The 69,403-nt window shown below is 59.4% G+C and overlaps 1 protein-coding gene across 1 annotated transcript; it reads right to left on the reverse strand.

The window, feature by feature from the left end:
* Positions 1 to 21,141: 21,141 nt before the first annotated feature.
* Positions 21,142 to 55,533, reverse strand: EPHA2 (EPH receptor A2). Its single transcript, XM_039509321.1, has 17 exons — positions 55,333 to 55,533; positions 46,321 to 46,388; positions 43,878 to 44,538; positions 35,755 to 35,910; positions 34,606 to 34,938; positions 34,063 to 34,187; positions 33,529 to 33,688; positions 32,982 to 33,081; positions 32,301 to 32,356; positions 31,555 to 31,680; positions 31,157 to 31,339; positions 30,538 to 30,599; positions 29,375 to 29,584; positions 28,176 to 28,325; positions 27,016 to 27,209; positions 25,544 to 25,699; positions 21,142 to 22,900 (listed from the first exon to the last, which is right to left on the reverse strand). Exons 1-17 carry the CDS (start codon positions 55,415 to 55,417, stop codon positions 22,795 to 22,797), a joined length of 2,931 nt encoding a protein of 976 aa, XP_039365255.1. The 5' UTR covers positions 55,418 to 55,533; the 3' UTR covers positions 21,142 to 22,794.
* Positions 55,534 to 69,403: the final 13,870 nt, after the last annotated feature.

Raw genomic sequence — 69,403 nt, forward strand, 5'->3', positions numbered from 1 at the left:
GGTCAGTTCCTCTCATCCCCCCAACCCTGTCCCACAATGCACTGGTGGCGTTATGAAATTTCCCAGGGTGCTGCTTTGGGGAGCTGCGAGTGACAGCAGCTGGGGGTGGCCCCCCAGCGGGCATCGCACGCACACGGCAGCACGAGTGCCGCGCTGGAGCCAAGCTGCCGGGCCTGTCACGGCGGCTGGACGCGGCTCGGGGGGGCTGCTCCAAGCAGCTCAGTGCTCTAGCGCAGACGGGAGCGGGCACTGGCTCCGCCCGAGGTGCCCACCGGAGGAACCCTTGCCGCTGGAGTGGCGGGGTGGGTGAGAGACAGGGCGTTCGCTCCTTGCCCTGCTGCCCGGCGTGCCACAGGGAATGTCCTGTCTTTGCAGCGCCCCCTGCTGGCGGGGCAGCAAGGAGACACCTCTTGCCACCTGATGGGCTGGGGGAGGGAGGTGCCGCTGCCTGGCTGTACCCCTCCACCCCCACTCCTTCGCGTCTCCGTCCCTGAACGCTGCCTCCCTCTGTGGAATCCCAGCAAGAAGAGCCGCCCCCACCTTCCCGGCCTGTGGCCCTTGTAAATCTCTGCCCATAAACGGCATTGCGCCAGGCGCATTCCTGAGGGCGAGGGAGCGAACGCTGCAGGGGAGGCCCCTGCCAGGCCGAGGGCACGGGGAGGGTGGGGAGCAGCAGAGCGGGAGGAGAAGCAGGAGGTTTTGTGTTTCTCCAGCTCTCTGCGCCACAGACAGCAAGTCAGGCCCTGCTGGTGGGGGAGTCCCGGCTGCATCTGGAGGGCGTTGGGGCAGCAGCTTGGCCACTGTGCAGGCAAGACACCAACCAGCCTCCCCCCCACGTCCCAGAGCCCCCACTCCACTCTGCATTGAGGCTACGGCATTTCTACAGGGGGTGTGTTCGCCTCGGGCAGAGAGCATTGCACGGGGGCGGGGGGGGGGAGGCTCGTGGGAAGAAAAGCTGGGGGAGTCCTGTGCCCATTGGCATGATGGCTCTGGATGGTCTCAACAACTGAACAGATCTTTCCCAGCCTCTAATTTAGATGTCCCACGGCGCTGGCCCTAAGAACGCCAGGATACTTGCGTACGTAGGTTTGTGTTCTGGGGCTCTGGCCCAGTCCCTGATGTTCTCCCCAGTCTGCTGTGCAGCGCACTGTGCGCTGGCAGGTCACTGCGCTCCACCCCAGAGCTGGCTGCATTAGGCTCTCTAGAAATGCCACCTTTGCTGAAAACCTGTGCTACCCCTGCCCATGCCGCCCCCTCCTGCCGGGCTCCAGGGCTGCCCGTCCGGCTCCAGAATGAAATTCGCTAACAAAGAATTGCACCATCTTGGCACCAAGCTCCTGGGAGCCCGGCTCGTGGGGACGACGCAGTGGGCATGGAGCAGTGCCAAGCGGGGCTCATGGGTGACCAAAAGGAAGTCACGCTGCAGCTGGCAGAGGGGTGGTTCACACAGCCCCCCCCCCCCCTTTCTAGACGCAAAGGGAATTGGGCCAGCAGCTCCCATCTCTTGGTAGGCCAGGCTGTAGTTCAGTCCGTTCCTAGCATCTCAGGGCAGCAAGTTCCTCTAGTCACTGAACGGGTGGTCGGTTTTTTTCCAGTGGGCAGCGGCCCGAGCCAGACAACCCCCTGCCGGAGTGAGCACGGCCCATATCACCTGCCCCCCTGCGGGACGGCTGAGCCGCTGCCTCTGGAAAGGAACCTGCTGGACTCGCCAAGGCACTGCTAGGGCGAGCACTAGATGTGGGGGAGGGGAGCACTTTGGTTTCGGGGCGGATCCAGAGACCTCACGTGGGTGCCGTCTGGACCGGGGGCACAGTGAGATCCGCGCTGAGCTCGGACACCTCAGGTTCCCCCCACGTCTCGTAAGCGGGAGCAGATATGCTGAGCATGGTGCACCCACCTCCCTGCAGCTGGGCTTGCGCCCTGGTCTAGGGCCGCTCCCAGGTCATCCTGGAAACTGTTGTTTCTTTTTGTTATTCTTCATTAGTATTTAGTAGGCCCATTGCTGTGCACAGAAGCCCCAGTCACAGCCTTGAAAGGGCTTTAGGGGGCATGACCCACCAGCTGAGAAACACCTGGCGAGTCCATTTCCCTCCCCTAAGCAGAAGAGGACGGCTCTCCGGCATCCCCGCCGGCCTATCTCAGCACCGCCAGGGTGGAGCAGGGTATGGACGGGGCTTTGTCCAGTGCAGTTTTCAAAGTGGCCCAAGCAATGTGGCTTCCACCCCTGCCCAGAGCGAGAGCAGAGCTAGCGACGCGACCGGACGACGTCGGCACAAGAACTGGCCAGGAGTAAATCTCGGCAGGACGTTAGCAGGAGGAGTGACGCTCCAGCTGAACTCGGGAGAAGGGCGCTGCTAGGTTTCCGGCTGGAAAGGGGGGGATGGCCTGCACGAGCAGGCACTGGTCACTGGGGAGGGCCCTGTCAGGCCTAAGCTCCTTGGGAGATTCGCCCGCAGCCTAGCAGCCCTCGCCTCATCTCCCGCTGCCCCCGTCACTCATCCTGACCCCCCAGAACCAGGCGAAATGGCCCCTCGCTGGGACGCCGATCCCTTTCCTCCCTTGTCGCTCACCCTTGCTCCGATCCTGCAACCACGCCCCGGGGGGATCCAGTCCTGGGCAGACTGGGCTCGGGGGCTGGGCACTGCTGTGGGTGTGCCCTGTGCATGGCATTGTGACACCACAGCTGGGGTCCGAGTACCTGGGTTGACTGACTAGCTGCAACACACCGGGCTTGGGACGTGCACAGGCTGCTGCTCAGGAGGGCCTGGGGGCTCTGCAATGGAAGAGAGAGGCTTCCTAGGGGACACACCCCAGTTCTGATACACTACAGACCACCTGGCTTCATTCACGCCTGACCTGAGGCTGCTTCGGTCCCGGGTCTCCAGAGGTGCAAGGCTGGGGCATTCCCTGGTCACAACAGCTTCCCTTGTGAATTAAGGGCAGTTGGGCCACTTTCCTCCCTGGGGTAACTCCGCTGGAGCCAGGGAGGAATTTGGCCCTGTTGTCGCAGCCCGGGAGGAGCGTCTCGGCGTGTGAGTAGTTCAGGGAATTTGTAGTGAGCAACACGTGGGCTTTTGCCACTGGGTCAATGTCAGCCCAGCCTTGTAGCGAGCTGGGGCGTCTCTGCCGTCAGACGTCCCCCGTGTGAAACGAGCGGGCGAGCTCAGCCCAGTTGCCAGCACCAAACCAGCTGGGCAGCTAACGCCAGTGGACTCCTTGCCGGCACGGAGCGGGACGGGGCTACGGAGCCCGAGTGCGCCTCTGATCTAGAGGCAGGGCCGAGGCAGGTTGGTAGAGGGCAGAACGTGGGGGAAGCTATGCTGAGCCTGTCCTACGCAGGTCATTGGTGTGTCTGTGGTTGCTGAGCCAGCACTAAATTGAGGCGAGAAGACGGGCACGTGCTGAATCTCTGCCTCGTCACGGAGCCAGGGAGGAAGGCCTGCCTTGTGGCTAGAGCACAGACCTGCAGTCAGTTCCCGACTCTGCCACAACTTCATCGCATCACCCTGGGCAAGTCACTTAATCTCTCTGGACTTGGCTGACAATGGGATAACACTGACCTGCCATACCAAAGTCCATAAAGACGGATAGTGCTAAGGACGCGCGGTCTCAGCCCAGCAGGTTTTTTAATTGGGTAGTTGCTCGAGTCCCTGTTAAATTGCCACTCTGGTCCTATTCACGCCAAGCTCCCGCGAGCACTCAAAATATTGTTGCAACTAATGTTCCAATGTGGAGCCGTTGCTGCATGTGGAGAGAGCTGGGTGTGCAGAGCGGCTGCTTTCGAAAATGGTTCCATCTCCGATGCTCCTTGGAAACCTTTTCCCGGCCGCAGAGAACCCAGCGTTTTGTTACGGAAATCCAAGGGTGTGCCTCGTAGCTCGGCCCTGCTTTCCCCGCACCTCCTCTCTCCCCGGAACTGCTCAGGGACTGCGTTGTACACAAACTCTTTCCCTCCTAACCAAATGCCTCCCTCAGCCACTCAGTGCTTCCTAAATCTAGCGTTTATGACATCATTGTCATAATTAATTATGGGTAATAATAATAATAAATTGTGCTTATGCAATGGCCTTCAAGCCAGAGCTCACAGCACTTTGCAGATGATTACTTAAAGTGCCCAACACCCTGGGAGAGTGTTATAATTAGGCCCATTTTAACCATGACTAAACTTACCAGAGTCCCAGGGAGGTGAATACGTGATGTGCCCAAGGTCACACGGTGAGTCAGCAGCAGAGCTGCGAATGGAAACCAGAAGTCCTGGCTCCTTGATCCCCTCCAAGGCAGGACTATCCTATCTGCTAATGGCCTCGCCCCAGCAAGCATGATGTCTTACCCTGGCTACGAGCCCCTGGCACAACGGAGCCGGCCCGTCTGTGTGCGGGAGACAAAGCTTTCTCCATACCCGTTCTTCCAACCGGCAGCTCCATCCCAGGAGAACCAGGAACCATGGCATCCTCAGAGCACAATGGAAGGCCCTCTCCACCAGCCAGCCGCCCAGGACAACACTCAGTCCAGTCCCTGCTGACTGACGGGGGAGAGCGACCGCTGACTGGGATTTCAGAGAGTGCGAAGGGACCTAAACACCCATCTGCCCGAGTCACATTTAACAACCTGGCCTAAAGCGTTCTGTGCACTTGATAATCCCACAAGGGGATCAGACACTGCGGTGAAGCCTGCTTCATAAGAACTTCGATTAGCAGAGTGCCCAGGGAAAGGAGGAACTGAATATACAGCACAAGAGCTGGTGGGAAAACGGATCTTCCGTCCCGCAAAATAGTCGAGATTTCAGGAATATCGTCCTGACCTGAAGCAAAAATCCAAAATTGAGCCATTTTTTGCTAAATAAAATTCTGAAAAAAAAAAAGATTCACTTGGGGTCAATTGAAACGTTTCCTTTTGATTTTGGCCAGTTGAACTATCTGGCTATAGAATACAATCAGCGTCGCAACAAAAAGCTGTTTTGAAATGAAAAATCCAAAATGAACAAACCCGGGAGATTTCGACCCTGGGAAAACAGGCATTTCCCATTTTTTACCTTGAAATTTCAGCAAAAGCAACACAATTATGTGAAAAAAGTTGGCTTAAGCAACATGGCATTTTCCAGTGGGAAAGTGTTTTGACAAATTAATGTTTAATTGGCCGTGTTAACTAGTACCAATCCCGGCGTGTACCGCACCATAGGCCATGTGAGTGCAATGATCCAGGACAGGGGTTCTCAACCTTTTTCCTTCTGACCCCCCCCCCCCACACGCTATAAAACTCCACAGCCCCCCTGTGCCCCAACAACTGGTTTTCTGCATATAAAAGCCAGAGCAGCATTAGGGGGTAGCGAGCAGGACAATTGCCTGAGCTCCACGCTACAGAGGGCCCTGAGACGCTACGTTGCTCAGGCTTCAGCTTCTGCCCCAGGCGGTGGTGCTTCGGCTTTCTGCGTTCCAAACCCCAGCCCTGGACACCACCCCCTAGCCCGGGCTGTGCGGCTGCAGGCGCCGACCCTGGGCTCCAGTGGGTGCTGGTCCCAGATGCCAATCCCAGGCAGCTGCTGCCAACCCCTGGCACTGGCCCCCACTGTGGTGCACTGGCCTGGCCACTGACCCTCGAGCTGCTGACCCATAGCTTGGAACCTGCTGCCAGGGATCTGCACCAGGGGCCAGTGCTCGCTGGAGCCCAGGGTTGGCGCCCACTGCTACTCGGCTGGAGCTAGGGGTCGGCAGCCAGGGACAGCACCTGGGGTCAGCAATGATGTGGATGTCTATACGCGCATATTTATTTATTTTTCCTAAAGTTAATAAAATACTTTAGGAAAAAGTGTTAGAAGCTGCCACCAGCAAGAGTTGGTGGCCGCACTCTGGGGCCACCAAAACATTTGTTGTGAGAAGTCCTGGCCCGGCTGATCCTTCATCCAGTCGCCTGTCCTGCCAACGGGTAATCAGCCGGCTCAGCCTGATTCCTCCCCCAACCCATCTCCCCGCCTGCGATGTGATTTATTAGAGCCTTAAACGACAGCCATTTCCTGAGCTCTTTAAACTCCCTCATCCCTTTATCCTGCCAGAAATCAGAGATGAAAACACTTAACACTTCTCTTGGGACGGTTTATTTCAGGATGTGGCGCTAGGCCCAGCAGAGCGTCAGGTGTAGCCGCCATTCCCATGCCGCTTGGGCCCAGCTGCTCTGCCTCCAAGGGGAGCTGCTGACCCTCAGCCCCGCTGAGCATCCGGCCACACAGCCAGGTGGCTGAACAGGGACCTGGCACGCAGGCTGGGTGACGCGGCGCCGATTGCCTGGCACAGGGGATGCTGCTGGGTTTGATGCTCAATGAGGCCTGGCGCCACGGCAAGTGTGATAGACTTGTACCCAGCCCAGATCAGGCCCTGAGCAGCGGGCTAGCCACGCGCTCCCTCCCATTTGCCGCAGTGATGATGACTTCACGTCTCAGCAGGGTTCAGGGCCTTTCCACCCCGGGGCGGGTCAGCGCCATGGCCAGTGTAAATGGAGAGGTCAGAGCCTTCACGTTTCCCATCTCAAGCGACAGCCAGAACAGTGAAATCCCCCCACGGCAGAGGCTCGGCACCAGGCCTAGCCCCGTGGAAGTCCTGCGTTAGCCATGTTGTGGACACCCACCCATGGTGCGTGGTATTTTGGCGGCCATCGTGTCCGATATAGCAGGGATTGAACTGGGGACCTCCCAGGGGTTGGCACCACCATGTTGCATGACGGACACTTGACAAAACGACTGTAGTTTGTGACGGACATTGCGGGGGTGGTGGGGGTGGCAAGTCATTCAGTCATTGCATTTTTTGAAAAATTACCACCGACCTCAACATTTTTACCATGGACACGTGTGTCCGTGTACGGACACGTTGCTGAGGCCTGGGTCCTCCACAGCTAAAACTGCGACAGCTGGAGCTAGACAGTCAACCCTCTGTAAGTGGGGCTATCACAGCCTCCGATCCACAGCAGGGCTCCCCTAATGCCCACTCCCCGGGGCTGGCTGGAACCTGGAATGTCCCTTCCACGGGAAATGCCAACCATCTGCCCTTCGGTTTTGTTCTGAATCGGAACAAGCCCTCCCCCGCCGCCCATCCCCAATGCAAAATTTCCAGCAAAGCAACAGTTTTGAATAAATTTCAGTCCGAGTCAAGCGAAATGTGCTGCTTGGATCAAATCGAGCTGTATCATTCTGATTTCAGCCTTTTACATGTATAGTCTATATAAATTATAACAGAATATTGTGGTGGGATGAAGTTCTTATAGAACTAGGAGTGAGGGAAAGAGAGCTGATTAGCTGGATGAGCTGTCAATCACCCAGAGAGACGGGGTGGGACTTCCCTTCCCCACAAAGGGTTCTGGGTAAGGAAGCCAGCTATAAAACTCCCTGGCTCCCAGCTGGGCGTCACAGTTCCAGGAGGAAGGGTTACTTGGAGGATCCTGGGTTGGCTGGATTTCTGGCCTGGCAGATGCTCCTTGTTTGTTGTTTTTTTCTCTCGCTTTCTGAATTAAAATAAATCGTGGTACACCTCTACCCCGATATAACGCGGGTTCGCATACAACGCATCAGCTCCCAGCCCCAGGGTGTCCACTTCCGCTGCCGGTGAGCGCGGGAAGGCTGGGGAAAGGACGCCCCCCCGTACTCACCTGCGGCGGGAAGCGGAGCGCCGTGGATGGGAGCTGGTGGAGTGGAGCTGGCTGGGGCCAGGCTGCTCTACTTCCCGCTGCCGATGAGTGTGGGACCTTTCCCCAACCCCCAGTGACACGGCTGGGGCCAGGGCAAGGAAAGCGGAGCCAGCTGGGGCCGCGTCGCTCCACTTCCCACCCCCGGTGAGTGCAGGGGGCGTCATTTCCCCAATCTCCCCGCACTCACCGGCAGCGGGAAGTGGAGCAATGTGGCTGGGAGCTGGCGGAGTGGAGCGGCCTGGTGAGTGCCTGTGTGGCGGTGTGGGGGTGTGGATAGGGGTTGGGTCAGGGGACAAGGAGCGGGGGGTGCAAAGGACGTTTGATATAACGCAGTCTCACCTATAGCGCGGTGAGATTGTTGGGCTCCAGAGGACCGCGTTATATCGGGGTAGAGGTGTACTGTTTAAAAACTCCTTTGAACTGGGTCTTGCTGGTGCACTTTGCCGCAAATACAATGTACTTTGCAAAATGAAAAGTGATTGTGAAATGAAAAATGGACACGTTCCCGTCCGGTACGGAACGTTCTGACCCAACCCCAATGCTTTTCCCCTTCATTTTTCCCCCTAAACAAAATGTTGTTGAAATTGGTGCTTTCCAGGGCCACCCCGGCGTGGGGGGGGGGGGGCAGCAAGTGGGGCAATTTGCCTCAGGCCCCACGGGGGCCCAGCGAGCCCTGGCCTGGCGGCGGTCCGGGTCTTCAACGCAATTTCGGCGGCAGGGGCCCTTCAGTGCTGCCGAAGACGCTGAGTGACTGAAGGGCTCCCCCGCCACCGAAGACCCGGACCACCGCCGGGTGAGTACAAGCACCGCAGCCCCCCCGCTTTGCCCAGGCCCCCTGAATCCTCTGGGCGGCCCTGGTGTGTTCCTGTGGAAACGGTAAAACATTCCATTGGAAACTTTTCGACCAGCCCTAGTTACAGCCACATAATAATGTGTGCCAGGCCTCTGAAGAGGGGGAATTTCACCGACCTGAAATTCACAGACCTGTTAGGAGACTGTCTGCCACGGTCTGTCTCTTGAGGCCATGGCAAAAGAAAATGAAGCACAGACGGTTAACTTTGGGGTCCTGGACGTATTCCTTTGCAACACGACCCGCCCTCCCACCTCCAGAAATCAAAAGAAGCCCATTGTTGCTGGATCACTGCTCAGCAATGCTCTGTAGCGGGAGTGCGGTGGTCATGGACTGCGCTTCTTAGGGTCACAAGTACAGTGCCCTGGCCATTAACATCTCCCTCCTTGGCCCAGGCTGGATGCTATTGCTCAATGCCTGCGTTCCCTTTGGGACCTGCTGGGAACACAGATCTCTCAAAGATCTAAAATAGCCACAGACAGGAATAAACAACCGACAAGGGGATGAACGCAAGGGTCAGCCTGTAGCTTGAAAGCAGAGTCCCAGCAGCAGAAAACATCTGTCACCGATATTGTACTAACCACAGACCCAACCACCACAGTGGATGAGAATTAGACCAAAGGGAATGGGAACCAGAGGCAGGAGACAGTTTGTAAGGATCACATAATCTCAGGGGGCTGTTTGTTTTTGGTAGTAAATATTTTTATTGAGGGAAGTGAGGGTTGCACTGATCACAGCAGCGTATAGAGTAACAGAGACAAAAGCAGGTAATTAATGACAAATCAAAGGGAGGAATTGTTGGCTTGTGTTTCGAGCATGGGCCAGGGAGAGGTGTCCGCTAACCCTGGTTCTGACTTGCTGTGCAGCCTTGAGCATGTCTGTGTGCCTCAGTTTCCCCACCGGTAATACAGGGATAAGCGATAGAACTGGGTGAACAGTGTTACAAGAAGTTAAGTGGCCATTGATCACCTGCCTTTCCCCTTTCCCTGCATATTCTAGCACAGGGGTGCGCAAACTTTTCCAGGTGCAACCCCCCCTTTCCATTCACGGGATTTGGTTCCCCTCCCCCTACTTCTGCGCTGCTGCTGGCAGCGGCGCTGCCTTCAGACTGGGCGGCTGGAGAGCAGCAGCTGCTGGCCAGGATGTTCATGTTGTTTGTGGGGCGGGAATACAGGTACTATGGTTTTTAATCCCCCCCACACACACCCGCCCCACAATACCCACTCTGGTTTTATCCCTCTGCCACTATTATGTTTCCAGTTTCTCCAGTTTGCGCACCACTGCTCTAGTAAAGGCATTTACTGCTGCTGGGCGTGTTTGCAGGATACAAGAAGCAATGGCTGGAAGCCGGAGGCAGAAACGTAGAAATACGAAGTCAGGCTCGCACGGTGAACAGGGAAGGTAGCTGCAACACCCAAGGCAGCGATGGATTCACTGTCTCTTGATGCAGCCAGTCTGGATCTGCTGGAGGGGACGCTTTAGCCATTTAACCCATTTATTGGGCTCAATACAGGGGTGAAATGTGAAATACAGGCGGTCAGACGAGATGGGCTGCTTGTCCCTTCCGGCCTTAAACTCAATGACGCTATGAAAAGTATAGTCTATGGGAACACCAGGTTAGACTGGGGGCTCTTTGGCGCAAGGACTGTCCCCCGTGCTCTGTTTGTGCAGCACATGGACACAACAGGGCCCCAGTCTTGCCTGGCACCTCCAGGCGCTGTGGGAATACAAATAACAATTGCAGCGACTTGAGCGTTCCTAGTGGTGAGCGTAGGCACAGAAATCGGGCTGGTCCCTGCACTGCCGTCACTGGGGTTACATGACCCCAGTGTCAACGCGGGGTGAGCAAGAGGAGAATCAACCCCGAAGAGAGGCACTCGTCCAATCAGAGGACACCACCACACCATGTGAGCTCGGCGTCCAATCAAAACAGCTTGTGTTTCCAACTAGGGTGACCAGATGGCCCAATTTTATAGGGCCAGTCCTGATATTTAGGGCTTTGTCCTGTCGAGGCGCCTATTACCCTCCACCTCCTGTCCTGATCTTTCACACTTGCTACCTGCTCACCCTATTTCCAACACCAAGCAGTCCCCATCTGTGTCACGAGCCAGCCGTCACGTGGCAAATGATGCCCGTACCCCACACGATAAGGATTTCCGTCGGCCAAAGGCCAGAGGTGAAATCGACCAGATCGCAGAGTCGCCTGCCCACCCTTAGCAATACAGGCCACTTCACCGTGCAGCCGCTGAGGCTAAATCGAGGAGGTGAAGCGCTTTGAGATCATGGCACGGGAGCTGTTCTAGCCGTGCAACTCACCATGATGCTATGAAGGCCGAGCAGCGGCAATTTCAGGAGCTCTTAGAGACTAGTTCTAGCCCATGAAGTAACATGTTGGTCTCTGTTTCTCAAGCCAAAATCCTAAAAACAAGCCACTGTCCCAACATGCAAGCTCAGCACATGGGCCGGGCCACCCGCTAACTGCTGTTTTCTTTGCTCTGGCCGGCTGGCTGGCCACGGCCGGTGGAAGATGAAGTGGCTGGAGGGTTAGGCTGCAATTGTGGCTAGGTCCCAGTGGAATGCGCCTGGGCATAGCTGCGGTTGTGATGAAATGCGGGCAGGGAACGGGAGGCTCTTTAAAATACCAGCTCCACCTGGGTCGCCAGTGGGCTCAAGGGAGGGCGGTTGGGTGGCCTGAAATAAACATCCCTGGAGCCTGCGACATGGCTGGCTGGAGTCTGCGACTTCGGTGGGCGTTGTGCACTGGAGGCGTGCAGGAGTGGGGCCTCTCCGGGGCTGTTTGTTGGTGACCCGGGCACTTTGGGGGAGGCCATGGGAGGAGTCGGGGAGGCCCCAGGCCCCGTGTCCCGGGCTGTGCCCTACGCGGTACTGTCTGCAGCATTAACTATAGTTAACCCATATCAGCCACAGCGCTCGAAGGAAGGTCAGTACTACCATCATCCCTGCGTTACAACTGGGGAAACCGAGGCACAGAAAGGGACTTGCCGAAGATCAGCAAGTCAGTGGCAAAGCTGGGAATCAAATCCCTGGCTCCTGCGTCCCAGGCCAGTGCCCTATCCTTTAGGGGCCAAACCCATCCCTGGGGTAAGCCTGCTGAACCCAGTGGAGGCCTAGTGCCTCGATGTCGGCCATTCCCTCCCCGCTGCCCCATTCACCATCACCCCACAGCCCCAGGGAATTACTCCTAGGAGCAGGCAGTCGGGGGCGGGGGTTACCCTCCCCCCATCCCACCTGTTCTCTGGCTCACCCCACTGGAGAGTCGTTCCCCTGCCCTGTATTTTCCCTCCCCTGCTGTCCATGGCTTCGAGGCCCTGGTGAGCCCCCCCCCACCACCGGGGGCCCCCCCGGCTTGTCACAGCTCAGCCCCTGCTGTCCAACACAGTATCCATCACAGCTGGGCCAGGCCTGTTAGTTCACCCAACGCACCCCCCTGCAGGCTGCCCCGGCTCCTCTGATGTCAGGGCCTATTGCTGGGAGGGTGGCAACGAGTAACACCGGCATCGTACAGCTGGGGAAACTGAGCCACAGAGCGGGGAAGCCAGGCCTAGGGCCCCCGCCCCCACCCCCGCCACGCCAGCCTTCCTCAGGGGCCTGCGAAGCGGAAAAGTGACTGTGCAGGGAGCTGGCGAGGGCCCCACAGCAGCTGCCCGGCAAGGGGAGGGCGGCTCTGGCAGGCCTGTCTCTGCTTTCCTCTTTCCGCTCCGGCTGGGGTGCCCTGGCCTGCCCCTGCAGGGGGGGCTAATCCCCTTTGGGCAGGGTGGTAATTTCACCAGGCTCCGGGGCCAGGGCAGGGAGGGGGCCGAGACGGGGCATCGCCCAGGAACGCCACAAGCCGAGTGGGGAGGTGGCCCCGGTGGGACAAGGCCGTGGGGAGAACCGAGGGCCAGGGGCTCCTAACCAGCAACGTGTGTTCAGTGCTGGGCGGGACCGAACGCTTTGCTACAGGCACCTGCTGCCTGGGGGTCACGGTACTGGCCCACCCGCCTGAGCCCAGCCTGGCAGGGTTAGCTCGGCCTAATGGCACCGTACTGTGGCTGGGAATCTGCCTCCCGCTGTGCCCCACTCCCCCCTGAGGTGCTGTGTGGGACTGGGAAAGCCCCTCCGCCCGCCCGGAAACCAGCCCCCCCAGCAGGCTCTGCCTGGGGCTGCTGAACGCAGCGTGGGGGCAGGAGGGGCAGCCCCAGCACATGCCGTACACAGCAGGGCCGGCTGGCCGTTCCCATGGGCCTGGCTAGGGACAGCCCAAAGGGACTTGCGGGCTGGAACTCACCCCTGAGCAGAGCTCTCTGCGCAGCAAGCCCTTGCATGGGAGGTGCTGGGGGAAAGCCTCGCTGACGGGCTCGAGGGCGGCACAGGCCAAAGGCTGCACCGGCCTGGTCTGGCGCACTTAGCCAGTCATGTTTATATTGCTGGGGCTCCTGGAGGGAAGCCGGGCCAGTGCTTTGTTGCGCCAGGCGCTGTACAAACACGTAGGAGCCAGGCCAGGCGCTGTACAAACATGAAGGAGCCGGGCCAGCGCCCTGTTACACCAGGCGCTGTACAAACACGTAGGAGCCAGGCCAGGCGCTGTACAAACACGAAGGAGCCGGGCCAGCGCCCGGTTGCGCCAGGCGCTGTACAAACACGTGGGAGCCAGGCCAGGCGCTGTACAAACACGAAGGAGCCGGGCCAGCGCCCCGTTGCGCCAGGCGCTGTACAAACACGTAGGAGCCGGGCCAGCGCCCCGTTGTGCCAGGCGCTGTACAAACACGTGGGAGCCGGGCCAGCGCCCCGTTGTGCCAGGCGCTGTACAAACACGTAGGAGCCAGGCCAGGCGCTGTACAAACATGAAGGAGCCGGGCCAGCGCCCCGTTGTGCCAGGCACTGTACAAACACGTGGGAGCCAGGCCAGCGCCCCGTTGTGCCAGGCGCTGTACAAACACGTGGGAGCCGGGCCAGCGCCCCGTTGTGCCAGGCGCTGTACAAACACGTGGGAGCCGGGCCAGCGCCCCGTTGTGCCAGGCGCTGTACAAACATGTAGGGCCCACAAACACGTGGGAGCCAGGCCAGGCGCTGTACAAACACGAAGGAGCCGGGCCTGGGCCCCGTTGCGCCAGGCGCTGTACAAACATGTAGGGCCCACTTGCCAAGAGTGCTGAGCATCCACTCACACGTAGTCCTATGAAAAGCAGCCCCCTAGTGACCCAGACCCAGGAGAATCAGATCCTGGATCGAGAGCACCAGTCCCTGCCCCCAGGAGCCTGCAGGCTGGAAGCTAAGACATAACAGCCCAGTGGGGAGGGGGAAATAGGGTCATGGGAACAAACCCAGAGTGAGGTGGGAGAACGGGGGTGCTCCAGCAAACACCCCAGAGCCCCTCGTGCCCCCTGAGGTTGACCAGCTACCAGAGGGAGCGGGGCCAGTCTACTGGACACCATCCTCGCCCCCCACCCAGCCCTGGATCAGCGTCGCAGCATGACAGGAAACAACATGGCCCTACTTTAAAAACAAAGCGTTTCTGTTTTCCCAGGCCCAGAGCGGGAGGCCTCACGTGACCAGCAAAGGCTGCCGGACAGAGCAGCCCCCTCCTTCCCGCGCCCGCGGGAGCAGCCCCCTCCTTCCCGCGCCCGAGGGAGCAGCCCCCTCCTTCCCCTGCCCGCGGGAGCAGCCCCCTCCTTCCCGCGCCCGGAGCAGCCCCTCCTTCCCTGCCCGCGGGAGCAGCCCCCTCCTTCCCGCGCCCGTGGGAGCAGCCCCCTCCTTCCTGCGCCCGTGGGAGCAGCCCCCTCCTTCCCCTGCCCGCGGGAGCAGCCCCCTCCTTCCCGCGCCCCAGGGAGCAGCCCCCTCCGTCCCGCGCCCCAGGGAGCAGCGCCCGCCGTCCCCGGCCCGAGGGAGCAGCCCCCTCCTTCCCGCGCCCGAGGGAGCAGCCCCCTCCTTCCCCTGCCCGAGGGAGCAGCCCCCTCCTTCCCGCGCCCGAGGGAGCAGCCCCCTCCTTCCCCTGCCCGCGGGAGCAGCCCCCTCCTTCCCGCGCCCGCGGGAGCAGCCCCCTCCTTCCCCTGCCCGAGGGAGCAGCCCCCTCCTTCCCCTGCCCGAGGGAGCAGCCCCCTCCTTCCCGCGCCCGAGGGAGCAGCCCCCTCCTTCCCCTGCCCGAGGGAGCAGCCCCCTCCTTCCCGCGCCCGAGGGAGCAGCCCCCTCCTTCCCGCGCCCGAGGGAGCAGCCCCCTCCTTCCCCTGCCCGAGGGAGCAGACCCGTACTTCCCCTGCCCGGGGGAGCAGACCCATCCTACCCTCGCCCGAGGCAGCAGCCCCACCTTCCCCTGCCCGCGGGAGCCGCCCCCGCCTTCCCGCCCGAGGGAGCAGCCCCTCCTTCCCCTGCCCGAGGGAGCAGCCCCCTCCTTCCCCTGCCCGCGGGAGCAGCCCCCTCCTTCCCGCGCCCGAGGGAGCAGCCCCCTCCTTCCCCTGCCCGAGGGAGCAGCCCCCTCCTTCCCGCGCCCGAGGGAGCAGCCCCCTCCTTCCCCTGCCCGAGGGAGCAGCCCCCTCCTTCCCCTGCCAGAGGGAGCAGCCCCCTCCTTCCCGCGCCCGCGGGAGCAGAGCGGGGGCTGCCATGGGTGGCGTTGGGCTCGTGCAGGGCCCGCGGGGTGGCCTGCTGAGGGAGGCGCGGTTTGTTTCTCCGAGACTGCAGCAGTGCGGACCACGCGCCTGCTCCGCCATCTCCTTTTTCTCAAGCTCTGGCAGGGCCGGGTCATCACTCAGCCGAACTTCTTTCCATGCTAAGTGACCCCAGCGGGTCAGGCCGTTTTCGCATCTTTCTCTTCTAGAGCTGCTGGGAAGGGAAATCACAGGAACTTATCGGCCTGATTGGAAACCTGGTAGCCCTGGGCTAGTGTTTGCCTCATGGGGCCGCCTCTAAAACCCAGTGGGCCAGAGAACCACTCGGCAGCTGCAGCAATGGCAATGCCCTTCACCCAAGAGTTCCACAGTGATCGAATCCCGGGATGTAGGCCGGGCTTACCAACCCCACTTTACAGGTGGGGAAACTGAGGCACAAGGCGGGCGAGTGACTTGCCCTGGGTCACATCGATAAAAAGGGAAATAGACAAGCCCCAGTGTCGTGACCCCGATCCCATTTGTTCTAACCACTAGGTGACACTGCCTAACGCTTGAGCGGCAGTGTGAGTCAACGGTGTGGGCAGGAGCCTGAAAGTCAGCAGATCTCAGGTCGGCCACGTCTAGATTCTCAGTCCATGGGGTAGCGCCACTGGTCAAACCCAGGCAGCCAGCGGCTCTGGATGGGCCTTTGGGCTGGACTCTGCCCCTGCGTGGTGCCCATGTAACTCCAGCACGTCCCTTGGCAAAGTGCAGGACGCAGGCAGATGCTGGAGGCGCCCCGCTCAGGGTGCGAGGCCCGGCTGGGACGGTGGCTGCAGAGTTCAGTGTCTGGCTGAATCCTCCTCATAAACGACAAGCCAAACCTTGCTCGTGGCCCAGGCGCCGGGTTCTGGTGTGCTCGCCGCAGCCGCGTGCTGCGTTGACACGGAGGGACCGCCACAGGCTGCGGGCTCCTCGTGAAAGGGCGTGCAGCACCGGGCATTCCAGGCGGGTGTCGCTGGAATGACTAGAGCTTCGCCAGCCAGGCCGGAACGACGCAGCAAGCGCAGGCTGCCTGGATAATGTGGGGACGTGTGTTCAAATGCAACCAAGCTGCATTTGCAAGGCCAGGACAAAGGGGGCTTCTTAAAGAAAAGCTTCTCCGGACAAAGGCACCTGGCCTCCTGCCGAGAGCTCCCCGCCCAGCACAGGGGCGTTAGGACAGGGCTGTGCAAAAGCAGCAGGGAGGGCTGGGCTCAGAGGAGCAGGGGCCCCACTGGCAGAGGCGGCGACTTCCATGGGCCCGTGGTGCCTGGGCACCAGGAATATTCCTGGTCTGGGGCCTGGCTCCAGCAATGTTTGAGGCTGGGTCTCTCCCTCGGCCCCACCTTCCGCCCCCGGGTGCTCCCACCCGCGTGTGCCCCTTTCCCACACACTCCCTCCTGCCCCCAAACTCCCACCCAGGGCCTGCACCCCCAGCCCAGCCCAGAGCCTGCACCCCTCACCCGCTCCTGCACCCCCACTCCCTGCCCCAGCCCAGAGCCGGCACCCAACACCCAAACTCCATCCCAGAGCCTGCACCCCAGACCCCCTCCCCCACCCAAACTCCCAGAGCCCAACCTCTCACCCCTTCTGCACCCAAACTCCCTCCAAGAGCCTGCACCCTGCACCCCTCCTGCACCCCAATCCCCTGCCCCAGCCCAGGGCCTGCACCCCAGACCTCCTTCCCCCACCCAAACATCCTCCCAGAGCCTTAAGCAGGTGGGGGTGGAGTTTGGGGGGAGTGGGCTCTGGGCATTCTGGGCACCACCAAAATTTCTACAAACCTGCAGCCCCTGCTCACTGGATCAGTCCGAAAGGGGCCTGTCAATGAAGACATTAACCCCTCGTGGTGGGAACACTTGCCTGGGTCCCCCAAGACAGGCTGGGCCTGCGCCGACACCCCCACTGAGTTCAGCTGGCAAGGCGGGCGCTCAGCACCTCTGGAAATCAGAGCTGCTTCCCAGAGAGCCTCAGCAGCCCAGAAGCTCTGGGCCCAGATACCTTGGTGATGGGCCCAGGAGAAGAACCTGAATACACCAGAGCCACAGGCAAATTACTCCTCCTGTGGTCTCAGCACCAGCCAGGAAGGCACAAGAAGGCCAACGCCCCGTCCTCTGGCAGTGGCAGCAGACGGGAAGGCAGCTGCTCAGACCCCCTGTGACGAACTGGGAATGTTCTTAATGTTTTCTCTGAATACTGTGTTGGTGCCTCAGTGTCCCCTAGGCAGTTCTTAAATATCTAGGTGGTGGGGTAAGGGGGTGTGATTCCTGCAGAGCAAGGGGCCAGTGCACCTAAATGCCTGACACTCTGTCTCCTAGCAACTGATGGCCTAGGTCCCCCCCTCTGCAAGGTGCCAACTGAAGGTTTTGGAGACAAAGAGGTCGGGTGACCTTCTGGCCCAGGAAAGGAGCTGAGCAGAGGAGGGGCTGGAGGGGGTGTCAGTCTGGAGCTGGCTGGGGACGAGGAGTGAAGTGCAGACAGGGGGGGTCTGGCTCACTGCCCCCCAGAATGGACCTGGCCGAGGGGTCCCGTTTGCTGTACCTACAAGCTCTGTTTTAGACCCTGTTCCTGTCATCGAATAAACCTCTGTGTTACTGGCTGGCTGAGAGTCACGTCTGACTGCGAAGTGGGGGTGCAGGACCCTGTGGCTTCCCCAGGACCCCGCCTGGGTGGACTCGCTGTGGGAAGCGCACGGAGGGGCAGAGGATGCTGAATGCTCCAAGGAGAGACCCAGGAGGTGAAGCCGTGTGAGCTTCTTGCCCTGCAGACAGTCTGCTCCAAGGGAGAGGAGGCTCCCCAGAGTGCTGACTGGCTTGGTGGGGAGCAGTTCCAGAGCAGCGCCCAGGGACTCCATGACACCCCCATTCCCCGAGCGCTTGCCTGGAGCATCTCAAAGGGATGCACAGCCTGAGACGCAGGGATGAAGCTCGGGAGCAGAGCTGCTCTGCTGTGTCCTCGGCCCTGTATTACGAACAGAGACACCAGACTCTCCTCTAGCTCAGCCAGCAGGGAGCTGGGCCGCTGGAGCGGGCGGCAGGGGGGGTGACTGTGAAGGGTGGGCAGGAGCATAAGACACCTGGATTGATTACGGCACTTCCTCGTTTGATGGCTTCCTGCTCTCTTCTGCCTCAGCCTGTCGTTGCTAAAATCCCAGGAGACTCGGCTGGCAAGGGAGCATCGCTGGTACACAGGGAAAGAGCTCCAGTGGCAGGGAGTTGAATTCAGACTAGAGCTAACGTGCACATTTCTAGTGAGTGTAAGTCACCACCGGGCCAATTGCCTGAGGCAGGCCATGGCAGCTCTGAATCAGCACCAGATCCACTCTAGCTCAACCGATTCCTGCAGGAATCGCCGGTTGAGGGTCCTTCTGTATGCAGGAGGCTGGGCTAGATGACCATGAGGGTCCCTTCGGATTTGACCATCCACGGATCTATAGAACAGCCTGTGGGTTGGGTTCCTCTTTCAATATAAACATCTTTCTTTAAGGGCCTTCTCCCCTCTCCCTGCATTATTGGGAGGACTGGGACAGTCGATGGATTTCTTTCTTTTTGGCTTTGAAGGAGCGAAAAAGAGACGTGTTGATCTGTCCTTAACCTCCCTCCCTGTTTGCAGAGAGGCCCAGACTCCCGGCAGCCAGAGATCAGAACAATCACTGAATGCTGAACCCAGCGTTTATCCCAAGCAAATCCTCGCGGCGCTTTGCTGACCATGATTGGACGAGACAGTTGGGTTTTAAAACATGACACGACGCAGAGGGAAGATGCTCGGGGGTGATGCCAGCGTGCGCGACCCGACACCGCTAGGGAACGATGCGCCGAGGCCAACGCTGCTCGGTTTCCATCTCTGAACCGGGCTTCAATTTAGAGGTGGAATCCGAGCCTAATTGAATTGCTTATGGTTAACAGTCAGGGCCGGGACTTTGTGAAATATGCAGCTCCTCTGGGCCAAGGGACACTCGCTTGAGAGCTGTTGGCAAGCGCGCCGAGGTACATTCCGGCTCGCTTTCCTGCAGACATTGGTTTGGAGAGAGCACATCCGCCTGCAACCACTGTGCTTGCCTCAGCTCGGCTGGATCAGCTTCGGGCAGAACCACAGCGTGGCCTTTGAAAGGAAGGCAGACGTGCAGAGCCATCAACCGACTTGCCCACGGTCAGGGGCAGAGGGCTTGATCCTCAAAGGAAGTGCCTAACTCCCATGGACTTCAATGGGAGTTAGGCACCTAAATACCTTTGAGGATCAGGGCCTGAATTGGGACTAGGACCGCACAGCCTCAACTGCCAGTCCCTGTTCCTGTTTATTGGCCCTGGAAGCTTACGGGTTAATCGATTGGTCCCTTTGTGCTCTTTAATGTGCCATTAAACTACTGCCATCGTAGTCAGCCTTTGCCACGAATCGCTGCCAGAACTCTGCGAGGAAACAGTCCCTCTCCGGGAGGCTGCATATGCCTCTGTGCGGAGGAAACGCTTTCCCATGTGCTGATCCCAGCTCTGCCCTTTGCCCCTCCAGTTTTATCTTGTTCCTGTCATTTGGGAGCTGTCCTTATGGGAACAGGCCCTCGGCTGGGTCCTCATGCGCAAAGCCTGGCTTGTTTCTTTAGGAGCATTCAGCTTCCGAGCCGGGCTGGAGCGATTCATAAGCAGAGGCTTTAACGCAATCCTTCCTAGGCAGTTTTGCAATCTCGGGAGGACGCTGCTGACTAAGCCGGGCTCGGCCATGCAAATAAATCTCCTTCGCTCGCCTCTGTAAAATCCTGACTAACGGCCTAAGAACTGGCTCGGGCGGCTAGCAGTGCCAATTTGCTCCTGCGAGCACAGACATGTTCCCACGCAGCAAGCAACCCACAGACACCTCTCCGCACGGCGCCGGACACGCAAGGTGCATGGCTCTGCAAAACCCGGCCCTGGTGGGCACACAACTGCACGGGGGGCCTCACCCGAGCTGTGCAGAGGGGTGGGCAATGGATTCTCCATGCCACCGGGCCTCTGTCCAGAACCCAAACTTTATTGGCCTTTTCTCATTTGGTCTGAAGAGCGACTCGCCAATGGCAGTCGCACCTCGGAGGTGTCTGACCACCCAGCTGGGCTGAGTGAAGGCCTCGGAGCCCCCGACACACATGGCTAAGCTGGCAGCAACAACTGAACCTGGCACCGGCTGGCACGACGATTTGACCTGCTGGGGAGCTTAGCAGCTCGGGACAAGCTTCTGCAGCCAGGAGGGAGCAGGTCCCACATCGGCAGTGGTGGGGTAATGCGCTCCGCAGGCGTGGTTTCCTACGCACACTAACGCGCTGGGCATGAACTGGGCAGTGTAGAGCCTGCTGATGCACTGTAATGTAGTGCAGTTTGAAACAGCGCTGCATTAAAGCGCACCAGGGAACCTTTAGCGCACACCAGCAGGGGCTCCACGGACCAATTAATGCGCAACCCCTCTGTGTGCTTTCGAAATCACACCCCACAAAGCGAATCACCTGTGTGGACAAGGCAGAGATTTTGTCCTAGTGGCCCGGGGGTGGGGTGATTTTTACTCATAGTTCTACCAGTACAACTCCTTGTGTGGATGCAGTTAAACTGGTATAAAAGTGCTTTATACCAGGGTAGCTAATACCCCTCCCCAGCTGGGACTAGCACCTTTCTATCAGCTTCTGCATCCACACCAGTGGGGGGCTGTACTGCTTTAACGAGCCAGGTTCAATCCAAGCGATACAGTGTTTGGGTGTCGACAAGCCCCAAGTCTGTGGTGTGTGCCCCCCGTCCCCCTTCCCAGAGTGGGCAGCCCCCAGCGAGTGCTCCCGGCTTGGGTTCCAATGCCCAACGCACCGCAGGCAGGTCAGCTTGGCTGCATGGCAGCGTTACCTGACCTGGCGCTCAAGTGTGATGCTACTGTTAATTTGAGGTGGTCGGCCAGAGCGGGAGCACAGGGCAATATCGGAATGAGCCCAACTCATCAGTTGCTAAGGGGACCGTTCTGTAATGTGGACGCAGGCTAGCTCCACTCGAGCGCGGCTTGTCTTCCAGCGCCTCCCCAGAATTCCCCTGCGCCCGTTGTTTCTTGCCATCTATCTATTCCCTGCCTCTGGACCAGAAATCCAGCTCAGTGGGAGCTGGTTACATAGCTGGGTTTATGCCTTTGAAAAGCTCCCTTAACACACATGCTCAACGTCACATGCTTTAGTAAATTAGCTGACGCAGCGAAGGTCTCTGCATTGAATCTAGAGGCTGTGGGGTCAGTCCCAGCCGATGACCCAAGCAATGGGTCATTATCTATTACCGTGTCGATTCTCCAAATGTTGTGCAAACAATAAAGTGAACCTGCATGGCCCCTGCTCCACACAAGATTGCACGCTCAGTGGAAAGTATTTAAAAAAAAAAACCGCATATTTTATTAAAAATCACAGAACAAATTTTCCTGGAACCCACGAGCAAACTCAATTCCATTGGACTGTCGGCGGTTTTAATCTTAACAGCAATTTTGAGAAAGGGCAAAAGGCCTTTGATTTCCATCAATAAATATAAAAAAATATAATAAATTACATTAAAAAAAAGTGAACACTGACAGACTGGCAAAGGGCGCCTAGCGAAACACAACGGCGCACAGGGTGGGGAGCGGAGTGGAAGAATAAATAGAGAGAAGGAAAATGGTTTACATGACCTCGGGCACAGCTATCAACCGTCATCTGCTCCACTCGCTACCAGAGGAATGTCAAATTTAAGGCACTGGCATCTGCCCTTCTCTTGTGGCACCGACAGGAGAAAAAAACTACTCAGCAAAAGGTTCTTGATACAGCCAGTTGCTTAAAAAGCAAACACGCTGGCGCGGCGTCTCAGTGCCCGGCGAAAGAAAGGAGCAAGGAAGTAGATCGAGCCAGGCTTCGGGGCACCCTGGCCAAGATGCGGGTTCCCCGCACCTGGAAACTTGGTTGTTTTAAAGTTTCAACTGCATCATTTTATTTATAAATCTTCATCCTCTTATAAAGAGCAAAGGAAAAATCAATGTTGCTTTGTCACAGCAAAGTCCCGGCCTACCCTCTGCTTAGAAATGGAGGCCGTTCTGGAAAATCCACATACTCCCGCCGGTCAGGAGAGGGTCAGCACAGCAGGGAACGAAAGACAAGCCCGCTCTGCTTTGGCCAGCCCTGTGCAAGCAGCAGGTGGAGGAAGAGTTCGTCATGGGCCTCCTCTGCCCGCACAGAACCTGCCCGACATCCGGCCACGAGGCTGCACGCAAGGCAGCTGGAGCTTTCCAAGGATGGCAGCTGGTGGCCCGGCCAAGCCCAAGGAGGGCGGTCCTTCAGAACAGGCTGCAGCCTAGCGCCTCCCCCTGGAGCCAGCTACCATTGCACAGCAGCGGTGGCGGTTTCTAGGGACGCAAGAGATCACCCAATACTAATCACAATAATATCAGCAATAAATAAAACTAACTGCTGTGGAGGTATAATCGGCATGAGAGACTGGCTGACTCTGCTCTGGGCACCGCCATCCAGCCGGTCAGTGTCCTCAGAGGCTCTTGGCTAGGGGACGATGCAAAGGGCACTTCAATTCTCCACTTCAAGTATTTCCCGGTTTGCACAGCCGCCGAGTGTCGCTTTCTCTCCCGCAGCGATTCCTTCTCCACGCAGGCGGCGAGGCTGCTTGGGCTGGGGCCGGCTCCTGCTCAGATCGGGATGCCAACCGTGCTCACCTGCTCCTTCAGGCCCAGCAGGCTGTAGGCGATGCGTTTCTGGTGACCCGGCAGGCGCACCCCGATTTTCTTAATGTCGCTGGGGAACACAAAGGCAAAGGGGAATGTCAGCAGGGCCCAGCCGCTACCATGATGCGCGAATGCCAGGCCCGGAGGAGGGCCACCCTTCCGGTCCCAGCTGGTTCGAACTGCTATCCACAAGGGGAGAAGGACTCAGCCCACATCTACCAAGCGGCCATGAAATCCGACCTAGCAGCCCCCGAGCGTGTGGGGCGTGGCCAGGGCAAGGGGGCGTGGCCAGGGCAAGGGGGCGTGGCTGGAGTGCGGCTGTGCCCCTGCCACCCCTGTCTGGTGCATTACCCCCCGCAGAGCTGAGAGCAGCCTCGAGGCTGCCCTAAACTACGCAGCAGCTGGTGTTGAATTGGCTTCAGGACCAAGGAGCCACCTGCACCTCTCGTGACCACCACTGAGGACTGGCAGCCACCCTGCGTCGTCACGATCTCCCCTTGCCCTTTCTCCTTCCCCGTCCCTCTCTCGTCTTCCCCCGCCCCCGACCCAGCCTGATCCTTCCCTTAGGACAACTGCCGATGGCCCGATCCAAGGGAGAGACTCCCAGGCTCCAGTGAGCTCTGCGGGAGGCCCCCTGTTCCCAGCTGGGGCCTGGAGAATCTCTCTCATGCCCTGTCCTGACACTGCTTCCTCTTGGCAGCCCCAGCGCTTGAACACTAAGGGGAGGGCAGGCCAGCCTGCCTGTTAATGAGCCTCTCCCTTGTTTCCCTGTAAAGCCGGTTAATTACAGGGTGCGTGTTCAGATCGGCAGCACCTCTTGAGACATCGCTGAGCCACCTTGTGGGCTAGGGCAAGGCCAGTGGGGAAAACAGGCAGCTCCACACACCTCCACAGGGAATTAACGAGGGCAATTAGTCTCGTTGGGCTCCGCAGCATGTCTCCAGGCGCTTCACAAAGGGAGCTTTGTCGTCATTGGGGAACCCAGGTGGGCGGGCGTGGCTTTGCCAGTGGTCACAGGCATGGCGGAGCCAGGAATCAGATCCAACCCCTCCCCCGCCCAGTGCTATGCTCTAGCCACTAGACAATGCTGCCTCCCTACAGACATTGAGGGACAGGCCAGCTAGTTTGCCTTCCAGCCTTGCAAAGAGCCAAACTCCCCCAGCCCTGCTGGCAGCCCAGGAACACCGAGAGGCCCCAACAGAAATCCAGCGCCTGACTCAGCCCTTGTCCTGAACAGCTTAGGGTAGAAATGGAAACTGAGGCACTGGGGGGGGGGGGCTTGCCCAGCAGGCTCATGGCAGAACTGGGAATAGAGCCCAGGTCTTCTGAGGGCCACTCTAGTGCCCTGGCCACTAGGCCACACTGCCTCCTCTGCATTTAGAGCAGGCACGCTGCAGGCAAAGGCTCCCCGGGCTGGGCGGCAGAGGAGAATCCCCTGGGGCCTAGCTGAGCCAGCTTTGTTTAGGGAACGTGATGTTCTGCAGCAACCCCCGGATGCTCACCCCCATCCCCGTCCCTGGGGCATACAGAAAACATTCCCAGCCTGGTCCAGCAGCCAGCCAGCCCTGCTGCTCACACAGGCTATATTTATCCTACAGGGCTTGGGGTGTTGGTATTTCCTGGGCGATGAGGATTTGGAGAGGGGAGGAAAGGAAAAGAGGACCCCCCCCTCCTTCCAAGAGCGCCTGGGAGGGAGCAGGGGGGAGATTACAGCGCTTCTCCCTTCTGGGTGACTCTGAGCAGGGTCCCAGCGCGGAGAGGGACGCGGCTTCCCACGGCTCTGCCAGGAACTCAGACCCTCAGGCTGTGGGGTTGGGAGCAGGGAAGGCAGAGGGGCAAAACTGAGCCCAAACCACCAACTCCAAGGAAAGAGCGAGCCCGAAGGGGGGCTCCATTCCCCCGCCTCAGCCACTGGCACCTCACCCGCGCTGGCCCAGCCGGGACAGGGCCGATGCACAGCAGGGAGGGGGCAGCGGTTAGCACCATGCAGTGCCACACAGCAGCTCTGGGCTCAGCTCTCTGGGCCCGGCCTCCCTCTTCTGGGCCCAGCCGGAGCCGGGAGCGCGGGAGAAAGATGAAACTCCGGGGGCAGGGAGCTAGCAGGTGCCCCCATTGTCTGATCAGGGACAGCTGACGGGATCCTGCCCTCCTTGGGGAGAAAGCAGGCAGGACTCGGGGGGAGGTGATGCCAGCCATTGACAAGGGCAGGAGAATGACACTGGCAGGGAACCAGGGGAAAAGGGACAGCTCAGCCCAGGAGGTAGGAAGAGCAGCTCAGTGGGCATCAGGCCCTACGTACCAGCCCACGGGGGACTCTGGTGCCAGGCCCAGTGCTGCCCCCGGGTCAGAGCTCTCTCCCCCCCACCCAGGACTCAGGCCAGTGATCTGACTCCTTTCCGAGTGCCACAGGCAGAGACAATCCAGCTGGCGGTAGGCGCCTGCTGCAGCCCCTCTACCTGACCAGCGCTGGAATGCCCAGGACCCGCCCTGCCCTGGCAAGACACTAAGCAGCCCATTGGGGAAGCCGGTGCATGTATCTGCCTGCGGAGCCAGAGCCTGCCCCCAGTGAAGGACGGGGCCCGGTGAGCAGTCAGATCCGCACGGGCGGGAGGGTGCCCGGATCAGCCCCAGGCCGTGCCCTGGAAGCCCTCAGAGGCGGGGCCTGCCAGCGAGCGGGTCAGACAAAGGCAGCGGAGGGGGGAGTGTGACTCACTCGTTGCTCATCTGCACCACTTTCTCAATGGCGTTGTAGCCGCCCGACAGGAAGTTCTCCGTGTACTGGTTCATCTTGATGGAGTCCAGCCACTCGGAGACGGTCCTGAAGGGAAGGCCCTCCGAGCCGCTGGTGCTGGGCAGGCGGATGGACACCCTGCGAGGACACAAAGCCCCCAGACGTTAGCGTCCCGTCTCCCCAGGGCAGGGCAGCAGCTGGGTGGGGGTGGAGTCCTCTGCCCAACACCCTGGGGGGAAGACACCCAACAGAGGTCACTTCTCCTTCCTCCATGAGTCACGTGAGTAAAGCACACCCCTTCCCCCCGCACCCCTTCTGCAGGGAGAGTCACACCTCCATGCCCAAGGAACGGCATGCTCCCACCCCCTCGCCACGCCTCCCTTTCGGCTCAAAGGCATCAAACCCCGTGGGAGAAGGCGTTGACGTGTCAGGGCTGATGATGCTCCACTGGACTGAGCACAGGGCCGGGAGCCAGGATCCCCGCTGTTCTAACCCAGCACCGCCACCAGCTTGCTGGGTGACCTTGGAGAAAGAGCTTGATCCGTGCCTCAGTTTCCCCATCTGTCAGAGGAAGGTGGGGGTAACAAATCCCCACTCCATGGGGCGGGGCGGCTGGGAGGGTTAATGGCATCGTGTCGGTAAAGGGCTGGGTCAGTGCTAAATGCTTTTTAATTATTGTTCATTGTTCGTCTGGTGGGGGCTCGCTGGGCCCAGCCGCTTCACAGCTTTCCCAGGGGCTCGGCTTCAAGGAGATCTCTGGGGGTGTGATGGGGGAGAGATGCCACGGGGAGCCCTGGCTGCCTGCTTGCATGCTACAGTGGGAGGGTTCCAGCCCCTGCCAGTCTGTGCTCCCCATGACCACGTCTGCTGCCCCATGGGCCTGCCCCAAATTCAGCCTTGGCGCAGCCCTGTTGGCTCGAGGGCTGGGTTCGGCCCTGCGTCCCCTACGCATGGTCCAAGCCCTGCCCCTGGGCACCGGCCAGCTGGCAGCCCCTCCCGTTAGCACCACCTGGAATCCCCAGCGAGGATGCCCCGACCCCGAGGAGCCCAGGTCTTCACCTCCCTGCAGCAGCCTCCTGCCAGTGCCACAAAGTGCTCAGGCACGCTGGCGCGCTGCACCCAGCCCGCTCTTGTTTGCCCAGCTCCTGGTGCGGTGCCCACCCCCTGCAGGCCACGGCCCTGCAGAAACACCCTCCCGTATAGCCAGCAGCCCTGCCTCTGGGCCAGCCCTGCCTGAGCCCCTGCTGCCAGGCCCCGAGTCGATGGTGCCAGCTGCACATGGCGCCGTGTCTTGTCATCAGGAAGCAGAGGTGGCTCGGACCAGCTGCCTCCTGCTGCCCTGGTTTGCAAACCCCCCTCCACCCAGAGGAATCCCTGGCGGAGCCGGGGCCAGGGCCTGGCGGGTGGGCTCCGGACAAGGGGCATGCGGAGAGGGCATGTGGCCAGCTGCCTACCGGGGGTCGAAGTCCGCCATGGTCCTGAGAGACTCGGGGGCCCGGATGAGCTTGTCAAGGATGCTGACGATGTCGTTGAACTTGGGCCGGCGGCTCCTCTCCTGCTGCCAGCACTGCATCATCAGCTGGTAGATGGCGGAGGGGCACTCCATGGGGGCGGGCAGCCGGAAGCCTTCGTTGATGGCTTTCATGACCTGCCGAGGGAAGGCGCACGAAGGGTGAGAGATGTGGCCTGCAGATCTGAGGCACCCACCTCCCACGCGCTGGCAAGGCGAATGCAGCTAGCTCTGGGCCATTTGTTGCAGTCAAGGGGGTGGCCTCCCAGCTCGGCGCGGACCTGGTGCTGCGGAGAGCTGCCCAGAGCCCACCCGCAGGCAGGGAGCTCTCCCATAAATCCCTGGCTGGACAGGGAGCATCTCCTTGTCTCCTGCTTTGAGAACAGACACACTCAGACCGTCCCAGAGCACCTCGTTCATCACCCGCCGAACCACCCGGAGCGTACACCAGGCTGGCTGCAATGGCACAGCCTGGGGGCTCTGCTGTGTAAGGCGGGGGCCTCATGCTGCCCCTTGCCATGTTAACCACACACACTCCAAATGCCCAAGGAGGCAGCACTGTGGCACTGCCAGGCTAACAGCAGTGCAGGCTTCCCCCGTGCTGCCCCGCGACCTGTCCCCCACCCTTCATGGCCCACTCGCTCCTTGGCTCCGCAGCTGAGAGTGCCGGCCACTGGGTGGGCTTTGTCCCGTGGCCACCTGTCCCCGGAAATGTGGCCCCCCCAGGGCATTTCACATGGGCCACAAAGGGCCAGCAGACGGAGCAGCGTTTCACAACCAAGCCAGGCTGGAGTCTGGTCCCTAGCCCGTCCTAGGCCTCTCGGATGCCCAAGCTCTTCAGGAAGGGAGATGGATGGGTGGAGAGACATGGACAGACAGACACTGTTTTGTCCTCCCCCCAGACCCCTTTGAGACGCGCCCGTTGCGTTGTCAGTGCCAGGGCAGTGGGCACAGCGAATAGCCGGCACGTGGGGCCGGATCCCCACTCTAGTGACACGCTGCAGCCATTCCCGGGGGGAGCCCGGCAGTCCATCCCCATCAGGGCCGTTCAGACACAGACAGGCCGGCTCTGCTCTCCCCCGGCCCGCCGCCGGCTGCGCTCACCTCGTGGTTGGAGAGCTCCCAGTAGGGCCGCTCGCCGTAGGACATCACCTCCCACATGACGATGCCGTAACTCCACACGTCGCTGGCCGAGGTGAACTTCCGGTAGGAGATGGCTTCCGGGGCCGTCCAGCGGATGGGGATCTTGCCGCCCTGCGAGAACCACATAGCCCAGGGATTGACACTGCTGCCTGCCTGCTCTGTCCCTGGCTGATACCGCTGGAGGCTGCGACACCGGCGCCCACGACTGGGCATGCCGGAGCTCGCTGGACCCAGACCAAGCTGGGCAAAGGCTCGAGGAGCAGGGCGGGCTCTCATCACGGCCACGCTCCTTGCTGGGGGCGTGTGGGGGGGGGGGGGGGGGAGAGTTTATCTGACATCCCATCAGCCCCAACCACCATGCCCACTTAGTGTAGGTCCTACGCCAACAATGGGGGAAGGCACAGGCCACAGCTGCAGTCCCTCCCTGCCGGAAAGAGCTCAGCTGCCCCCAGCCCAGGGGTGTGTCCGCCCACTGTGGCTGATGGAGCAGATTTCTCGGGGGTGGGGTGGGCTCCCATCATGATCTTGCGGGCTCTTCTACTGCCCTTCCCCCTCCCGAGAACAGGACAGGATCAGCCCCATGCCCCGGGGTAGGGGGTGGGAGGGGCAGGGTCACCAGCTTCCTGGGAGAGACAGAACAAACCCCTCTCGGACAAGGGGAGCAGTGTAAGGGCGGGGGGGTGTGGGGTGCGAGCACCAGGGACAGTCACACCGGGATCTGCCACGACAGTGCTGGCTCCAACCTCACTTTGTGCCCCTGTGTCCCATCGTCAACCCCACTGGTCTGCTCCTACAGGGAGGGACCCTGACACTTGAGAGCTGATTTACTGCTGCTGCCAATTCTTGGATCCTGTCTCGTGTTACCCGCCCTCTCCCCCACTCTCTTGCAAGCCTAAGGCTGTGTCGGGGGAGCTGGCCGGGGGGGCCTGAAGGCTGGATTAGCAGGAGGGGCTGCAGTTTGGGAGACAGAGGCAGACGCGGACCTAAATCAGGGAACAGGGCTGGAACAGCAGGAGGGGCTGCGGGCTGGGGTTCAGGGGCAGTGGCAGAGCTGGGTAGCCAGGGACGTTGGGGGCCTTCTGCCCCAGAACAGCAGGGGGACTCAGTCTCCCCACCGCAGAAGACACCCGATGACCCTAGTGCAGCCGATGAGCACTTACGCTGGTGGTGTACGTGGCCTCGGGATCATCCTCCAGGACGCGGGACAGGCCGAAGTCGGACACCTTGCAGACCAGCTGGCTGTTGACGAGGATGTTGCGGGCAGCCAGGTCCCGGTGCACGTAGTTCATGTTGGCCAGGTACTTCATGCCCGCGGCGATGCCCCGCAGCATGCCCACCAGCTGGATCATGCAGAACTCACCATCCTTCTCCTGCATGAGGAGAAGAGACGCTCCGGATGGTAAGGGGTTAAGCCGACCGCCTTCCCTGCATGCACTGTGCTCCTATCAGCACCTCCCGTTTACATGGCTCCTTGAACCCAGAGCGGGCCACAAACTATAGCTATGCCATGCAGCCAAAATGCAGCCACCTCTGGGGTGGAGGGTGGCTGCCCATCAGTGCACAGCACAACAGTGGAGGCAGAGGGGGTGAATCATGGATGCGGCCACTGGCACAAATCTAAACTGGGCTGGGAGATCTTTAACACTCATGTGGAACCCCAGGAGTTATGGGCTTGACTCCCCTACAGGACACTGCATGTAAATCTACGGGCTTGACTGTCCTCTCACTGCACCTGCAAAGGATTGTGGGATATGGTGGTTTGTGGGTTGCTGAGCAAAAAACATTGCAGAACCCTGGGTTAGACATTCCGGCTCTTTTTCCTATTAACGCCGTGGTAAAAAAAAAAAAAAAAAAGACATTTAAAGAGCCAATTCCCTTCCTCGTATTCCAGCTCATGGGGTTCGGATCAGGAGCATTCTGACAACCCAATGGACTTTGCATCACTGATGCAGCTCGTTTACTGGGCATTCAGCTCAGCTCCAGCCATGGGGCGAGGCTGGTCCGTTTCGTCGGTTTCCCTTCCCGTCTGGGACGCACTAGCCCAGGGTGGAGATGCCAGGGATGCAAAGGCCATAGAGGAGAGTTTCATAGACTCTCATCCTCCCACATGCGTACAACTATTTCAGCTGAACTGAAAAAGCAAATAACGTTCACCCTGAGTGTTAAATCTTGGTGATTCCCTTCCTTGTTATTGGACAAAACCTAAATCTGAGGGCGTGGCCTGCAGTTCTCGACAACGTCCCTTTAAAAATGGGTGGGCCTGGCTAGGACCGAACTGTGCTTCTCCTCTCTCTGTTCATGAGCGAGGAACCACAACACCTACCCGCAGGAACTTGTCCAGGGCTCCGTTCTCCATGTACTCAGTGATGATCATGAACGGTTTGTCTGAAAAGAGAAGGGTAAATCACGAGAAGCCCGGGCAGAGCTCCCTCCCCCAGGCCCCGGCACCGCCTGGCGACAGCCCGGGGGCGTTTGTGCACGCAGAGCAGGAAGGGGAACTGGGTGCTGTCATGGGGCGGAGAGGAACAGCCTCCCAGGAGAACAAGCCCAGATGAGGTGATCAAGATTCCGCCGAGCATGGGCGTCATCTGCGCTGATGGGCACCTGGCAGGGAACATGACTGCTTGCGGGAGGCGTCTACTCCAGTGTGTCTGTAGCCAAGCCCTGCCAAGCCGGCCGCCACATCCTGCTTCAAGCAGTTGTTCTGGCGTAACCCCAGGATCCGGGTACCTTTCGGTAGGAATGATCCCTGGTCAAAGTCCTGCAGTGAGGGGCGAGGGGATTTTTTGAAGCTGGGTTTAAGAACAGCGACTTTCCCCGAGTCGCCCCCAGCACAAACCTTGCCATTTTTGCAGCTAAATCACTGCTCTTGGCAGGAAAAACAACTGGTTGTCGGGTGAGAAGGGACCATGGGGTGTATGGGATGGGGCGGGGATGCTTACACTTGGAGACGACGCCCTCCAGCCGGATGATGTTGTGGTGGCAGAACTGGCCCATGATACTGGCCTCGCTCAGGAAGTCGATGCGCTGCTTCTCCGTGTAGCCAACCTTCAGGGTCTTGATCGCCACCGGGATGTCCCTCTTCCCGTGTTTCAGGGTCCCCTTGTAAACCTCCCCGAATTCGCCTGGCAGGAGGAAAGGAGGAAGAGGGTGACCCTCCTGAGGCTACTGGAGACCTGGGCGTGTCCACTGCTGGGCGATGCAAAGGCTGGAGGGAAAACCCCTTCAACTACTGGCTGCACCAGGAGGCTGTATCCCTCCTACACCAATCACAGCCGGTTTGAGGAAGGCAGGCCCCCCCGGCACCAGCCACTCGCAGCAGGAAGAGGGAGCGACCTACCTGCACCGATCACCTTCTGCTGGGTGATGCACGAGGGGTGAATCTCAGTTGTAAATTTCAGCACCGCCTGGTTGGGGTCTTCATAGGTGTGGGGGTCCACGTAGGTCTTCAGGGGCTTCAGCTGTTCTGTGGGGCGGAGGGAGGGAGGGGACACACGGTAGCAGGCATGAGGCTGGGGCTCAGGAACCCAGCAAGATCTCATCCTACTGAAAGTACAGTTCAACTCATGGCCGTTTGAAGCCCAGCCGTCCCAGCGTCCTCAGCCCAACAGCCGTTTCCTCCCCCTGCTGCAGGCAGGGACTCTGCCGATGTCAGGCTGGCAGCGGGGGGTGGGGTCTCCCTTGAGCCTGCACGGACATTTATGGGTCACACTACGGGTTCCTGCTCACTCACGGCCCTGCAGCCGAGCTACACCCTGCACAACCACCACCGGGGTCCCACGCTAGGGCCGTGCTTCAGCAGCGGGCTGTGGGGCCAGCAGGCCGCTCACAGGGGGCCGGGGCTTGTAAGGCCACATTCTGCCCAGCCCTTGCATGGGCAGGTGAGGAAAGACACACGGACTGTGCTGGGTCTGCCCACCACCTGGCGGGGGAAGCGCTGTCCCTTCCTCCAGGAGGTGCAGGGGCTCCCGGCCCCAGCTGAGCACAGAGCTGGGATCTGCCACACTCGTCTCTAAAGGGCACATGCTCCCTGCCAGGCTCCCTGGCGCGGGTCCGACCCAGCTCCCGCTGGAGTCTCTCACTCACCAGACTTGGAGAAGTAAACGTCCTCGGACGACTGACGGGCCCGCGAGCGCCTTCTCCTACAACAACAAGGCGGGTTAGGCCTGGAGACGCTCCCCACTGCATCCCGAATCACATGAGAGAACACGCCAGACAAGCTCCTCTCCCTCACATCCTTCTTTGCTTTGAAGAGACCCCAGATCCATCCAGCCCCCCGCCCTGCCTCTTAATATGGGGGACCAGATTCCAGGGGGTCCTGCACTCAGTCCTTCCTTGGGCAAACTCCCAGTGATGCCCGGGCTGGGTAACCAGTGAGTAAGGGCCGGAGGGCCTAGTGGGAACAGACTAGTCTGTTTCACTTCTGTCTCTGGTCAGTTTCACACCCGGGCTCTCCTGCCATGGTGTCTGGGGGGGGTCAGTTCCTTAATAAACATTTTGGTTCCTCTTACACAGCCTATGCTGGACCCAACCTGGCCCACGTACGTCTCAGCAGCCAATGCCAGGTCAGCAGCGGGGAATCACGTGATAGCAGACGCCTGGGCTAGCAGCGAGGCCCAGGTTAGCTGCCTGCAATACTGCCCCCTCCACACCTCCAGGCCAGCGGGTGCATTGGCTGTGAGGGAAGGGAGCTCCAATGGGGAAGGGACAGGCAGCCGCTCCTGGGCTACGGACGCCCTAACAACAAAGGGGGGTAAATGCAAATACCTTCGGTAAAGGTAGAGGGCAACAGCTATCATGACCAGTAACAAAATGATCCCAGAGATAGAGCCGCCGACCGCAGCCGCCATGTTCATGCTCTCGGAGCCTGCAGGAGGAAGGAAAGACCGTGAAGGAAGCCACGGGGAAACTAACCGCACGTTCCCAGTGTGGCTCCTTACTGGCCGGGCTCTGCCCAGGCCTCTCCAAGGGTGGTGGGGAGTCCCTCGGCACCTGAGATTGAGCAACGTCCAGGCAGAGAGAGCGCTCGCTCCCTCTGTCGCTCTTGGCGCCCTTCATGCTGATCTCTCCCTGCGCTGAGGGTCGGTACGTTTCGAAGGTGGGGCGCAAGGAGAGGCAGAGTTGGAAGCTGCGTGTGGCAAGTGATCAGAGCTGGGGACTCAGAGACAGGACACTTGAGTTCTATTCCCATGGACTCTGCCATTGACTCGCTGCATGGCCAGGGGCAAGTCACTTCGCCTCCCCGTGCCTCAGTTTCCCCAGCTGGGAAATGGAGGTAGTAACAGTGGACTCTGCCCCTCCCTCACATACTCACCCTCGGCACGCGTCTCAAACTCATACTCCATGCTGTAGGCCCCCTGGCCTTCTTGTGTCAGGGCCTGGACCCGCACCACGTACTTGGTGCCCGGGGTGAGCTTGGAGAGGGTCACCGAGTTCCCTTCGGAGCGCAGGACCGAGTAGCTGTTCTCATCCATCTTCAGAAAGCAAAACACACAACCCCCACCACAAAGATCAGCAGCCTCGCGGGACCAGGCAGCGCCCCAGAGCCCAGCCAGGGACGGGAGAGGGGCGAGCCAGTGACAGCATCAGTCTGGCTCAAGGATCAGTGGCTGAGGCCAAGCCAGTGAGGACAATCTGGCTTCACTACCAGCCCCCCACCCCCAGTGACCTGATGTCCCTCTGAGTTTTCCTGGAGGCCACTCCAACAGCTTGATTCATGCTGTGGCTTGTGCATCCGAGCCAGGCCCTCCCCTTCCAACTGGCTCCATGGGCAGACCCACTAGGAAGCTGTGGTCCCCTCTAAGCCCAAAGGGCGTGACTAGCTCCGAGAGTGAGCGGCCAGCGCTACCTTCTTGCTGTAGGTGACTTCGTACTTCCAGACGCGGCTCTGCTGCCGGGGCTGGACGGTCCAGGAGATGCTCAGGCTGGTTTCAGTCTGGCTGTCCAAATTCACCGATGTCACCCGGGGAGGCTCTGGCCAATGGAGAAGAAGGCGACGGTCAGGTGGGTGCTAGGAGGCGTGAAGCCATCACCTCACTCAGCGGGTGGCAGGAGGCCAGGCCCAGCAGCCCCCAGGGCTTTGGCAGAGCTGCCCATACACAGGCATGGCCGGTCCAAACATCTAACTACGCAGCAGTGCGGCTGCTTTGCCATAGTCACCAGCGGATGGTCTCCTCTGCCGCACGGGTGACTTCAGCTGCTTTACCACACCCCATCTAACCCCTTCGCCGCTGCCTGCCTGCCGAGCCCCATCAAACCCCATACCTGACGTTCACTTTCCCATATTAACCAGAGCACCTCCCTCATCTGTATATAAATCACCCCCCCACACCCCAATGTAACAGGCATGTTGATACAAGCCCACCAGTTACATAGACCGACCACCCCTTACCTGTCTGGTTGACGCTGATGCTCGCAGTGCCATAGCTGCGGCTGGGGCCGTAGGCGGACACCCCGTTCCTGGCCTCCACGGTGAAGGTGTAGTTAACATGTGGCTCCAGGTCGCTGATGGTCAGAGACGTCCCGGTCAGCCCCTGGGGCTGGTCCGAGTAGCGGATGCTGTTGTCACAGGGCCGACACTCCCCCGAGTCCGGCCAGCACTGCTCACACGTGATGCTGTAGGTGATGTCCTTACGGCCCCCCGTGTCACGGGGCGGGGACCAGCGCAGCTGCACCTTGGCGCCCAAGCCGATGGCCATGACGTTGTGGGGGGCAGAAGGGGGACCTGGATGGGGTGGGGGGAAGGTCATGGGTCATGGTGCCAAGGGCATTTCATTTTGGGGGCACATGGCTCCCAGAGCAGAGAGGAGCTGGAGCTCCTGGAACTGGAGGAGGGGGAGCCAACCGACATGCCCCAGCCCCAGCCCTGGGGAACAGCAGCCAGGTCCATCCCCCGTGGCTGCCCCGCCAATATATTCGCTGTTTGAATGAGGTCACTACAGGAAGTGCCGCCCTCAAAGGCGTGGGACGTTTCACGGGGAACGAGAGGCGGGACTTCCTGTCATTTGGGGTGTTCCCCTGGTGGGCGATGAGACTGAGTTCGTCCCAGCTCTCTGGGGCTGGCGCTCACTGGGCTGATGTGATCCCAGGGTCGGGACTGGGCTGCCTCATAGCCAGCCTGCCGATTCACAGCCTCATAAGGGTGGGCGGGAGGAGCTTTATGTGGGCTGCTGGAGAGAGTTGAGGGGCGGGCGGTCTGGCTCTTAGAGGTGGGGACTGGGAGACAGGACTCCTGGGGTTTAGTCCCAGCTCTGCCACTGGCTCACTGTGTGACAATGGGCAAGTCACTCGACCGCTCTGTGCCTCGGTTTCCCCACTTATAAAACACGGGGGAGCCCTTACCTACCTCCCACGTTGAAAGCCCTAATGCTCCCAAAGCGCTCTGAGCTCCTCAGGGGTCACTACTATTCTAGATGAGCAGAGGGTTACTATTACAGGTCAGGAAAATGGAGCAGGCTCTGACCTGTCCCGGGGGCAGCTGGGGTGGGAACGTGGGTGAGAACAGCGGAGGTTTGTCACCACAGCAGGGTCTCATACTTACGGGTGCAGGGGAAAGACACTGGATCCTCTGCCGCCCGGAAATAGCCTTCCTCACATGGGCACGAGGTGGAACCTTCGGGAGAGGAGAGCGTGTGGGGGGGACACTTGGAGCAGGCATCACCGGAGACATCCGGCTTGAAGAACCCAGCAGGGCAGGCTGCAAGGGGAGAGCAGGGCACAGGTTAGGCAATAGGGGCACTCATTGGGGTAACACCCATTCACGGCCCTGAACGTGCAGCAGCCAACGCATCCTGCTCCCGCAGAGCCTCCCCAGAGCCCAGCCTGACCCCCTGCGACCCAGGAGATGCAAAGTGATGGAGGAAACACAGGAGGGACTGCGAGAGGAGATGGTGACCAGTGGGTCTGCAGATGCCGGGGATAGCTCCTCAGACAGCCTAACAACCAGGACGCTGGGAGGTGGCGTTGCAGTCAGGGTCCGGAAGCAGCGTGGGGGCACTACCATGGGTGTGCACAGCCTCCAATGCTGGCCCCCCAAGGCATGTTGATGGGGTTGTATGTTTCCAGGAGGGGGCGGGGTTGGGGGCTTCCTTTCTAAAAGTTACTGACAGCCACGGCGTAAGCGTGGAGACTAGCCGGGGCGCGGGGACAGGGCTGGACTTTCCGAGGCCTGGGGTAGGTTTAGCTTTCGGTGTTAACCTCCCCCGTCCAGACACAGATCTCCCCTTTGCCGCAGAGATTGGGGCAGCTCTGCAGCCTCAACTCCTGCACCCCTCAGTCCTGGCTCAGGCTCCCACAAGGCCGATGGGGGAGGTTCCCCCTCCGAGCCTGCCCGGCTTCCCGTCCAGTATTATTAATGGGACAGGCCGACAGGCACACGCACGTTGCACATTTCCAATCCAAGACCAGTACATTCCTCCCCTAAATCTGGCACTTCAAACTTCCCTCCTCCAGGCTTGCAGCCAACCCCGGCACGGGGGACTGCTCAGGGCACCCACGTGAATGAGCAGCCGCTGACTGACGTGAGGACTCCCGCTCTCCCGAGGAGCTCAGCTCGCTCCCTCTGCAGCCCCCAGCATAGGAACGGATCCCAGATACATGCAAGGAGAGGACAGCGCTTAGGCCGTCAGCTTTGCGGGACGGGGCAGTATCTTCACCTTTGTACAGCATCTAGTGTGATGGGCCCCCACTGTCTGCTTGGGGTCTTGACCGCAATGCCAACCAATCGCAGTCACGCTACAGAGAACAAGCCTATGGCTCAGTCTGTCTGAACGCCCCTTCAGAGTCCTTCTTTCAAAGAAACCCCCTCCCACCAGCGGTGGGGGGTTTTCCGCAGCAACAGGGATGAGAAAACTGCGTAAATGCAGGCGCACATGGCTGACAAACCACAGAAATTGGCCAGGGGGAATCAGGGGCGGATACGGAGCCTCACATTAATTTTCACTCGGTTTTGGGAGGTAACACAGACCTCGTCCATACACTGATTTTATCCTGCTTTAACCCTGCCAGTTAGAGGGGCGACTTTTTACCAATATGGTTAGACCAGTACAACCCCCAGTGTGCACACAGCTGTCCCAGCACAGAGGTGCCTTTCCCCCCTTCCCTACAGCTATACCAGTCTACGGCACCTTTCTACCATCACGGCCACGCACACAAGGCGGTGGTACCGCTGGAGCTAGACCAATTTCACCGGATACAGTTAAAGAGCCACAAGAACTGTGCAGACAAGGCCTTATCTCAAGGTAATGGGGCCCCATTGGACAACAAAGGGCTACGCCACCTCGCCCCCATGGTTGGGTTGGGATTGTTTGCAGACTCAGTTAGTTTCTTTTCTTTGGTATCTTTAAACAAAGAGAATGGGGGGGGCGGGGGGAGCCTGACTCATTCCCCATCTGATCTGGGTTTTCCACAGGAACCCAGTTTCCGCCACCTCATCCCGCCCTAGGGTTGCTTCCTCCAGTGTTCCAAGGAGGAAGCGGTCTCGGAAGCCATACGGCAGCGTGACTTTTCAGGAAGGCCCTTTCCTCCGCTCTGCCCGGGGCAGTGACACTGGGCACTGTCGTGTTTCTTTAATAAAAACACAAAGGTCTCGACCAAATGCTCAGGCGGCCCTGGCCCCAGCACCCATCCGCAGGCAGCTAAGCAAGCCAGGGGCCTGCGAGCCAGCCCAGCGGTGCCGAGCCCGCGTGGTGGAGGGTTCTAGGGAAGGGGTGTTGTAGAGGTTCACAAGCCCCTTCCCCCACAGCAGCTAAGTACCCCTCCAGCCCTAATGTTAGGAAAGTTCCCCCTCCCAACTGCCTCTTTTCCTGGGCTGTTAAAGAAAAAAACAACACTTCTCCCAAAGCGAGGCTGCCCCTATTTCATGGGTGGTCTCCGCTTGCCCTGCTTGGTGGCTTTGGCTGCACCTTGAAACAATAGGGCAGTAAACCTGTCAGGATTTCACTGGTGCCCAGAGGCCGGCTTCCTTCCCCCGAGCAGGGGAGGAGTGGGAGGGGGCAGGAGGGACCCTGGGCCTCTCTGGAGCAATTAGACTTATAGGAATTAACTTCCAACTATTAGACACTGATGCTTAAATAGACAGACAGACCGATGGGATGTATGGAGAATAGATAGATAGATAGAGTGTATGGGGACAGATTACAGACAGACAGACACACCGATAGATGCAGGGTCTGACTTACTCCTCTCTGTGTTCCCTGGACAGAAGGAGGGGGTGAAGCTTTCATGGAGGAGGGGTGGGGACTCTGGCAGCAGGAGGAGAGGCTAAGAATATCTGTGTTTATTCCTGGAGATAAACTCCTTTGTTTCCTGCTCCCTGGGCTCCCTTTCACAGAGGCCAGCAGGCTCCAGCGCTGCTCCCGGAGGTCAGAGAACCTCTCTGCACAAAGGGCAAATTCCATTCTCCATCCCCGCCCCCCATCTTTGGCAGGAAGCGCCTCCATCCGACCAGGGAGAGATCACAGGGGCAGCTCACAGGCACGTGGCAAGTGGCCAGGGGAGCAAGGTGCTCACTGGCCTGCCCGGAGGGCGAGGAAGCCGGTCAGGTTGGGAGCCACTGCCGGGATGTGCGGCCCTGCCAGTGGCACGGACTGCGGTCCCTCCCTCCCTGCCCCCAGGGCACGCCGCAGGCACTCAGCTCCTACGGGCACGGGGGCAGAGTCAGACAGACAGTCCTCACGCTCGCCACACAATGCCAGGAACGACCCCCCGTTTTAAGTCCAGCTTCCACGGACGGCCTCCAGGAACTGAGGTTCCTTGAGGGTTCATGGTCCCACAGCAGCTGGGGCCCGTCCTACCCAACCTTTGGGGCAGCCCCCAGGCTACCGCTGTGAGCTGGTTGGGGGGTGGAGGGGGGATTTGTGTGGAACTGTTACTTCCTGGTCACCCACGCTCTGCCCATCTGAAGGCCTCCTGGGCTCCCAGGCACAGCGCTAGTGAACCCGCTGCCATCGTTCCTACCGGGGTGCGTGTGGCCCATAGAGACTACAGGTCCCAGCGTGCAGTGCTCCACCCGCCCCCAAACAAAGGGGCAGCCCCGCTTCTATCGTGCAGCGCTCCACCGTGATACCAGCGGAGCTGCACCGGTGGGCAGCCATCCTGCACTGCACGCTGGGGCCTGGAGTCCCTGCAGGCTGCGCCACTGGGCTCAAGTGAAGGGGCAGCCGCGCTCTGGGTGCCGGATTTCCGTGAGCCGCATCTGGGCCTCGCGCTCAGGACTCCCTCCGCCCCAGGCAGCAGGGGACCCCCAAAAGGCCAAGGACACCCACTGCAGGGCCTGTCAATGAAGCACGTCCGACTCACCGCCAGAGACAGCGGGAAGAGCAGGGCCTGCCTGGGACAAAGGGAGGCGTCAGCCCGCACGGGTCACAGTCCCAAAGGGCCGTCTGACTTAATGAGGGAGACCATCAGCAGGCGGGGTCCCTGTCCCCCCCCCATACACACACACACTCTTGCAGACACAATGCCTCCATTCAGCCAGCATAGAGAGCTAGTGTCTGCACTGGGGAGGGGGTGCAAACCCTTAGCAAGGCTTGTTTTCCCAGGACGATGGGGGGTGGCGGATGGGCTGGGGGAAGGGAGGGGAAAACACAAGGAAGGCGTGAGAGGAAGACGGATGGAGTGTGGCTGACAAACAAGAACGTGGGGGAGGGGGAAGCAGGCACCATGCTGCCCAGGAGATGAGGGGAGACATCTGTCAATGCCAAGGGGTCGGGGGCTCGAGCGGGTGGCACCGGCAAGCCAGGCCAGCTGGCATGGGACATGCCCAGGGAATGCTAGTGCAACGACACTCTGCACACATGCTTTGGTGCCCGGGCCCTCTCCGCTGGGCCTCGCTGTGCAGCTGGCACCTGGCTACCAGGGCACCGGGGCAAGCAGACTCGGGGGCGGGGGGGCGGATGAATGAAGGCTTGGGCATTGCCAGGGGGAGCACCGCAGGGCCCTGCCCTAAAGTTTCTCTCAGCGGGCCCGGAACGAGAAGGGGGCACTATGCAGATCCCTTTGCGCAGCTGATGAAGTAAGAATGAGGAGGAGCGGAAGGGAGCAGAGCCCCACCTGATGTCAGCATGGGGCGGTTTGGGTCTTGGCTGAGGACCCAAGCCTGGGCAGCTCCCCCGGGGGTCTGGCCCACCCCACCCCACCCCAGGGAGCCCACCCGGGAGCTGCCGCTTGCTCCCCGCATGTACCAGCTGGAGGCAGAGGGGACTGAAGGGCAGCAAGGATGCTGTCACCATGGCGACCCGCAGGCCTGGAGGGAAGGGGGTACAGGGTCTGCAGTTCTGGGGTGACCTCCGCAGCAGCAGGGAGGGGCCGGAGAGCCCTCTACGGGCCGGGGAGAGGGAGAGGAGTCTCTATGAACACCCCTCTCCCTTTGGTTGTTGGCTTGGGATGGGGGGACAAAGCGTCTCCGGTGCTGGAAGGCTCCTTATCTGGCTCTCCCCGGAGCGCCCGTGGGCGAGGGCTGGAGATCCGGCACTGAGTGGCCACTTTATGCAAACCCCTGGATTATCTCCTGTCACATTCCTGACCCCAACAAAATGGAGGGGGCCCCTCCCCTTCCCTGTCCAGCCCCCAACCCTTTATCTCCCGTTTGTTTCACTCCCTTCCTCTCCGCCCCCGGGAAGGCTGAGCTCTGCAGGGAGTGGGGGCTGGCCGCAGATGGTGCCCCCCATCATGGCATGTTCTGTGTGCGGGTTGTGAAGGCCCCTCTGCTCACAGCGCCCCCCAGGTAAACTTGGGGCGGGGTGTACCCCAGCTTGCTGCTTTCCCATCACCCCTTACCTGGACTCACAGGTCCAAGGCTGGCTGGGGGGCGCCCAGGGCCATCGCTAGGATCCCAGGGTAATACTGGGGCCCAGCACCCTCCCCTCCCACTGACAGCAGCCATGGCTGGCTCAGCACTGGGCAGGGTCTGAGTTGGCACAAAGCTCCCTTTAACTTCAGGGATCTACGACCCAGGCCCTGCCAGGTGGCCAGCGCAGGGCCTGACCCGCCGTGCCCTGCTCCAGGGCAGAGTCCCCACAACTCAGGGGCGGCTGACCAGCCTGTGACATGGTTGGACTGGGCTTGTGACAACCCTGGACTAAGCCAGGCATGGCCCAGGCAGGGGTGGGACAAGCTTCCCCACACAGCTCTGCCATTCCACATCTGGGCTCCCTGCCAGCGCCCCTCAATCCCGATCCCCAGCCCCCAGCTATCCCAGCCCTGGGCTCCCCACACAGCCCTGCCAGGCCCCCTCAATCACACTGAGCCCCCCACTGCTATTGTAGCCCCGAGATTCTCCTGTGTACAAACCCTCTGTTCCCGACTCGGGGGCACACAGCTGGAAGAGCCGAATCTCCAGAGAGACGCCAGCCCCAGCACCCCAAGGCCTTGATCTCAGCCCACCTGCTCCCAGCAACCAGGGAACCCGGCCAGGAGACAGTGCACCTGGGATGGGAGCTGATGCCCATTGCAGATCCCGTGCCAGAAGCTGGGGGAAGGCACATCCCAATTTATGGCTGCTCAGGCACAGTAAAGACAATACCAACCTGCGCCCCCGCCCGACCCCTGCTCCAACAGCCCTGGGCCTGTCCCTGAAGGTCCCTGAGCACACCTTCCCCTCCAAGAGTGGGGCTGAGACCAACAAACTCGAGTCACTTGTGACCCAAGGCAGATGCCAGTACAGGTGTCGGGGGGAGGCTGATGCATTGACCGGTCAAGCTCCCCCTCTGCACAAGGGAAGCCGGGGAGGAAATGGAGCCCCAGGAACCTGCGGTTTGAGGTCAGGAGGCTCCCCCAGCTGCAGAGCTGGCTCAGGCTGTACGAAGAGGGGAGGGCCTTTAGCAGCCCCCCGGGCTCAGCAATTTGGGGTGGAAGGGGGAAGCTCCCTTCCTCCACATCCCTGCTCCCCCTGCCTGGCCAGGGGGCTCTTGGGCCACGTGGGGGCTCAGCACCACTCTCACCCAGCTGGGCTGGAGGGAGCTGGGCGGCCACAGCAGGGGGAGAGGCCGTAGGCCCTGCACGGCCCATGAGCCCCACCAGCCGTGGGGTTGAGCCGCAGGTGCTGGAGTGAGGGCCCTGGCAGCCCAAGGGGAGGGGAATGGCTGGATCAAAGCAGCTCTCAGTCGTGACATAACCACGAGCGCTCCAGCAGGCCACCCCACACGCACAACACCTGGCCGGGGGATCCCACCGCACCAGCCGCTGACGTGCGAGAGCTCCCCGCGAGGGCAGGGCTCACCCATGGCACTGTAGCCCCCTTCCTGTGGGGCCGGCGAGGCCCTGCTCCAGGAAGGGGGGGGGCCAATCCAGAGCCCAGATGCAGCTCAGGCCCCCGCAGACACCAGGGCGGAGCAGGGCTCCGTGCTGCTCCCCTCTCTCCCACCTGGCGGAAGATATTTCTCAGGTCCAAGGCAAGGAGCTGACAGCAGCTGGGCAGCTGAGGACTGAACGGGCCGTGGGGTCTCTCCTAGGGGGATCCCTCCGGGGGCAGGGGCATGCCAGACTGCTGCCCGTGCTGGGCTTGTCTGCGGGGGAGGAGGGGAAATAGACACCCAGGGCCATCAAGCCAGCACTGCACTGGGCGTGTCCCTGGCGGACGCGCTGGGCTAGGAAGAACAGCACCTGGCAGGACATGGCCTGGGTGTTCAGCCCCTTCGTCCACCCCACCCCACTGTCCCAGGACTCCTGGCTGCTTTGTTAGCAGCTAAAATCAAACCCTTCCCTGCTCCATGACCTGGGGGACCCCTGAGCTGTCGAGGGTTGACAGCAGGTGTGTGTGTGGGGGGGGGGGGTCGATTCCACCCTGCCAAACTCTGAGTTCCCCCCAGCCCCCGGCACCACTTTCCGCATTGCCGGGGTTTATCCCGCCGGCCCCTCTCCCACTGCATTCCTCACCACTCATGTCATGAGGGAGCTGCCAGGCCGGCACAGGCATCTGCTCCATGGTCGGACTCCATGCCCCCTCCCCCACCGCTCCCAACACTGATGCCTATTGTTTAGGAGGGTTTTATCAGGGAGGCTCAGATCTCTGCTCTCCGGTTCGCTGGTGCCCTCCCGGAGCAGGGAAACAGCCTCGAGACCCGGCCCAGCAGGGCGCGCCCAAGGGGGAGTGGGGCAGAGAAGAGAATGAATGGAAATAGATGCATTTGCCCAGGGCTGGGAGAGCAGGGTGGGGTGCGGGGCAGGGTTCAAAGTCATCAGCAGAGCTGTGTGGGGAGCCCAGGGCTGAGATACCACGTGGCCACAGGGCAGGGTGGAGTTTGATTGTCAGCGCTGTGGGTGCCCAGGCCCAGGGCTGGGTCAGGCCTGAGAGGCATCACTAGATCTGGGGCGGGTAGGGGGGCGCTCAGGGCTGGACTTGCCAGGTTGTGAAGCCCAGGGTTGGGAATAGTAAGCGGGGGTGTGCAGGGCGGGATTGAGGGGCACCGGCAGAGCTGAATGTGGGAGCCCACGGCTGGGAACAGACGAGGATGCTACGGATCAGGACTGAGGGCCGCTGGCAGGGCTGTGCACGGGGCAGCTTAGAGCAGGAGCGGAGGGTGCTGGAGGCCAGGCCTGGCAGAGGGTGAGTGTCTATACACGGGGCACGAGGCTCCAAGGCCCTGCGATACCACAGTACCCAGCAGCCTCGTACACACGAGATCTCCCCGCCCCCCACGCGCACCCACGTCCGGCCGCCTGTACCTTTGCAGCTCTCCTCCACCTTCTCGTATCCCGCCCGGCACAGGCACTGCCCGATGGGCACCAGCCATTCCCCGTCCGAGTTGCAATGCATGCTGGGCTCCTCGCTGGCCACCGCGTCCTCCACGCAGGTGCCCCTGACCTTGGCCAGCGCCTGCGAGTCGGCGCCGGCGATGGTCTCGGGGAAGAGCGCCATGTTCTGCAGCACGCCGGGGCACTTCTTGTAGTAGATGCGGACGGAGAGCAGGGCCACGCAGGCCCCGATGTCCTGGAAGGCCAGGTAGAAGCCCTTGCGGCTCAGTGGCCCCACCGTGCGCACCTCCACGTTGAGCTTGACGTTGCGGGAGGTGAAGTCTTCGCGCATGGTGATCTCGTCGGGCGCGATGGTGTCGATCTTCGTGAACTGGCGCTTCTGGAAGTTGGTGCCGTAGTCCACGTCCGACTCGGCGTAGTACAGGTTGAAGGTCTCCTTGCAGGAGCTGGCCCCGCCCGGGAAGCTGTTGCAGTCCCGCACCGTGAACTTCAGCTCGATGAAGATGCGCTCGGCCTCGCTGCGGTAGATCCAGTTGGTCCGCAGCCAGTTGTCCTGGTCGCCTTCCATCACGTTGCAGACCGAGTAGATGTAGATGAGGGATTCATTCATGACGTTCTGGAGGAGATCCCACTGCCCGGGGGAGACGAGGGGTTAAAGGAGAGCAAAATGGGCTGCCGGGGCTGGAGCCTAGGCACTGCCAGCCTGGCTCCCCTCTCGGATGGTCAGAAGGTGCAAGAAACCCTGCAGGGCCCCTGGTTATGTTTCTTCCTGACCCCCTCAGCTGGAGGTTGGCTCACGCCCTGAAGCAGGGAGCTGGGAACTGCCGAACACAGCAGCTACCTCGGCTCCGCCCTGCAACCGAAGGCAGCCACGGGCGGTTTGATCCCAATACCACTCAGCGTGCTTGCTCCACGCCCGCCCCCTCCGCTGCCTATAGCCTGGCCTCCTCCAGACACGCTGCCATTGTCCAGGGATGGATATTGACCCTCGACCCTCCAGTGCACTCGTCAGGTCAAGAGACCAACCTTGGTTTTACAGATGGAGAAACTGAGGCATGTGGCGGTTCAGGCCCAACATTATTAAGGGGCCTCTGATTCTGGGTGCCCAGCACAAGCCTGCGAAGGGCAAACACAGAGCTCGGCCCAAGCTGCCCACTCCCGGCTACAGCCAGGGCTGTCGACCGGTTCTCAGCCCAGCCACAGCGGGGCCCTGCTTCCAAATTATTCCACATGCGGGAAATTAAATTAAATCTCATCCCATTCCTGGGAAGCCTGGCCAGCCAAGGACACTCTGACCCACAGTGCTCCTCGACATCAATGGACAGGGCCTCCTGGGGGGGGGCAAGTGGGGCAATTTGCCCCAGGCCCCGCAGGGCCCCGCGAGCCCTGGCCTGGCGGTGGTCTGGGTCTTTGGCGGCAGGGGGGTCCTTCAGTTGCTCCGGGTCTTTGGCGGCATTTCGGCGGCAGGGGGCCCTTCACTGCTGCCAAAAATGCGGAGCGACTGAAGGCCCCCCCCGCGCTGCAGAAGACCCGGACCGTCGCCGGGTGAGTACAAGCACCGCAGCTCCCCCGCTTTGCCCCAGGCCCCCTGAATCCTCTGGGCGGCCCTGTCAGTGGGTATCTTTCCACAGGGAGCCAGATCGGGCTGCCAGCATGGCTGGGGCGGAGGCTGTATCTGGGAGAGCCAGGCAGGACTGGGACTGCAGCTGGAGCCAGCCAGGGTCCACCTGGCCCTTGGAAATAGCAAACCCAGGGGATTAACTTGTCAGCACAGTCCTGCGAGCGGAGGGCAGAACACACCGGCCAATTAACCTCCTGACATGGCCCACGGGAGGGCAAGAGATAGGAAACCCGCCAGGAGAGACCAAAACAAACAGCCGCTCGGGTTGGGGCAGGGGGAGGAAGTGGAAGGGGCAGCCAGCCTGGGGGTCTCCGCACTGCTGCAAACAAGGGACATCTGATCCCTCACGGCAGCCCCCCGGCCTCCTCGCCCCCCGGCCTCCTCGCCCCCTGGCCACCCCATGCGACTCCCCCAGGGGCTGCAATGTTTCCCGGCAGCCTGGCAGGGCCGGAGAAGAGATTCCCCCACAACCGAATGTTCAGGGTGTGTTGAGAGCTCCAGCCACCCTCCGGCCAGCCCCAAAGCACCGACCTGCTATGCTGGCCCCCTTGTGCTGCTCACTCCTGCAGCCCCACTGCAGACCTGCCCCTGCTATTCCACCCTGGGGCCTCCCCACAGAGCTCTGCTGATGCCCTGTGGCAAGCCAGGGATGGGCACCTCCTGTGTCCTCCGCCTCCCAACCCGCGTGGAAGCGGATTCTCCTCTCGCTAACCCCAGGGTGAATCAGGAGAGGATCTATGGAGTGAGCCTCCCCCCGAGAGCTCCCACCTAGCGCTCGGGATTCAGACTTACCCCCTTCCCATAGGGATGGGTCAGCCAGCCGAGCTCCCCGTGGGCCTTGGCAAAATCCAGCAGGACGACTGAAAGGGAGAGCAAACGAACACAGTTAGACCGGGGAGGGGGAATATACAACGCGGCGGCAGGCACCTCATCCCGCTGACAGACAACCAGGTGCCTGGCGCATGCACCAAGCCCAGCCGCAGGGGCAAAAGCCCCCCCAGATCAGAACCCTCTGCTCTCGCACACTGGCATAGCACTTTGCACGGGGTTTCGTTCACGCCTATTTAACGCCAACACCTGCTGTGCAGCGGGGAGAAAACCCCTCTTTGTTAAAGATCCAGCAGCCACGCCCCCTCGAAGCTCCGGCTCTGCCCCGCTGTGTGGCCAAAGAGCCCCCCTGCCGAGACTGGGTGTCAAAGGCCCCAGCGGGCCCCATGCTGCGCAGAGGCAGCAGCTTTTCTTTTAAAGAAACCTCTTGCGCCTCCTGTGGGCACCACAAGGGACCATAAAGGGCCCAGCCCCATGGCTGGGCTCAGCCCTTGCCCCGATGAGCACTCGGCTCCCTGCTCTGGCTAGGCCGAGGGGCTGATGGTGGCCGTTCCCCAGAGCAGGGCTTATGAAATCCGGGTGGCCCTGCAGCTCAGCACAGAGCCGGAGCAGGACAGCTCTGCCCAGGAGTAACCTCTCAACGCAGGCACTCGCTTCCTATGGCCTTGGTCTCTACCCTCCCCTGCCCCTTTGTGCCGGGTCCCCAAAGCCGCAGGGGCTGCAGCAGCATCATATCCCCGGTGCTGGGCAGTCACCATCGGGGTGGAGACACCAGCGCCCTTATCGCACGCTTATCTCCAGGCTGCTTTTTTTATTTGCCCTCATTCCCCGTATTTGAGCAGCTGACTAATGAGCTAGAGACTTTATATTTAGGAACAGGGCGGCAGCCAGAGAGGAAAGGGTAGAGGATCCAAAGGTGCAGGAGGGAGGTTCCGGCAAAGATCAGGCCGGCCCAGCTCCGTTCATGTCTAAGAGGAAGCCAGGTCGGGTCAGACAATAAGGCCAAATCATCCCTGGCGCAACCCCAGTGAAGTCAATGGCATTATGCCAGAGATGAATCTGCGCTAGCTGGGATAAGGATTATGCGGTTATCAGCCCTCATGCTTCAGGGCACCAGCTCAGCAGTGGTCAGGCAGGAATTTCCTCCCCCTATCACTGCAGTAGCAGGTCTGATGCCTTTCTCGGAAGCATGCGGCTTCGGAGACAGGATACCAGGCAGGATGCCCCTTTGCTCTGCTAACTCCTGTGCTGGCAGCATCCGATTCAGCCCTTCCTGCTGCACCCCCCCCCCCCCGACTTGTTGGTCCTTCACCCCAAACAGGCATGATCCCTGTCACCTCCAGGGTTTTCCTCTTTAGCGCTCCCATTCTCCAGAGTTTTTTCCACTGTGTGAGAAGGAGCCGTGGCGCTGGGGGAACGAAATCTCTTCCAGACGCCAGTTTGGATCCAGCGGCTGCTCGCAGCTGCCAAGGCTGCAAACCGTTCATTACCATTTCACTGCAGCTTGCAAACCAACCCTTCTGCCTCCAAGGGGGCTTGGAACGGGGTGGGGAGGCTGGGGGTGGGGGGGTGTCTGTCTCCATTCTCTGGGTCTCAGCACATGGGCTGGACTAGGATTGCTGAAGGAAGCCTCACGCCATTCTTTCTGCTCTCGCTTATTCCCTGACTTGCAGCGCTGTAACCCCATTGCCTTCCTGCTTTACACCGCTGGGACTGAGAGCAGAATCAGTCCCAGGAGCTAGGCCTTGCTTGGTGATATCTGTGCCTGGAAGAGGGCTGGTGTGGGGAGCGGCTAACCCTCATTTTCCTAGCTCTGGCTCCCAAAAACCATTGCTGTAACCATAAGACCCTCCCGTCTTCACACACCAGACTGCCAACCTGTGTAACTCACCGCTGCAGGATTTCTAAGCATTTCCGCAGCCTCATCACTCCAAGTATCTCCTAATTCATTACCAATAGATTTACCCCCATAACCCTCTGAGTGGGATTAGGGGGGTGTGATTAGCCTCATTCTAAAGTGGGGAAACTGAGGCTCAGAAGGAGTAAGCGACTTTCCTAAGATCACCCAGGGAGCCTGTGGAAAAGCTGGGGCCAGAAGCCAGCCCTCCTGAGTCTCAGCCCAGGGCTTTCACCACAAGGCCATCTTTCCTCATCGAGGCAAACATTGCGGTTGGGAGTCTTTGAGAGGATGAGTCTATTTTGCAACCACAAGCGAAAACTGGAGCCGTGCAAAGCGAAGGTAATGACAACAAGGCAGATCATGGCACAAGGGTCAGGAAAGAAACACACCCCTAGTCCCACCAGTCGGAGCCTTGTACCATTGCATAGGCACATAACACACAGGGACCCTCCGGCACTGGCCACCGTTGGCCTTGACTGGCCAGTGATCGGATCTGCCATGGCAAGCCCCTGTCCTCAGCCAGCCAAACCCTCATAAGACATGCTCAGACATGCCGGGGCCGGAGCCTCCTGTCCCCATCAGCACAGGGGCGGAGGCTGGGACCTGCCAAGGGATCAGATGGGTTTGAAAAGAGGAAGGAAAGAAGGAAAGAAAAACAAATAACCCCGAGCCGCATGACAGAGGCAGCGAAATCAAAGGGCCCAGGCCTGAGCGGAAGCAATTACCCAGCCCATCAGGGCCCTGCCAAGCCCCGGTGAATCAGCCAGCCAGGAATGTGTTAGCGTCAGGGATCTCTGGACGAGTGGTGGAGGGCATCGGCCAGGCCAGAGGCACACGGACCCTATGGGCTCCTGGCTCGGGCTGTTACGGAGCCCAGGGTTCAGGCTGGGGAAGGGGCCCAACTCTCCGCCCTCGGATCTGTGCGAGGCAGGGGCGGCCTGGATGGAGTCGGGGGGAGGAACACCGAGGGGCCCCGGGCTGCGTGGGACGGGCTGCAGTCCCCAGGCTCACCCCGCTCTGTTCTAACTCATTGCTCGGGCGCGGGGTGGGGAAATCTCTTCATGGTGATTCTCCCAGGGCAGCAGAGCTGGCTCCACACCCTCCCTCCCTCTAAAAACCAGCACTGGCCAGATCCCCCTGCTCCAGCCCTCCAGCTTCCCTAAAAGAAACACACACACACACACACACACACACACCCCCCGCCAGCCCCACCAGGTGGGCATGAGAAACAGCAGGGCCTCTGCTCCTCCCAAAGGACCTGCAGTTCCTGCTACCCACCAGCCGGCTTCTGGGGAGGAGAGAGCTGGGCTCTGCCTGCTGCATGGGGGTGCTCCCTGCCGCCACCCCTCGGGGAAGGGCTACGGGGCCCGGCTGAGCTGACTCAGGCTGTACAATTGCCATGTAGACGCCCAGGCTCGAGGGTCTCTGAGGCCAGGCACCAGGCCGAGCCAGAGCGTCTACACTGCAGGTTTAGAGCCCTGCAGCCTGAGGCAGCTGACCCGGGCGGCGAGGCTGGTGGCTGCATTTTCTCAGCGCTGACCGGATGGTGCCTGGGTGGGGCTGCACTGCAGGAGGACCACGCCCTGCACCCCAGAGGGTCCCTAAGCCCCATTGCACACACACCCCCACATGACCCAGTTGGGCCCCGCTTTTCCGATGAGCCCCTGCATTTCGACTCCCACCCAGGGCAGTTGCCGAAAGTGGCTCCAGACCCCATTTTGCCTTATCCCCAGCCGAGCGCCCCTCTGCGCTGCCTGCGGTGGTGCAGCTAAGGGCGGGTTCCTGGATCGGGGCAAGTGCAGGGTGGATCCATGGGGCAGACTGGCTCTGGGAAGCAGGCTGGGCAGCGAAGCCCCTTTGGTTCTGTGGATCCATCTTTTACTACCTGCCTTTGGGCCCAAACCAGTTCTAGGGCTGGAAATGCCTTTAATCCGGGGCGGGGGGGGGGGGAATGAACCCCTGGCTAAGAAGAGCCCCAGCAGGGAGCTTGGGGGTGGGGTTCAGGCCCATCCGGCTAACTTGGGGCAGCCTAGCTCCTCAGGCTCCCGCCCCCCATCTCTTTGATCCAGGTGCCAGCATCCCCTCTCTGTGCAGGGAGACCAGTGCTGCGGGCCCAATCCGAACACACGAGGTCTCTTCCCAGTTCTCCTGCACCCCCAAACCCCCTCCTCCCCTGTGGCAGTGAGGCAAAGCACAGCCGAGATCTTGCACAGCGGCAGCGAGCCGAGTTTGGGAGTTCTCAGCCCGAGCATCAGTCCCACCCCCCTGCATACTGGCTTGCAGCAGGGGCAAGCCCCTGGCCCACGCAGGGAGAGGGCGCTCCCTCCTGCTCCATGCGCAGGTTGCACCTGGCAAGTCACAGCAGGTTTTGAAAGACCAGCCAAGGAGTTAAAGCCACGCTGATGACTGGTCTTATACAGGGGCTTTCTCCGAGCTCCCGTGCGCCTGGGACGGGGCGGGTCTCGTGAGCTACGCCCCTGAGCCGGGCGGCTGTTGGGAGGAGAATTTAGCAGCCCAGGCACAGGAGGGCCCGTGATAAACGCAAAGAGGATTCATCCTTGAGGCTGCCAGCTACAGACAGACACTGGGGTTCCCTCTGACCCCCACACTAATTAACCCAGCCTGTGACGCCTAACGGCACCACCCAGCGTCTCCCGACGTCCCAATCTGCACTCCTGGCTATCGCTTAACCCAACAAGGCTCCTACCACCCTCCCCTTGCAGCACATGGCGGCGACCCATCCTAGCCTCCTGTTTCCCAGCCCGACCCACTCAGCATTGCTACATCGCGTGCTGGGACCTGCGCCTCCACCAGCCGCGCCTCCATATTAAAGACGAGGGTGGCTGCAATCCGCAGGCAAACCAGGTGTGGTGCACAGGCTCCTGGCAAGTCACCAGCAAGGCCCTCGGCAGGAACCCCCAGCCCGGAGCTCAGAAACCGGGCTGTGCAGGGAGTCGACACCTCACCAGGGATCTCACCCAGGCCCTGCATTTCCTCTCTCGTGGCTACAGGCCGACTGCCAGCGGCGACCGGTCTCTGCCATTGCCCAGCTAATGCAACGGGCTTATTTATACGCAAAGGTGGGCTCAGCTGCTTTCCATCCCCGTCATTCCAGGGCGCCTGTGGTGCTGCTTCCTCTGCTTTCTTCACCCATGAATCTCCCCTGCCCCCCGCCCTCCGGCGCTTTGCAAAGATTCATCTGAATCTCCCAGAATTATCACCCCGGTTGCAGCTGACAGGGCTGATCGCTCCCCCACGCCTCCGCTGGGGAAACTGAGGCACAGAGCGAGGCAGTGACGCTGCACAGTGAATCTGTGGCAGAGCCTGGAACCCGGATCTCTTGACTCACACAGCCGCAGCCTTTGCAAGTGCCAGTTTCAGGCCCAGTTTAAATCCCATTTGACTTTGGGGGCATTGAGGCCCTGATTCCCTTCGAGGATCTGCGCTTAGTGCTTTCCAGGACTTCAGTATGTGCTTAAGGGCTGTGCCGGATCGGGGCCTCAGTGAGCAAAGCTCCCGCGTTTGCCACGAGTGTGTAACTTTAACTGTCTCCCCCTCCAACCTATTCGGAAGGCGATGTGAATAATACAAATATCTCAGAGCCTGGTCACCAAAGCAGCCCCAGCTCCGAGGTTTTATTTAACTGTTTGACACAAGCGGGGGGGGGACCCCAATCACTGTCTGTCTGTCTCTCTGCTTGTGCTGTCATGCAGGCAAAGCTTTCCCAGGCTGGAACAGATTTCCCCCCACCCCCCTTGTCCCCACCCCATTTTAATCCTTTTCTCTCTTCCCTTTTCAGTGCCCTGTTTAATCTGTTTGAACTGGCTGCTACAAACATTAAATCAACAAAGGAAAAATCTTATTTGAGAAGTGAAGCGATTTGCTCAAGGCCACAAAGGCCGATAAAATGGGACCCGCCCCTGCATGCGTTGCCCCACCGAGAACACCTGAGACCTGTCTACACTATGGCTTCTATCTTTGGTGGAGAATTACCTAGCCTATTCTAGCCCAAGCAGGGCGTCCTCGAGAGGGAGCCGGTTGTCAGAGCAGGGATTAGATCTCCAGTTTTGTAGATCCGCATTCAGACCCTCAGAGCATCTTAACTGTAATAACAGGGCTCTGGACTAACGGCAAAGATCTCCACTGGCCCCTCAGCTGTGGACTAGCTGTGGACTAGCATGTTTTGCGCTCCCTACATATCCAGGTTTCTTCCCTAATGCAGAATTGTTACTCTTCAGGGTAACAGAATAGTAATGTCAAGATCGGTCATGCAGCTCGGAAGGGAGAATTTCACCCTTGAATATACTTCGAAGGTTATAGCCCGAGGACTGATGTAAAGCACGTTTTTTTAAAGCAGCTGATTTTGCTGGTCTATTGCAGCATAAAAAGCATAAAAATAGACCTGGGGAGTTCACCAAGTAACGAGCCCTCTTCTCATTCCACAGCAACGTTAATTGGAAACTGCAATTTGGCAAGCGATTAGTCCACATTAGACACCAATTACTTTTGGCACTTGGAAAACAACAAAGGCAAACGTTAATCTGAAAAACTGCCACAACCTTCCAGCGGCTCCTTCTCGAGGGAGCTAATCAAGCTGCCCGGGGAAGCTGTGGTAGCGATGCCTGGTTTTACGGATGGTCTAATAGCCAAGCGTGGCTGCTAGTTGCGGGCGGCCAACCTGAGAGGCAGCAATATCAAATCTCGGGCACCCACAAAACGCGCTCCTGTGCTGAGCACTTAAAAATCCAAGCACCCCAAATTAGCAGCTGCTGTTAAATTATTGGGGTTTTTTGGGGGGGGAGGGGGTGCCTTAAATCACTATTTACGCAATAGATTCTTATGCTTCGTTCTGAGCAATTACAGCCCATCTGCCCAAGTGTGCGTATTATTCCAAATTCCTCCTTGCCTAAGCCACATTCGGCTTGGTTTTTTAAAAGAAATCCATCGGACCAAAACCACCCTGGTATCTTGTGCCAGCACCTAGAGTTTGGATGGCTTTACAATACTTTTTTTTTTTTAAGATACACACACACAAAATTTCAGAGTTAGATCTAATGTCTTTTCTAATGGCTTCTTTGAATGAAAGACAGGTCCAGACAAACATCCTCCGTCCCAACATTCAGCTCTAGGTGGGAATTTTGCAAATAGCCCCAGAGCTCTATAAGGGAGAGGACTCAGACGCCAGGTCGGCACAGCCCCACGCTTTGGGAAAGTTCTGAGCTGAATCTGGAGCCCATCAAAATTTGGGAGCCATCCCGGGGGCCTCCAAGCAGCACGCCTGAGTTGCTCTCTGGACCTAAGCCACGGCTCGAAGCCAGTGGGAGTCTGACCACTGTGCAGATCAGTTACTGACCCCTGCGAGCTTGTCTGCACACCGGTTTTTGGTAGCAATCTGAGGACTATATCAGTTTAGAAACAGATCTTGTTAAAGCTGTATATGGATGCACAGTTATACCAGCATAAAGGTGCGTCTGCTCAGTCAGGACACAGAAAGAAGACAACCCCCAGAAGCACCCTTGTCCTGGTCATTGTAATCACTCACCACGAAGGGGTGAGTGAAGGATGGGGAAAGTTTATTTGATTTTTAAACAACTCTTAATATTGTCCTAACTATTCCAGGCAGGAATTCTGCTTCAACCTGCTTTGATTTTTCTCCTAGGGCAGCAATCCCCAGGAGTTTAGGTGAAATCCTAGAACGCTGGGAATGTTTCAGACATGGGCCCGAACCCAAAAGCCTAGATCCAAACTCTGGAAAAGCTTTGAGTCGGACCTCGGCCCCGCCTGGCTGGAAGCATGACATGGTAAAAGTACGGTTTGGAATTTGGGACCCATTTTCCTCTGCTCCCCCCGCCCCCCCAATTGAATTTAACAATTCTGTCTTCAGAATGCTAAAGGCCAGAGTCAATCTGGAGCAGCTTTACCAGAAATCAGCAGCGGTAAATTCAGATTTATTCTGGTGCCACTGAAAGCAGAATCCGGCCCCCTCTCTGATATCTCAGGGGTGTGGCTTGGGGGGTTTCTAAGTCAGGAGAAAGACCACTCCTGCAATTTACATTTTCACAAAAGCAGCATTCAGGCAACACCTCAATAATGTCTCTCAATTAACAATGGGCAGAACTGCATGTAAAGAAGGAATCTCCTGGACAAAATGAGGAAAACAACCCCCCACACACACGCCCTTTAATGGTTCACACCATGCAACCAACATCTCCCCAGTGAGTCACCCCCTCCCCTCCTACCTGGCCCTGCCATGGGCCTGTGGGGCCCTGTCCCAGTCGGGGCGAGCCAGGCGGTTGTGTAACCGGGGTGTCACTACTCGCACTTCCAGGCCAAGCGTGACATCGCCCTGAATCAGCCACCCTGGGCCGACGTGGGGCAATAGCGACTTCTCCCGGGGGCCAGGCGGCTTCCAAAGCCTTGGAGCAGGCAGAAGGGGCCCCTCGCCTTCTCCCGGGTATTTGAAGCCGGGGAAAATCTATTCACCCGGGACGATTTTCTCCCACCTACGCCCGGCAGCAGGTTCCTCCAGTGAACAAACCCCCCACGCGTGACGCTTCCCAGACCCCGCTGGCCGAAATGTGCCTCCTCGGTAATCGCCGCTCGTAGCCAATCGGCCAAGGTCCGCGCCGGGTCCGAGTGCGCCTCTCGATCCGGAGTCACACCCAACCCCAGCAAATCCCACGCGCCGCTAAACCAACCTGTCTGTGAGCCAGCGAGGTGCCGGCGGGACTTTGCCCTGCAAATCTTCTCCGCGGCGCGTTGTTCTTTCGGGCCCCTCTGGATTCCGCTCCGGCCAAGCCAGCTCCTGCCCCCCACTCACCCCCGGGGCCACAGCCCCCTCGCCTCGGTTCTCAGCCCCTCTCCCCCCCACACGCACGTGTCGCGGGCCCCACGCGAGGAGATCGGCAGCGGAGCAGCCCGAAGTAAAGACAGGGAAAGACCCTCACTCCTCCCCGCTCCCCGCTCCCAGAAAGGGGCGCCGCGTTCCCAGGGGCCGCCCGGAGGGGGGGACCCCGCACGTCAATTGCATCTGGCAGAGCCAGGCTTGACCCCCCCGGGCAAAGCCTGGTTTTTACCTTCTTTGGCCCGGGAGCTGAGCAGGGCGCCGGGGAGCAGCAGGAGGGCGAAGTAAAGGGGCGCCTGGGCCCAGCCGCTTTCCATGGTTCTGGCCCGGGGCCCCCCGGAGAGGCTGAAACGATCCGAGTCCCGGCGGCGGCGGCTGCTCCCGCTGGTGCCTTATCTGCGCCCTCCTGCCATGAACAACTTACTGGGAGTTTGTGGGAAACTTCAGTCCTGTTCATTCATGCCCCGAGCTGATGTCACCCAGGCCACGCCCTGAGGAATGCCTTAAAGAGACAGCGCACCAGCATGCGCGGCAAAGCTGCCCCAGCACGTGTGACTCAGGCGCTTTGATCTTTTATCATCTCTCATCCCGGTGCCATCCTGTTCACCCCATTGGGGGGCGGGGGCCGGGATCCTCCTACCGGGCAGCAAAGCTTCACGCAGGGGCATATGGTAAATCCTTGGGAACAGAGCAAGATGAGAAACACTGCCCGTCCCGCCTCCTGCTTAGGGACAAGGACACATTTGGGTGTTAAAGTCGAATGTATTTAAGAGATCTCGCACCCATTTGCAGCTGGACTCCTGGTACACACACAGAAATATCCTCCCTGTCCTCCCACTAGCGCCGGACCCTCCCCCACACACACACCACACACACATACACACACACATACACTCAGAGTTTAGTTCAAAGGAGACAAATAATTAGCAGGAAATGTCCTTCTAATATCCTAATCCTTCAGCAAACGTTCCACACTCCCTCGAAGTAATTCACACTGATACACTGAGATACTGACTTTCTTTTCACCTGCTCAGAAATTTTTATTTTTTTAATGTCCTCAGCAGGGTTAGATTTTTTTTTTAATGCCTGCGGTAGAACTTGCACTAAGGCCTGGATTTCCAAAACTGCCCGCTCCGGTACTGAGAGTCAGAGCCCAATCTGTAGACGCGCTCAGCACGCTGGGGGCAGAGCGGTTTTTAAAATCCAGCTCCCGTTCTGGGTGCAGAGCACTCGAAACGCTGGCCCCAAGCGCTTTAGAGAGATCACTCCACGTGCCGCTCTCTGAACACCATGTGTCATGCGAGCCCTCCAAAGCATCCTGAAAATTCCACTGAAATTCTGTTTGACCCAGTCATCGGCATCTCACCCCAGTAATCCGGGAGGAGTCACTCCACGGCAGGCAGTGAAGCAACGCTGGAGTAAAGCCAGAGGGCAAGCAGGCCCTGACTTCTCTGGAGAGGCTAATTTTTGTGTGATTGATTCTGCACTTGATGCCAGTGGTTCCACAGACACTGGTGTGACTCCACCAATGTGATGGCTGAGGAATCATAGAATATCAGGGTTGGAAGGGACCTCAGGAGGTATCTCAAAGCAGGGCCAATCCCCAGACAGATTTTTGCCCCAGATCCTTAAATGGCCCCCTCAAGGATTGAACTCATAACCCTGGGTTTAGCAGGCCAATGCTCAAACCACTGAGCTACTCAAGACATGTCACATAGGGCCTGCCGGGGCTCCCTCTTTGGCTGGCTTCACACAAGGTGCTGGCTACAGCGGAGTTAGTCCTGTTGTCAGCTTTAAGCCCGGAATTAGTTGTGCAAAGATCCAGGGGGCTGTTCACATGCTTGGCCATGTTCTCGAGCACTGGGACCTGCAGGTGAAGTGAGATCAGACTCTGTTCCCTCACGCTAGGACCTATCCTATCAACACCCGGTACTGCAGGATCATTCCCTACTACTGTATGTATTTGGGATTTTCTATCGAGCCGATGTAGCCCCCAGTCCTGCACTCTGACCAGCTGAGAACAGCCCCCAGGGGCCCCTTCTGAACAGCCTTTACAAAGGGAAGATTATAGGCAAGCCTTATAAAAATAATCGAAGGTGGTATTTATGCTGCCACCATAAACCCTAATGAAGAAGGCGCTCTCCCATAAAGTCCAAGGAAGGGCCCGAGGTGCTGAATGCCATTCCGAGCCGACAAAGCGCTCATAAAACTCCAGCCTTAACCTCCTGTTTAGTGTATTGGGAAGTGTAATGTGATGGCAACACCTTTCCGGGAGGCGTGAATTATGATAACATCCCATGATCCCTTATCACGGGCTAGCCAAGCCTCCGAGTGTCTGCCTTGAGCTCCTGGCTGCTGCAGGGACCGTCAGCCCAGTGGGGTTTATTCAAGTGGAAAACATATTATGGCTGGGCCTGATCCTGCCAGCTTGGTTCCTGCAGGGAAGGCCCTGAACCCATTGCTTGCTGCCTTCCTACTGACATCCCAAGAGGCTGAGTGTGGCAGCCTGCATGCAACAAGCACCAGGATTGGGGCCCATCTGGCTTCCACAGAGTTCAATGCATGGGTAGCCAAATCAATCACTGAAGGACCTGACTTCCAGACCTGGAAATTAACCTGTGACTGCAGAGACCACCAGGACTCACCCCGTTCCCTGCTGTTACCTTGTCCTCCCACCATTTCTGCTTTGTCTCGTTCCTGCACTGCGAGCTCTCCAGGGCAGGGACCGTCTTTGTGTTATTGGTAGCACAACTGGGCCTTGAGCCCTGTCTGAGGGCCCTAGATGCAATATCCTAGTAAGAATTTGAGGGCGAGGATCTAGCTGGAATAACATGTAAAATCCCGGGGGGAAATCAAGGCTTTCATGTTTCATTTGAGGGATCGCCCCAAGGGTTCAATCTGACAAGAAAAATTTTGAAATGTAGCCGGGAGTGGGGGGCTGTGCTGAGGAATGAGGCTGCCCTGCATTCTGAACCGATCCTGTTTTCAAGCAATACCCACAAATGGCTCAAAAATGTCAGGACCGTGGGGAGGTTCAGATGTCCCATGTTTTCAATGGGAACCAGGCGGTTTCATCTTGCATCACGTAATTGTCTAACATGAAATTGCAACATTTTTTCAGCAACAATGTGCAGGGGAAAAAATGTTGTGTCCTCTCTTATCTCCTTTCCAAAGCTGACATAGAGCAGCGCGGATTTGGTACAAAACTATGCACTGTGTGGGTTGAATTCTGCCCTTGGTTAGACATGAGCTGCTGCTCCATGGACTTCAGTGGGGACCAGACTTGTCCCTGCAAAGTGCTAAGCGAGGATCAATGAGGTTCAGGAACTAGACTTGTAGAGTGTGATTCAGATCAGGACTGAGGTGTGCTGACAGCTCTTGGGAGGAGGAAACTCAGGACTGGACTAGCAGGGGCTGGAGGTCAGGATTGAGGGGCACCAGCAGAGATGTGTGTGGGGACCCCAGGACTGGAATCATAGAGGGGCTGCCGAACAGCGCTGAGGTGCAGTCCCAGGGTTGTGGGGCAGCTTGCCGAGCTGCAACAGTCCTGGGGTTCAGGAAGCTCCCCGTCCTCGAGGGAGGGAGTGCCATTTTTTACAGGACCTCGGTGTCATTCAATGGAATTCACCCTGCAGGGCAAGAGATCCTCTGCCGGATGAGTAGGATGGTAAGACACCAGGATAGTACCTGCGGTATCCCTGGCTCCAGGGTTATCGGGCCCAGATGGAGCATGACTCCCTTGCTCCCCCGCTAGTGCTGGGATGGGGTGTAACCAGCGGGCCCGGCTGGCTCTGCTGACATCTCAGTGGGTGCAGCAGCTCATTGTCCTGTGAGCTGCATTTGAAGTCCCTGTGCAGAAAGTCCCCGTGTGGTAATTGAGTGCTGTTCTTTCTCTCCCCTCATGCAATCTGCTGCCAGCTCCGGTTGCTTTCAGGGTGACGTCCTGCCTGGATCGGTCACATTTCTCGGTAGCCTTTGAAGTTGATTCCTGAAAAATCCTACCCATTAGCCAGCCAGTGTATGTACCTCCCGCCTGCCTGGGGTTTGCCAGCCACACCTTGCTCTCCGGGTTCGGTGCCAGAGGCTCCTCGGCTGTTTGCCGGGTCTCGTGCTATTTTTGGTTTGGAATTCCAGGGTTCATTTCTCTTGCCCAGCTAAGTGAGGAAGGGACCAAGTTAGAGCCAGGTGCCATGGGAGCTTCTCCCCCACACCTCTGCCATTGCCCTGCCAGTGCCCGGCTAGTCGAGCCTGCCTCGTCCTAGCCCTGCCAATGCCTCTCTCTATTTCTGACCGGCAGCGTCCTCCACTTTGCTGGCTCCAACAGCTTATCTGCCGCACCTCAGTGCTTCTCTGCAACATCCCCTGATGGTCCGGTCCTGCCTTCCCACCCGGTGCCTTCCCAGGTCCTTACGGCTCTGCCGAGGCCTTTGAGCTTGACCTGCTGCTCCCTGTGCGATTCCCACCCTGGGCTCTGGACCTATGCCAGGGTTGCCCGTGCCAATGATTTAGTCTTGCAGTATTTGGTGCGTTCCTTAAAACCCCAGCTCCTGAGTTCATGTGACAGCTTTCACTGTAAAAAGACAGTAGAGTGCAGGGAGGAAAGAGTTAAACAGGACCAGGGCCACTGAGTCGGTTACATTTTATTCATTCAGCAAAAGATTGATTGACAGTGTTACAGCTGAGACAGTATCCAATTGTGTGGCTCCATTTCCTCTCAATGGCAGGGGCCATGGCCACAGAGGGGCGTGGCCAGGCAGGTACTTGGCACCCACCTGGCAGCTTTGGAGTGTGTTTTCCAAGCCCTGGACGCAGGGAGGGGCCGAGCCCTGGGGGCCCTGGAAACAGCCCCTTTTCACCGGGGTTATCGCTGCACACAAGGGGCCATTCATGGGGACGCCCTCTCCAGCCTTTCACACCCTGAGAGGCCGGTGGGTAAACACACGCCATGGACTCGTGGCCCTGCTAAGTGGCAACTTATCTCGGGGCACTGACGAGCCCATTCTCCCTCCCCTTCCCCTTTCATCCTTCTAGCAACCAGACAATTTTTCCAGCCCTTTCCCAATCAGTTTTCCCAAGGACTCTGGTGCCAGGCTGGGAGCCTGTAGGAAACCTGGTGTGTGGGAAAGCCCAGGGCCCACAGGGGATCCTGGGGGGAGTTCAGCACAAGGGCAGGGGTGAAAGCATCACCCTCAGGCCTATCATCAAAGGAGACCCCACCTCTCCATCCAGATCAACACAGCTGGGAGGTGGCAACATCTGTGAGCTTCTCGGGCAGGACAGCAAACCCTGTGCTTCTGCACTGGACCTAGGGTGGAACAGCAGGATGTGCTGATGGTGGGGGGCAAGGTAGGGCTTGACTCTTCAGCCCAGCAGCTCACTTCTGCACTGCTCCCAACAGAAACTGGGGTCAGGTCTCTGTCTCCATGGCTCCCTGAGATGGGAAACCGAATCCCTCCTGTCACTCACTCAGCAGCGCCCCATCTGGCTGAGCCAAAGCACATCATGTGGGACAACTTTCATCTGCCAGGGCGAGGCAGGTGCCACCAAGGCTGCAAGTGTGGGGCTGAGGTAGGTTCTGTCAGGCTTCCACAGGAAAGTTCTCCTCCCTTCCGTAAAGTGCCCTGAGGGCTCCTGGTTTCCCCAAATCTCTGTCAAGACAATTCATTCATTCTCATCATAGAATGTCAGGGATGGAAGGGACCTCAGGAGGTATCTAGTCCAACCCCCTGCTCAAAGCAAGACCAATCCCCAGACAGATTTTTGCCCCAGATCCCTAAGTGGCCCCCTCAAGGATTGAACTCACACCCCTGGGTTTGGCAGGCCAATGGTCAAACCATAATCCCTTCCCCCAGTTTACCCCAGAGCAGCCAGGAACTGATTGCCGTCGTTTATCCAGCCCTCGTCTTAATCTTGCTCCCCATCGCTATTTCTCCCACAGCTGGGCCAGAACCGTGTGCCCTGAGCTAGAAGCCATGAGCAAAAAGACGGCTGATGTCTGGTCAAGAGCCAAGAAACCCACTGGAGACAGCGAAGGACCCAGCCCCCAGAGAAAAAGTCTTAAAAGACTAAACCATAAAGCTGCCAGTTAGCTCCTTTCATTATCATCTGCGGCTCTTCTTCCAAAAGCTGCACATTAACCGGGCTCAGCGCAAAGGAAATGAGGCTTCAATGGAGCCAAAGAAGCGCAGAAATATTTAGGTTTCAGAGCAGCAGCCGTGTTAGTCTGTATCCGCAAAAAGCACAGGAGTCCTTGTGGCACCTTAGAGACTAACAAATCTATTGGAGCAGGAAAGCTTATGCTCAGATAAATGTGTTCGCCTCTGAGAGGTGCCACAAGGACTCCAGAAATATTTAGGGCTTGGACCCATCTTCCCAAGAGGCGCCGGGTGGCTCAGAGAATTGGCAATGAGATGCAGCAGGGTTCCCCTGCAGCTCGCTGGTCCGCATGCCTGCAAGCTCAGGACCGGGTGGGGGCTGTGCCCATCTACTAAGCTATTCACCAGCCTCTGTGAAATGAGCTGGCTGGGACTCAGCGTGTTTCCCAGTGGGAATCCAAACCCACCTGCGCTCTTGGTGCTCACTGGCCCCTGCGCTGGCAGTTTCAGCCGAGACGCTTAGGGCTGGACAGACGAGGAGACGGAAATAGGAGTTTAAGTGGGCTCAGTTTTCCACAGTGACTATTGATTTTGGGGGCCTCTGCTTGGGGGGCAACTTGAGACACCTTAAAAGCACTTGATCTTCAGCACCTGACCTCTGAAAATCCAGGTGGGGCACCCAAAATCACTAATCCAGGGGGAATTCGGTGCCTGGTCTGTAGACAGACGGACAACTCCATGCTCCGGGGCTGTGAGATGTCCGGCCTTCCCGCTCACACCAGCACCTTTGGCCAGCGTGAAAGAAGGCCAAATGAAATAACCGGGGGCTCTGGCTCCCAGCCTGCTCCTCACTGAAGGGCTGCAGGCTGCAAGGTCCAGAGGGGAATGGAAAGCTACAGGTAGGGGTGTGGAGTGCAGCAGTTCACAGCCAGGAATGCAAATACCAGAGATAACACGGCTCTTTGCTCCCCTGCCCTGCTTGGAGGCCAGCAAGCAGCACAGCTGGAGATAGCCGGCCCATCAGGAGATAGGAAGCCGTTAGAGGCCTGTGTCAATCCATTTCACAGCAATCAGCAATTAAACGGCTTGTTAACCTTTCATCCCGGCCCCCTCCCCTTGCTCCCAGCCCCAGAACAAGGTCCCTTGAGGAGCCTGGAGAGCTGGTCGCCAGGCAAATCTAACTGGCCGGTTTCCAAAGCCAGGTCTGGGTACACGAGTGGGGTCGGGGCGAGGGGAGAGAGCCCTTCCTGCTCTGAGGGCCTGACTCAACGCCCAGGGGATCAGCGGGAGCTTTTCCCCCTGATTTCCGTGAGCGGTGGAGCAGGGCCGGGAGGGATGGGCCAAGAGTGGCTGCGAGTCCTTTGCTTTGGCTGCGCTATGGTGGATTAGTCCCGTCTCAGGAGGAGCTGTCTGGACCGCTCCAGTCCTGGGCCCCACAGCCCCCCGACCATGCGGAATCTCTTCTTAAGGGACACGCCCTAGGTCACGCAGGGAGCCTGTGGCAGAGCAGGGCATAGCTCCCAGGCTGGCTAAGCCCCAGGCAGGTGCCCGGCCCATTAGGCCAGACTTCCTCTGACAGTGCAGGATGATGGTTTCCTCCTTTAGCTCCAGGGTCTTTGCTTCACCGTGTCCTGAGGCAGGGTAAGGCCCCTCCTTGCTCCCATCCAGCAAAGCAGGGGAGGGGCCACCAGCTGCTGGGCGATGCTGGGGAAGGACCCCACATGGGAGCAGAGCCATTGGAGATGGGAAAGGCCCAGCGGGCTCCTGAGGCCATCTCCCCCCTCCTAGCACAGCGCCCCCCATCACCGTTACCATGGCGCCCCAGTGCTTCGCCAGCACCATTTTTAATCACCCTCTATGGGGCCTCCATCTCCTCAGAGCCACACGAGACAGACAGAGAAGCCCACTGGGTCCCATGTTGTCCATTACTGGGTCTCGGGGCACACATGTTCCTTAGCATATATTGGTCACTGGCCTGTCTAGCTTAGGGGGACCAGATGTCTCGATTTTATAGGGACAGTCCCAATATTTGGGGCTTTTTTTATATGGGGCTTTTTTTTCCTATTACCCCTCACCCCCCGGTCCTGATTTTTCACACTTACTCCCTGATCCCCTGAAAGAACATCTCAGTGTGTTACTACCAGGGGAAAGCTTCCCCTCCGGGCTTTGGGGACCCCCGGAGACCGGGGATCAGAGCAGGGAGAGAGCAAAGAATCACCCCCACACGCACCAGGATCTTCACCCAACTTTACCAGCCTTGGACCGGAGCGTGGGAACTCCAGAGCGGAGCCGTTGTTGTTACAAGGTGCTCTGGCTGGGGAAGCAGCCGGCATGGACTGGGCTGGTAAAGGCAGCCCACGAAGGAGGCCACTGGCTTCGGAAGGTGTTTGGCTCCTCCTGCAACACAGCGAGGCCCAGGATGGCCGATGTGCTGCCTACGGGGCAGCTGAAGGCAGCCCCGGGGTTCGCCGTTCGTATGGGAAGAGACAAGGCCCTGGCAGACTCTAGGTTCAGGGGCGGAGGCAACTCTTCATCGGGAGGAGAGCGGCTACAATCCGAGCGGCCGAATGGTGTTTTGCCACACTCCAGTTGTCGTAGCCGGGCGTCCCCTGAGAAGGGATCCCAGGCTCTCTCCAGCCGGCTGAGCTCTGCTCTCTGCCCCGCTGGCTCTGGTAGCCAGGCCCGGGCTCCGGCTCCTTGCTGCCCTGGCTGGGCAGGCTCAGCGAGCCGGGTCTGCCCTGGCTGTGAATTGATGGGGAATTGTGCATGGCTGCGGGAGGCGCCCCAGGCTGGACCCACCCAGCCTGGCCATTTCCCGAAGGCTGCGGAGCCACATGGGGACTTTTGAACCTCTCTCGCTCTCTAGAGAGACCCGGGATAGGTCCAGCCAGCTGTCACTCCTCAGGGGCTGACTTCCAGAGCCTCCCGATTGGCTCTTCTCTGCTCTCCTTCCCCCCGCTCCTGCACAAGGGCCTCGTGCTCCTCCCAGAAGAATCCAGCTCCTGGTGCCCGGCAGACTCCTTGGCTGTCCTTTTGCAGCCTCACACCCCAGGCCCATCCACCCCGGGGTGGGGTCAAAGGGCTTCCACCTTCTTGGCAGCCTTTTCCACGCCAGAGTTGCAGGGAGCGAGGAACCATTGTTTTCCAGCGGCATTGGCTGCCCCCTTTCTCCCCACAGCCACGCTCCAGACTGATCTACTAGGACTATCGGTCGCAAGCAAGAGGCCAGTTCAATGCGTCAATGCGTCAAGCCGCAAAGCCCTCTCGGGTCTGTCTACACTACGGTACAGCAGCTGTGCGGCCGCAGCCCTGTTGTGTGGACACGTCCTACGTCGCCGGACGGGGTTTTTCCGACAGTGTGGTTAGTCCGTCTCTCCGAGAGGCGTAGCAAAGTCGATGGAAGACTCCTTCCAATCGCAGCCATACCAGGGGGCAGGTCGACCTAACCCCAGTGCTCAAGGTTGAAAATTTTTCACAGCTCTGAGTGACGTCGGTGCAGACCAGCCCGTAGGCTCCTAACTTCTAGTTAGGGCCTAACTTCCGTGGAAAGATGAGTACGGTGCCAGAGCTGGATCGGAGCTCGAGAGTGCGTCTCTGCCACCAACAGACGCTGGTCCAGTAAAAGATACTCCCTTGCCCGCCCTGTCTCCCTCATCTCCTGGGACGAACACAGCTCCAACCGTGCTGCGTTGAAATCCACGGGGGTTAGGAGCGTCAGTAGAAGTTAGGTGGCTTTGTGCATTCCACCCACGGTGTGTGAGGGTTTACGTCTGCAATCCGACACCAGCCTCACTGAGGGGAGCCCCAAACCAAAGCGTCTGTTTTCAAGGTGCACAGAGGAAATCACTGTAGTCATTTATGCAACCCCTGCATTCTGCAGGAGGGAGGGGTGCCCCCTCCGTCTACGCCCATGGGTGCCCAGATGCAACGTGGCCGGCTGCTCCGTGCAAGATGGAACGTGGCACGTTGGAATCGGTAGTTTTGTGGGCCACACCTCTATTAAAGGTGGGTGCAATCTGGTCTGTAAGGTGCCAGCGAGGTGGGGCACCCATGCCTACCCCGAGCTGGTCCTTCTCTGCCCATCCCCGTCTGCAGTCCGAGGGCCAGCCTGGCCTCCTCCTTGCAACCATCCGGCCTGCTAAATCGCCTCCCTGCGCCCCCAGCTTCCTGCATCCGCCTTGTAAACCAGGTGCTGCTCCTCACAGCCCCTGCCATGGGCGGCCTGCGGTTTATGGGCCTCGGCTCATTCAAAGGGAGAAAACCCCAGCCCCCCTCGTAAAGCTGTAACCGGGGGGAGGGGGAGGAAGCTGTATGTGTATTGCTGGGGGAGGAGGGCGCAAACAGTCTGAACAGGGCTCTGGTGTCACACAGGGCTGCTTCCTCTGTCGTTAAATCTCCATAAAGCCTTGGATGTGCTGGCAGGCGGGCTGAGGGGGGTCACTATCCACCATCCTGCCACCCCACCCCCGCCAGCCATCCGCACCCCCCCCCAGGGCAACACAGAACAGGGGCTCCCCACTGGGCCGACTCAGACAGGTCAGGCCAGCCCCCTACCCCAGCCCAGGCTTCCCTAGGACCTCCGAGGCCGCGCGGCTCGTCTTGAAGCTGCACAAACCCCGGTAGGGGTCAATGCTCGGGAAGAGGTTAAAGCGAAGCTAAAATCAGCCCTTCTGGACCTGAAATGGGAGTGCCCACAAAGGGGCCGGCAGAGGCTTCGCTAACCCAGTTTAAACACCGATTTAAGCCGAACCGGTTTCAGGCTGTGTGTGTGGACAAGGCCTATGCTTTAGATACACCGAGATGAGGCCAGGCTGCCAAATCAGGAGCCAGCTTCCAGCTGCGCTGTGGTTTTGGGGTGTTTGGATTCAGTAACAGACGTCCCAGCGGGATTGAGGCGGCTGGTACCATCTGGTTCTGGATGCAGGTGGCGAGCGCCAGGCGTCTGGCTCCGGATGAGTTCACCTCTTCCCTCAGTGTCAGATCCAGTGTGATTCTGGTTTTGCACACCAGAGAATCATAGAATCTCAGGGTTGGAAGGGACCTCAATCTAGTCCAACCCCCTGCTCAAAGCAGGACCAATCCCCAGCTAAATCATCCCAGCCAGGGCTTTGTCAAGCTGGGCCTTACAAACCTCTAAGGAAGGAGATTCCACCACCTCCCTAGGTAACCCATTCCAGTGCTTCACCACCCTCCTAGTGAAATAGTGTTTCCTAATATCCCACCTAGACCTCCCCCACTGCAACTTGAGACCATTGCTCCTTGTTCTGCCATCTGCTACCACTGGGAGTGATGGGTGCCAGCCCCCTTAGCCAAGCAGCCACGACCAATCCCTTTGCCCCTGGAGCGCAGCCAGTGGTTTATGCCAGCTTGCCAAGGGGGAAGCCCTGACGCCACAGCCAATGGGCACAGTCCATCCTCAGGAATTTAGCAAATGATCCACAAGGAAATGGAGGGTCTGTCTGATCCCGCCGCCTTTGTTACAAATGTCAGTGGACAGGCCTGGGCCCTAGGGAGGGGGGCAAAGACCCTCCTGGAGCTGGGAAGGATGTTCGGAGGCGGGAACAGAGGTCAGAGGGGAGGTGCAGCAGCCAGGTGGGGCTGGGAAGACATTTCTATCCCCGGCAGCCAGCGGGTCCCAATTCCTAGGGGAGCCTGAAGGAGGCTGCTGTAGTTTCCTGGTCACATCGGCCGATTTCACCCCTGAGGCAGCTCCCTGGGGGTTACTGGAGTCCTAGCAAGGAAGGATTGGCTCCCACTCACTTCATCCAGAAATCAGTCCCCAGGAGCCTGTGGCTACTCTGCGGCTCCTTCCGGCCCATGATCTCAGAGCACTTTACACGACCCCCGGGAGGCAGGGCAGCACTGTTACCCTCGCCTAACGGATGGGAAAACTGAGGCACGGCACGCTTGCCCAAGCTCACCCAAGAAGACAGCGGCAGAAAATTCTCCAGGGCAGGGCCTGTCTCCTTTGTTACTTGTCTATACAGTGCTTAGCAGAACGGGGCCCGGAGCCACGAATGGGATTCCCGAGCGCTACCACAATACAAACAAATCACCGTCAGAGCCAGGGCTCAGTGCTGCCAGGCTGTGTCTTAGCCACACCGCGGCTCTTCCGCCCGTAACTCACTCGTTTCCCCTCTTGGACCCAAATTTCCCTCTGTCCCGCGCCAGCCCACTGCTCCCTCACGAGCTGCCTCCCAAGCGCTGACTCAGGGAAACGCGGTACCCAGACGGTTACTGCTGCTCGGTGGAAAGTGTGCCCTGCCCCTCCCCCCTTTCTGTGTCCCACCGAGGCGGGAGGGGGGCAGTGGGAAGCTGGGCTGGATCCAGGAGGAGCCGACACAAACGAAACATTTCCTGCGATTTGGAAAAAAGCTGCGGTTAGCGTCATTTTCCATGTTCGCTGCAGCGGCCGTGCACCCCAGCCAGGAACCAAGGCCCCAGGACAGATTAACGGCTCCATCATGGCAGCGGCTGAGGTCAGGGGCCCATCGCGCAAGGCGCTGAGCAGGCACATATTTAACGCCCTGTGAATCGAGAGTAACACGCTCTGGTCAGGCATCAGCATCCCTCAGCAGTGTCAGTCGGCCCCACCACCAGGCAGCCGCCCGGCTCTGGGTGTCGGGCAGAGCGTGAGGTTACCCCCAGCCGCCCAGCTCTGGGTGTAGGGCAGAGCGTGAGGTTACCCCAACCACCCGGCTCTGGGGTGTCGGGCAGAGCGTGAGGTTACCCCCAACCGCCCGGCTCTGGGTGTCGGGCAGAGCGTGAGGTTACCCCCAGCCGCCCAGCTCTGGGTGTAGGGCAGAGCGTGAGGTTACCCCAACCACCCGGCTCTGGGTGTCGGGCAGAGCGTGAGGTTACCCCAACCACCCGGCTCTGGGTGTAGGGCAGAGCGTGAGGTTACCCCAACCACCTGGCTCTGGGGTGTCGGGCAGAGCGTGAGGTTACCCCCAACCACCCGGCTCTGGGTGTCGGGCAGAGCGTGAGGTTACCCCAACCACCCGGCTCTGGGGTGTTGGGCAGAGCGTGAGGTTACCCCAACCACCCGGCTCTGGGTGTAGGGCAGAGCGTGAGGTTACCCCAACCACCCGGCTCTGGGGTGTCGGGCAGAGCGTGAGGTTACCCCAACCACCCGGCTCTGGGTGTAGGGCAGAGCGTGAGGTTACCCCAACCACCCGGCTCTGGGTGTCGGGCAGAGCGTGAGGTTACCCCAACCACCCGGCTCTGGGTGTCGGGCAGAGCGTGAGGTTACCCCAACCACCCGGCTCTGGGTGTCGGGCAGAGCGTGAGGTTACCCCCAGCTCTCAGGCTCTGGGGTGTAGGGCAGAGCATGAGGTTACCCCAACCACCCGGCTCTGGGTGTTGGGCAGAGCGTGAGGTTACCCCCAACTCTCAGGCTCTGGGGTGTAGGGCAGAGCGTGAGGTTACCCCCAACTCTCAGGCTCTGGGGTGTCGGGCAGAGCGTGAGGTTACCCCCAGCTGCCCAGCTCTGGGGTGTCAGGCAGAGCGTGAGGTTACCCCCAGCTCTCAGGCTCTGGGGTGTCGGGCAGCCGGGAAATGAACTCATCTGCCTTTCTGCTAACTCAAGGTGTCTGCAAACGATGCTGCACGGCCACACCAGCTCCCACGAGTGACAGATGATGGGCTGCCAGCCCTTGCCCACAAGCCTCCAGGGCTCCCGGTCTTTTCATCTACCAGTCTTCTGTGCGAGACAGTCGCTGCCCAAAAGAACTTAAGCTAAGCTGGCATAATAGACAAAGGGTGGGAGGGGAAACTGAGGCACGGGGCAATGATGTGACTTGCCCAATGTCACACAGCAGGCCAGGAATACAATGTGGTGTCTTAGGCCAGGGCCCTCTCCACGGGGCTGGGCTGCCTCTCAGAAAACCCTGCTCTTTGGGACGGGCTCCCTCCTGTGCTCTCCAGCCCAGTGCTATTCACACAAGATGCAGAGATGCCTCTGAAAAGCACTGAACCCCAAGCTCCGGAGGCTGGCCTGTCGCTGGTCCCACCTTGTGCACGGCCAAGAAGGAGCAGTTCGTGTCAATCTCTGCATTGGTTCAATGAGGGCGTCATCCTCAGGGTTCATGATTGCACAGGTGCAGAACACAGGTGAGATGCAGCCACCTCTGGGGCGAGCAGCAATCTCGCATGCTGCATCACAGAGAGGGGAGGAGGCAAGGAAGATGTTGTCCCAGGCGATGGGGG

Source organism: Mauremys reevesii, linkage group 21 (assembly GCF_016161935.1).
Source record: "Mauremys reevesii isolate NIE-2019 linkage group 21, ASM1616193v1, whole genome shotgun sequence".
Classification (NCBI taxonomy): Eukaryota; Metazoa; Chordata; order Testudines; family Geoemydidae; genus Mauremys; species Mauremys reevesii.

Excerpts from the sequence above, each read along its gene's own strand:
- EPHA2 (XM_039509321.1), bottom strand. The coding sequence starts at position 55,417 with ATGGAAAGCGGCTGGGCCCAGGCGCCCCTTTACTTCGCCCTCCTGCTG. Across the intron at positions 33,689-34,062 it reads AAGTCACCTACAGCAAGAAG|ATGGATGAGAACAGCTACTC; the intron begins GTAGCGCTGGCC and ends TGCTTTCTGAAG. Across the intron at positions 22,901-25,543 it reads GTGGTGCAGATGAGCAACGA|CGACATTAAGAAAATCGGGG; the intron begins GTGAGTCACACT and ends TGTGTTCCCCAG.